Source organism: Oncorhynchus gorbuscha, linkage group LG08 (assembly GCF_021184085.1).
Source record: "Oncorhynchus gorbuscha isolate QuinsamMale2020 ecotype Even-year linkage group LG08, OgorEven_v1.0, whole genome shotgun sequence".
Taxonomy (NCBI): domain Eukaryota; kingdom Metazoa; phylum Chordata; class Actinopteri; order Salmoniformes; family Salmonidae; genus Oncorhynchus; species Oncorhynchus gorbuscha.
Genome location: NC_060180.1, coordinates 33,467,166 through 33,539,254, shown reverse-complemented (window position 1 = coordinate 33,539,254; position 72,089 = coordinate 33,467,166). Strand labels below are relative to the sequence as shown.

The 72,089-nt window shown below is 43.0% G+C and overlaps 1 protein-coding gene, 1 long non-coding RNA gene, 5 other non-coding genes and 3 pseudogenes across 8 annotated transcripts; 4 read left to right on the top strand and 6 right to left on the bottom strand.

The window, feature by feature from the left end:
* LOC124040637 overlaps positions 1–1,890 on the bottom strand; it is a 3,555-nt pseudogene extending 1,665 nt beyond the window's left edge.
* Positions 1,891–10,436: 8,546 nt separating this feature from the next.
* LOC124042305 lies at positions 10,437–10,555 on the top strand. The gene has a single exon (XR_006840095.1). It is a non-coding gene; the product is annotated as a 5S ribosomal RNA (ribosomal RNA).
* A 2,773-nt stretch (positions 10,556–13,328) lies between these two features.
* On the bottom strand, positions 13,329–13,446 carry LOC124042360 (annotated as a pseudogene).
* A 1,356-nt stretch (positions 13,447–14,802) lies between these two features.
* Positions 14,803–14,886, bottom strand: trnac-aca. The gene has a single exon. It is a non-coding gene; the product is annotated as a tRNA-Cys (tRNA).
* A 303-nt stretch (positions 14,887–15,189) lies between these two features.
* trnal-aag lies at positions 15,190–15,272 on the bottom strand. Its single transcript has one exon. It is a non-coding gene; the product is annotated as a tRNA-Leu (tRNA).
* Positions 15,273–26,542: 11,270 nt separating this feature from the next.
* LOC124040833 lies at positions 26,543–29,414 on the bottom strand (annotated as a pseudogene).
* Positions 29,415–37,735: 8,321 nt separating this feature from the next.
* Positions 37,736–37,808, top strand: trnav-cac. Its single transcript has one exon. It is a non-coding gene; the product is annotated as a tRNA-Val (tRNA).
* Positions 37,809–42,434: 4,626 nt separating this feature from the next.
* LOC124041510 (MORN repeat-containing protein 2-like) lies at positions 42,435–43,225 on the top strand. The gene has a single exon (XM_046359186.1). It carries the CDS (start codon positions 42,565–42,567, stop codon positions 43,000–43,002), a length of 438 nt encoding a protein of 145 aa, XP_046215142.1. The 5' UTR covers positions 42,435–42,564; the 3' UTR covers positions 43,003–43,225.
* Positions 43,226–43,905: 680 nt separating this feature from the next.
* LOC124041511 lies at positions 43,906–48,139 on the bottom strand. 2 transcript variants are annotated; one of them, XR_006839957.1, is made up of 5 exons: positions 47,974–48,139; positions 46,719–46,856; positions 45,594–46,424; positions 45,418–45,499; positions 43,906–45,010 (listed from the first exon to the last, which is right to left on the bottom strand). It is a non-coding gene; the product is annotated as an uncharacterized LOC124041511 (long non-coding RNA). The 2 variants fall into 2 exon arrangements; XR_006839956.1 differs by having other exon boundaries at positions 45,425–45,499; positions 46,719–46,853; positions 47,974–48,138.
* A 10,032-nt stretch (positions 48,140–58,171) lies between these two features.
* Positions 58,172–58,253, top strand: trnas-aga. Its single transcript has one exon. It is a non-coding gene; the product is annotated as a tRNA-Ser (tRNA).
* Positions 58,254–72,089: the final 13,836 nt, after the last annotated feature.

The window sequence follows — 72,089 nt, the reverse complement described above, 5'->3', positions numbered from 1 at the left end:
CTGAAGGTCTTCAAGGTGTTGTCCGGGGATCTCTGCTCCTGAACATTGAATCCTCTGGCGTTGCACTCTGCAACAGTTAGCACCATGGTGGGAAAGGTGATGTTCAGCAGCTCCACATCAAGGTTGAAGGTCCCCAACTCAAACACAAACACTGCCTGCTCAGGGACTGTGTCTAAGGGTGTGTCTGTTCATTGGCAAAAAGGAAAACATTTGAAATGCGGTACAATGGAAGTTGAAAATTGACATTTGTTATTGGGTAAGTCCAGGTATTGCCTCCCCGTTTCAGTACATTTTCTTCTGTTTTGTGCCTAATGAAACAACCCAGGCATCCCAAATTACCTTAGGCACTATTTAACTAAACCAGACTCACAGTTGAACTTGTGGAGGCCTGGCCAGCGGAGGTGTTGTGATAGGGAAGAGGACTTTATAGCTGGTGTCCTCGTGTGCGATCTCCTCGATCCACAGCAACTCAAGCATGGGCTCAATAGTGTAAGTGACAAAGTACTGGTCATCCTGAATATGGCTCTGTAAGGGAGACGAGTGATGTAATACACAATTGGAGTGCAAAAACAGATAAATGTTCCTTATAAGCCAGAATGTTAAAATACAATTATTCTACCGCTTGTCTTTTTGCCACTCGTAATTTAAGACAAAATATCCAAAGGAAAGTATTGGTTACCAGACTTTAGAGAGCTGGTAGGTGTATGGTTGTCAACTTGCATTTCCGGCAGTGTGCATTTTCAAAGCAACTGACAAGCAAAGTAAACACTTGCACAATATGTAAACAGCAGCAGAGTGTTGCTTGCATTCAGTTGACAGTGGCAAACTACCGGCTACCTAAAAAGTCAGGTAAACAATCCTTTAGTGTGGATATTTGGTCTCAAATTTCAAGCGGCTAAAGGACAAACTGCAAAGACAAGCGGTAGAGTATGTTTAAATGTAATTTTATGCAAAACACACAATTCTGTATATTAACCTGATTAAGCAGACAATTGCTCAAGAAACATTTCACACGAGACAACATTTCTAGGAGTTCACCCATGAGATAGCAAAGGGTTACTGCAAAGCATTGACAACTGCTGTAGTAAAAAGGGCTCTACAAATTAGATTTAGAAATTAAACAGGAACATTTTACTCATCCAATGCTGACCTTGAAATAGCCGCAAACTGCCCCCACCGGAATTTCAACAATAATATGAGCCTCTGACTAAAACCGAGTAGTTTCTGGCAGCCATTTCCTCAGTGTTCAGCCTCTTAGCGTCAATACCCATGTACACCTCCAACATGGTGAAGGCATCAGAGGAGAAAAGTGGGTCTATGTGCTTGGGCATGTACCAGGTGATCACTTCTGGAGTAAAGGCAACTGCCCCTGCAGTGAAACAAGAAGCCAAGTACACATCAAAACAGAACATTTTGCAACTGAAAACAACAGTGCCATTATTTGGAAAAAGTTCACCCCCAAAACATTTTCCCAACTGAACACAACATGAAAGTCTTGTCTGGAGCGAATTAAGAACTGGGCTTATAGGATCTTAAATTATTTCACACTCAACCTGGTGTTGGACAAACAGCCGTGGCATCTACTCCAGTAACCAGCCACTTCTGCTCAAAGAAGGTTGAGGTTGAGAGCACCCGCATCGGAACACCAGCTACCTGTTCAGGGGGCAACCACACCAGGGCAGTGTTCAGAAAGGCACAACGTATTAACAATATGTTGCAGAGTTCAGGTAGGGCCACCATTTCCAAATGTTTGCTCTACTGAACATGACCCAGTTCATGGAGGTAGCTTACATTCTGGAGGCATGTCTCCTCTGCATTATAAGGGCTTCTTAACACCAGCCGTGTGGGAGTGTTGGCTATTGCATAGCCCTTTCGTTGGACCTCATCCATGACATTCTCGCTAGGACCATTTTGTACCCTGAAGCAACAGCCAGTCTCAGGAAATGGAAACATGAATTAAACAAAATTGTCAACAAACATTGTGTAGCACCATCCTGTCATTTTGTAGTGAAATTACAGAAACATGGCTACCTCAGCTCCTCTCCGGAAGTTGCCACTCCTTGCTTTCGGGCCCCCAGTGGGCTGTTCGGGGATGGTTTGGATGTCTGGAAGAGTCCTGACAGACACCTAGAGAAGAAAGGCCATTATTCCCTATGCATTTTCTCCCTCCCATACAATAGGAAATCAAGGGCCAGTTCTCAATCGGTCCACTCACCTCCTTAAATGCATTGAGAATAGGCCAAAATTCCTCACCTCTAAAGTTCTCCTATGTGCATTTCGTGGTAATAACTAAAATACCTGTGTATATAGGTCTTGCATCCTTGGCACAATGAAAGGTATATTCTACTCTAGGCTTCATTAATGCCATTCAGACTTGAGGTTCATTGATTGGTATGAATATTAGTTCAGAACTTCGTTTTAGGGTCCATACCCAGAGCGGCAACAGTTATTTTTAATCCGACTCAAGCAAGTAAATAGCAAGCCATGTTACTTCAGCTGCATTGCAAGGCAAGCTTACAATTGTGCAGTCAATGCTTGAGCCAGCTCGATTCTTTACATCCACTGTTTCACAAGACAACTGCCTGGTTTGTTGGTTCTCAGGAGTCCCTGAAAGACGATTTACAAATTCATTCCCCTAACACTAGCTTGTCTGGTAACTTGCTAAATAGAGATTTGTAATTTAACTTTGACAACAAAAAAAGAAGCCATTTCTCTACATTATCACATTCCTCTCAAATTGTACATTTGCTTGACTCGTTAAGGCAACTTCCATCTGTTTTGTCAGCAATCTTCGGTGAGCGCCACAAGGCAAGGGTGGCTCGTGTCAAAATTAGTCTTTGGTCATCACAAAGCCTTGGGACCCAAATGCATGATTATTGCGCAAACTCCCCCTTGTGGTGGTCTGGAGCAATGAAGCCGTTCCCCTGTGCAAGCTCGCAACTTTTTAAGGAGTGTGTGTCTTCAGTCCCCGCTGTTCCGTACGGTGTGTGTTGAAATCTTATCCTGATGCGGAATAGATTGCAACGTAATCATGATCATCTGTTTTCAAGGATGAAAAAGGTCACATCTAGGTAACCCTCATGAACTGTAAATCAGTCATTTCTCCCAACAGATGTCAAAGAAAAACCTCTCGCATGCACACACACACACACACACACACACACACACACACACACACACACACACACACACACACACACACACACACACACACACACACACACACACACACACACACACACACACACACACACACACACACACACACACACACACACACACAACATTTACATTTAAGTCATTTAGCAGACGCTCTTATCCAGAGCGACTTACACATCAAGGATGGAGTGACAAAGTGCGGTGCTTAAAGACACACAGAGCCTGCAATGGCATTACCATAATCTCTAGGCTGTGCCGAGTTCAACGAGATGCCCCGCTTGACCATAGCTCGCTCGGTCTTAGCACAGCGACCATGAGAAAAGTAGGCCCAAATGAAGCCTGGCCGTAAATGTAATTTGCTTTTGGGTGACAGTGAGAGAACCGTTAGGGTGAGAAGCACAATCCGACATCAGGTACATTCCTGAGGTCCTCCCAATCTGTGCAAACCTTGACCGTGTAGCATTAACCCTTATTAACAGTTAAAAGAAGGTGCATTCTTCTTTTAACAGTTAAAAGAATGTGTCTACATCCAACAGTTTTCACAGACTTTTCTCCCCATAGGAATGCATTGCCTGCAACCCGAAATTGGGTTAATATTGCAGAACAGATTTGTTCTGATAAAATACACAGCTACAGAACCTGATATTTGACCCAAAGTGTGCAGCCTTCAGCCCAGGGGTATGCAACTTTTACCCTATGACAAAGGCTTCCCACACTCAGTCACCTGAACCCCAAAGGGCTGCACATTTTATTTTTATTCCCCTGCCCTACAAAGCTGTTTCAAATAATCATCCAGCTTTGTTATTCTGAATCAGCTGTGTAGTGTTAGGACAAAAACCTAAATGTAAGGCTACTGTTCAATTTTAGAAGGGTGCTCCCGCCTCACCGCTCGGTTCAGGTTAATAGAACTCCCTCATTAGCAGCACAACAGGCTTTCACAGATGAAAAGCATAATTACCCAACCGTCTACAATTGTAGCCCAGACAGAGAGAAAGATATTGGCCTCTAATGGCCAAAATGCTGCATTTGCATGCACTTTCACAATTTGAATGAAGTCAACTGGGTGGGACTACCAACTTCATTGGCTGAGCCCTACTGTTGAAGTCATGTCCAATCGGGTCATCAGAAGGGCTCAGACAATTGTGAAGAAGAAATGTTACTACTTTAATATGAAGATAGCCTCAGTGGCGCTGCCCATGCTGTCACAGACACTATATTGGCACAGATACATAGATGAGTCTTTTACCTTCTTATGGCTTCTTATGGCTTCTTATTATCTTCTTGTCCAGAGGTGCCCAGATTAAACTGCCTGCTACTCAGTCCCAGAAGCTAAGATTTGCATATCATCAGTATATGTCGATAGAACACACTCTAAAGTTTCTAAAACTGTTTGAATGATGTCTGTGAGTATAACAGAATATGTTAGGCAAAAACCTGAGAAAGAATCCTACCAGGAAGTGGAAAATCTGAGGTTGGTCATTTTTCAACTCATTCCCTATTGAAGACACATTAGGATATTGGTCATGTTGCACTTCCTAGATGTCAACAGGCTTCCACTAGATGCCAACAGTCTTTAGAACCTGTTTGATGCTTCTACTGTGAAGTGAGGGCGAATGAGAGGGGAATGAGTCAGAGGTCTGGCAGAATGCCTTGAGCTCATGACGCTCGTTCACATGAGGGCGAGCTCTGTTCCATCGCAATTCTACAGACAAAGGAATTCTCCAGTTGGAACATTATTGAAGATTTATTTTGACAACATTCTAAAGATTGATTCTATACATCGTTTGACATGTTTATACGGACTGTAACGGAACTTTTTGACCTTTCTGTCATGTTTTGTCTTATATTGTCTTGTCATTATGCTTTCCCTTCTGTTCGTTTCCCCCTGCTGGTCTTATTAGGTTCGTTCCCTTTTTCTATCCCTCTCTCTCCCCCTCCCTCTCTCTCCTCTCTCTATCGTTCCGTTCCTGCTCCCAGCTGTTCCTCATTCTCCTAACTCACTCATTTAGTCTTTTCACACCTGTCCCCTATTTTGTCCTCTGATTAGAGTCCCTATTTCTCCCCTTGTTTGCCGCTTCTGTCCTTGTCGGATCCTTGTATGATGTTCGCTGTGCTGTGTCATTGTCTCGCCCTGTCGTGTCTTGTCTCCTTCAGATGCTGCGTGTAGCAGGTGTCTTAGTCTGCTACGGTCGGTGCCTTCCCGAGGCAACCTGCAGTCAATGGTCGAGTCTCCAGTCTGTCCTCGTCACTACGAGTGGATTTAAGTTTTTTCATGTTTTGTTTTCGTCTTGAGTTTTACTGGAATAAAGACTCTGTTTTCGCTAAGTCGCTTTTGGGTCCTCATTCACCTGCATAACACTTTCGTCTGCTCCTAGTGAACACGCTTCGTGAAATTGGATTTGTTTACAAAACTCGCTGACAAAAGAAGTTATTTGGACATAAATGATGGACATTATCGAACAAAACAAACATTTATTGTGGAACTGGGATTCCTGGGAGTGCATCCTGATGAAGATCATCAAAGGTAAGTGAATATTTATAATGTTTTTTCTGACTTCTGTTGACTGCACAATATGGCTGATATCTTTTTGGCTTGTTTGGGCTCTGAGGGCCGTACTCAGATTATTGCATGGTTTGCTTTTTCCGTAAAGGTTTTTTGAAATCTGACACAGCGGTTGCATTAAGCAGAAATATATCTATAATTCTGTGCATAACAATTTTATTTTCATCAACATTTATTATGAGTATTTCTGTAAATTGATGTGGCTCTCTGCAAAATCACCGGATGTTTTTGGAACTACTGAACATAACGCTCCAAATGACTGTTTTTCTGTGACTTGGCTCTGACCTAACATAATTGTTTGTGTTGCTTTTGCCATAAAGCCTATTTGAAATCGGGCACTGTGGTTTGATTAACAAGAAGTGTATCTTTAAAATGGTGTGAAATACTTGTATGTCTAAGGAATTTTAATTATGAGATTTCTGTTCTTTTGAATTTGGCGCCCTGCACTTTCACTGGCTGTTGTCATATTGATCAGCCCTAAGAAGATGTATCTATCTCTATGAGGCAAGACAATTGTCATTCAGGATTAAAAAGTGACTGCACTTCCTGATTTGGCCTTAGCTGTGTTCGAATACTCACACTAACTGTACTGTTTGTGACATGAATTGAGTATTTAGTATGCTTATTGGTCATAGTATACATGTATAAATATATCACAGTATACCTGTATACCTCTGGCCCTTCTGTGTTAACTAACCTCCAGATGAGCTTCAATGCCATACAATTCTCCTTCTGTGGCCTCCAACTGCTCTTAAATGCAGGTAAAACTAAATGCATGCTCTTCAACCGATCGCTGCCCGCACATGTCCGTCCGTTCAGCATCACTACTCTGGACGTACGATTCTGACTTGAATATGTGGACTACAAATACCTAGGTGTCAGGTTAGACTGTAAACTCTCCTTCCAGACTCACATTAAGCATCTCCAATCCAAAAGCCCCATTTACTACCCACCACTGCAACCTATATGCTCTCGTTGGCTGGCCCTCGCTTCATACTCGTCGCCAAACCCACTGTCTCCAGGTCATCTACAAGTCTCTGCTAGGTAAAGCACCACCTTATCTCAGCTCACTGGTCACCATAGCAGCACCCATTGCATAGCAACAGCATCAACTTCCCGTAGACAGGTGAAAAGCTAGTACGCGCAATTGAAAGCCTACTGTTCGTTTACAGTATACTAAAATGAACTAATAATATATAGTATTCAGTATATACTCATTAAGTATGTAGTATACAGTATGTTAGTATGGGTATTCGAGCACAGCTCTTGTTTTTCATCAATGCTCATTAAGAAATGCTAGCGGCCATGACTGAAGGCAAACAAGAATTGTCTTGGGGGTGTGGTTTGATGTGGGTTTTTCTTGGATGTGTTTTTACCATTCAATTGCAATAAACAAGTGCAGTAGTGAATACGTAAGGTAAGCCAGCTTTGCTGTAGAAAACAACATTTTGAAGTTGAGGACTTCTCCCGATGAGCATTGATACCAGAGCACGCTCATTTGGGCTTACAGTTTGAATCACAATATACCAGATGAGTACGGAATCTGACTTTGGACATTGAATTATTATTATTATTATTGTTTTAAAAATGTTGTGTTCGATCAAAACATTCGGTTTCGGAAGTGAATGTAGTGGTGCGTTTGGTTGGTGGATCTGCACATCTGTAATGAGGTAGGCTGTGCAGGTAGCCCAGATGAGAGTACGTCTGAGATGGATGAAGGTGAAAGGATCAGTGATGAGTCTACCTACAAGACTGTATACATTTTTTGGTGGAAAATGTTCGGAAAAGGAGACGAGGGGGGGATTTGCCACAGATGGGGACATAGATGGAAGGGGAGAATCTAGAAGAACAAACAGGCAGGGAGAAGAGGTACAGGAGAACATAGTAGTGTTTTTTTTATATCTGAGACAACCAGTAAAATGTTACATCTGATAAAGTTGTCAGATGTACAGTGGTTCTTACTTTTGAAAGTTTTGAGCTTATGCAGCCACCGTTTGTGGTAGATGGTGGCAGATTGTGGTAAATTGCGTCTTGGCTGACACTTAAATAACGTGCCATAAAATTATGCGGAACCACGCAAGATGTGCTGCAGGATGCCGCAACATTTAAGCTTATACGGTTCCAAAAAAGGACCGCAAAAAAAAGTACGAAATAGGTTGTTCCAACCTGTAAACAAACAGTATGCTTTCAGTCGCGTGTACTAGCTCTTCACCTGTCACCCGGAAGTTGATGATGTTGCTATACATGTGCGGTCATGTGCGGTCTGTCACCAGATCTCCACCCAATATAACACTTATGGGAGAGTCTGGCGCGTACGATCACATGCTTGTTATCACTGACTGGTCCCTGCAGCTTACCATTGGAAGATGTAAATCTAGTTTAGAAAATATGGCAGCCATGTTTGTCAAGCAAGAACTCCCTAATCCCAGAATGCCGTTCACTGTGCCCATTTCCTGAGGTCTTAACTTAGTTTGGCCACTTCAGCATGTGACAAATCTTTGTACTTGTTACGGCGTACACATGACAAGTAGTTTACAGTTAACTAATCAAAAAGCCAATACAACCTTAGCACGAAAGCTAAACAGAGTTGCAAGATATAGCTCAATCCATTTTGGGAGGTGAAGTCCTTGGGGGAAGGTATTATGGAGAGGATGATGCAGGAAATATTAATAAGATGGGGAATTTATCAACAATAAATGGCGGGGCAGACAGTTTTTCTAAGCTAAATATCCCTGGAAAGGGGGTCTGATCTGGCAACCCTGAGGTACCATAGTTTACACTCTGATGCCGTGTTCAAATCAACTAACGACTTCAGTGCATTCAAGACAATGGGGGTACTCCAGTTGAGATCACCATTAGTCTGACAGACGCGTACGTGATAACCTGACTGCATTGTATGGCGTTAGCATTAGCTCATATTTAGTACCACCTGTAAAAGTGTTTTACACACGTGTCCATTACAATCTAGGCAAGAATCAGAAAGCATGAATAAAACGCTAAGTACATTGTACTTACGATACGCTACAGTAGAAATGACAACACGTTACACAGAAAATAAGGCACTTTGATCGGAATGCACGCATGTCCACAGTTATTTGTAAGGAAGGCAATAAATGTGCAAGGACTGTATACTTGATCTGGGGAAGTGCTTGGGCTTTCTTTTGAAGCAAAGTCTGTCCGGCTCATTAAATTCTCAACTAGAAATGGTCTGCAACAGTGAAATGGGCTACTTTTGTGAATGAATGAGGCAAAATTAGAAGTTGAAACAGCCTATAGAAAATTAGCAGGTAGTGTGCCTTGGTCTGAGGTCAGCGCGGGTTAAATGTCCACATGTTGGAACGTTGAGTGCATTCTGACATCACATGCATAAAATCAACTCCCACTGGGGCGACTGTTGAAGATATTTGGAACTCGCGTGTGAAAAGGTTAATGTTGGCGTTACCTACACCTTTTTACTCAATGTTATCCTTTTGGTTGGCTAGAGTTCAGTGTTGTGCCAAACTGATGGTCAGTCAAATGGAAATCAAGAGTGGCTGGCAAGCTTGGCTTGCCTTTCCGATTGGTTTCAAACAACTTAACACTGACTGAATAGTTGTTGGTTTTGGGTTGAATTCAGGCACAGGTGACCTCTTGTGTTTAAAACAGATATTGCACTAAACATAAAGGATGGTTCACACGCCTGTGCAGCATGGATGTTTGAAACGGAATAGGATCAGTTGACAGGATCCCCAGAAGTTGATGCCACTTTCAATGGAATTTCCTGTCCTAGAGGAATGCGCTAATTGGGAGTTGCTAAACATGAACAAATACCACGATCAAGTATAGCAGCATCTTGCTAACCTTATTTAGCTAGCTAATGTTCATGTAAAATCCATTTTGCCTGATTTCCACCCCCCCCAAAAAAAATCCCCCTATTCTCCGTTAACATTTCCCCGCCGACCATTTGTCTCTGCTTCTGCAGGTTTTCGCTCTCAAAAGTACACCTTTTTAATAGAACATCCAATCGTGTTATATTTCTATGTCCATGACAATGTTTAAAACCCTAGCAGGGAACCACTTTTGAGGTCTGGGAAAAACGGAAGACATATTGATTTTGAGGTGTTGTTACCCTTTATATAGGCAAGTGTGCGCCAGGAAGAGACCTTTGTTTGGTTAAGCGGTGTTGCTGTAGCGTTCATGTGATTACAGAGTTTGCAAAAAAAATGGCCACTGGATTGATGCAAATAATCATGATATAATTCTGCCAGGCTGGCATAGGCTACTTTGCGCTCCGCACGCATGCGCACAGAGACTGGGCAGTCCTGTGCAGTTTCTGAAAGTTGCGTGGAAATACGAATCACTGATGCATTTCGTTCATGTCTTATGATTCACTTGGGCAAATGAATGGATTTTCTAACAAGTTGAAGGGATTGAGTTGATTTCCTCCTTAGTTTAAAGCATTTTTGAATATTGTTGAATTTCGGTTTAATGTCTGTATTTCGTGATTCCGTGTGTGTGCGCTGTATTTTATAGGGCCCTAGTCCATGAAGTTGTCATAAGTATGAACCTAAGATATGCCCCCCCCCCCCCCCCCCCCACAAGAGTGAAATATATGGTCTGGAAATGCAAGCAATGTTTGAGCTTTTCAGTGTGTGTCACAAGGTGGACATTTCTCTGTCCCCCTAAGAGTAAGCGACACGTTGACTTTATATGGTGTACCAAGAGATTGCCTTTTGCTTACGGCCATAACAGCCTGAATATGCCCGATCTCATCCGATCTCGGAAGCTAAGCAGGGTAGGGCCTGCTTAGTACTTGGATGGGAGACCGCCTGGGAATACCAGGTGCTGTAAGCTTTTTGCTCCAGCAGAGGTTTCTCTTGTGTCATGCGTGGAGCAACTGCCTTTTATTTATCACCATAATAATGTGTCTTTTTATTGGACTAAAGGCAGTTTGTTAGTGCTTTCCTGCCATGCCATGATCAAATCCAATAATGGACAGTGCGTTTCCCTCAATATCTAGGCAGTGCATTCAGCATTTGTTTTTAGGCTAGGAGACTGTCAATGTCTGTAGTCAATTAGGGCCCTGTAAAATCCCTTCATTGTTTTGCCTGATCCCCCCCCCCCAAAAAAAAACACAATTCCCCCTATTCTCCATTTACATTTCCCCGTTGACCATTTGTCCCTGCATCTGTAGGTTTTCGCTCTCAAAAGTAAACCTTTTTAATAGAAATATAACATGATTGGATGTTCTATGTCCACGACAACGTTTAAAACCCTAGCAGGAAACCACTTTTGAGGTCTGGGAAACACAGAAGACATATCGATTTTTCAATAAAGCGTTTCACATTCTCCACTGGTTGAAATACTATCCTGTGTCCTCAGATTAATGGAGTTAGATATGCATAGGTTTTTTTCCTGTATATATGAATTACAAATCAATAATGTTTAGTCTATTGTATAGTTACAATGTGTAATCATTGATATCCCAGGAGCAGTAAACACTTTTGAAGTGTACAATTGTAATACATACATGCAGACACCGCATCATTTGATATGACTGAAAGTGTGTCATACCTGAGTATATGGTCGGTGAATATATTCAATGTACAGGCTACAATATGGGAATCTCATACGTGGTAATAACTAAAATACCTGTGTATATAGGTCTTGTATCCTTGGCACAATGAAAGGTATATTCTACTCTAGGCTTCATTAATGCCATTCAGACTTGAGGTTCATTGATTGGTATGAATATTAGTTCAGAACTTCGTTTTAGGGTCCATACCCAGAGCGGCAACAGTTATTTTTAATCCGACTCAAGCAAGTAAATAGCTAGCCATGTTACTTCAGCTGCATTGCAAGGCAAGCTTACAATTGTGCAGTCAATGCTTGAGCCAGCTCGATTCTTTACATCCACTGTTTCACAACACAACTGCCTGGTTTGTTGGTTCTCAGGAGTCCCTGAAAGACGATTTACAAATTCATTCCCCTAACACTAGCTTGTCTGGTAACTTGCTAAATAGAGATTTGTAATTTAACTTTGACAACAAAAAAAGAAGCCATTTCTCTACATTATCACATTCCTCTCAAATTGTACATTTGCTTGACTCGTTAAGGCAACTTCCATCTGTTTTGTCAGCAATCTTCGTTGAGCGCCACAAGGCAAGGGTGGCTCGTGTCAAAATTAGTCTTTGGTCATCACAAAGCCTTGGGACCCAAATGCATGATTATTGCGCAAACTCCCCCTTGTGGTGGTCTGGAGCAATGAAGCCATTCCCCTGTGCAAGCTCGCAACTTTTTAAGGAGTGTGTGTCTTCAGTCCCCGCTGTTCCGTACGGTGTGTGTTGAAATCTTATCCTGATGCAGAATAGATTGCAACGTAATCATGATCATCTGTTTTCAAGGATGAAAAAGGTCACATCTAGGTAACCCTCATGAACTGTAAATCAGTCATTTCTCCCAACAGATGTCAAAGAAAAACCTCTCGCATGCACACACACACACACACACACACACACACACACACACACACACACACACACACACACACACACACACACACACACACACACACACACACACACACACACACACACACACACACACACACACACACACACACACACACACACACACACATTTACATTTAAGTCATTTAGCAGACGCTCTTATCCAGAGCGACTTACACATCAAGGATGGAGTGACAAAGTGCGGTGCTTAAAGACACACAGAGCCTGCAATGGCATTACCATAATCTCTAGGCTGTGCCGAGTTCAACGAGATGCCCCGCTTGACCATAGCTCGCTCGGTCTTAGCACAGCGACCATGAGAAAAGTAGGCCCAAATGAAGCCTGGCCGTAAATGTAATTTGCTTTTGGGTGACAGTGAGAGAACCGTTAGGGTGAGAAGCACAATCCGACATCAGGTACATTCCTGAGGTCCTCCCAATCTGTGCAATCCTTGACCGTGTAGCATTAACCCTTATTAACAGTTAAAAGAAGGTGCATTCTTCTTTTAACAGTTAAAAGAATGTGTCTACATCCAACAGTTTTCACGGACTTTTCTCCCCATAGGAATGCATTGCCTGCAACCCGAAATTGGGTTAATATTGCCCTGTGAACCTGTCTTCGATGACAATACATCAGGCCACTATGTGGTCTACCTGTGTCGATTCTAAGCTTCCTGAAGCAACCGGAAGTGGTTAAAATCACCCTAAAAGTGTTTTTCCATACCCAAACTGATGTTTGATAGAAATGGTGAATTCAACCTTGTGTAAATCAGTCAGTTCTTAAGGAATAGACTTAAAACTCAGGATTCTGTAAAAGCATACCCAAATGAGGATATGTGTTCACGTTCAGCTTCCTGTGCCAAACGGATGTGCCTTAAAATGGTCATAGGGGCTGTTTCAAAGGCTTAACAGATTTAGCATTTTCACCATTTAGATATACATCTTTGTGTCACTCAAAAGGTGGAAGAAATTGCATATACTGTAGCCACAATATGTAGCACAGATTGTTGGATGAAATACAAACTAACCTTGCTTACTTATTTCAAAGCAAGGGCACATATTTCAGTCTTGTGGGAAAAACTGGACAAAGAGTTGAAATTCCACAAGGCAGTGACAAAATGCTTACAGCACCTGGTATTCCCAAGCGGTCTCCCATCCAAGTACTAACCAGGCACGACCCTGCTTAGCTTCCGAGAACAACGAGATCAGGCGTATTCAGGCCGGTATGGTCTTAAGCAAGAAACGTTCTCTTGGTGCACTATATAAAGTCAAAGTGAGTCTGATTAACTTCCTTTTCAGACCCCTCTGAATACTTGCGGACATTTTCATTTTACTCACTTTTTGTCTCTTCCACAATGTTATTCCTCACTCCATCACAATTACATGGACAATTATGCAAATTAGGTGATGACATCATTTAGCAACTTCTAGCGACTTTTAGGACAGCCAATAGCTACTTTCCTTACTGAGGTGTTGGCAACACTGCTAACTTTAAATATATATGCCATTTAGCAGACGCTTTATCCAAAGCGACTTACAGTCATGTGTGCATACATTCTACGTATTTAAACATCGGCTATCTGAGCAGCTAACTGATCGCTGCAGCTGTACAAAGCCCATCTGTAAATAGCCCACCCAATCTACCTACCTCATCCCCATATTGTTTTAATATACTTTCTGCTCTTTGCACACCAGTATTTCTACTTGCACATCGTCATCTGCTCATCTATCACTCCAGTGTTAATTTGCTAAATTGTAATTACTTCGCTACTATGGCCTATTTATTGCCTTACTTCCATTTGCATGCACTTATTCTATTGTGTTATTGACTGTACGCTTGTTTATTCCATCTGTAACTCTGTGTTGTTGTTTGTGTTGCGCTGCTTTGCTTTATCTTGGCCAGGTCGCAGTTGAATATGAAAACTTGTTCTCAACTAGCTTACCTGGTTAATTATAGGTGAAATTTAAAAAAAATATGATTTTCTTTTCTTTTCCAGAAAGGGGATGTAGCTCAGTGGTAGAGTGAATGCTTTGCCTGTATGAGGTCCTGGTTTCAATCCCCAGCTTCTCCATTAACATTTTTGCAATGACCCATCTCCTACTTTCCAGAATGTTGAATTTCTCAGCAGGAAACAGATGTGCTAAATAATTTGCTCTTGTAATCTGAAGAACATGTGTTCAATCCCTGTTCGTACATTTATGGAACAGAAGTGGCATGTTTGCCAACTTCAATTGCACATTTTCAAAAACTGATGTTCATGGGTTAGATGACTGTCCATACTTGCTTGTATTTAGAATTGCTGCTATCATTTCATTGTAGTTTCAATGGAGTGGTGTATATAAAAAGTACATTGTATTAATATTGCATTTTATCTGCAAATAAAATGGGATCGAAGCTCATAGGGGGAGTGCATGCTATTTTTGTATGAGGTCCTTGGTTCAATTCCAAGGATCTCAACTGAGTTTATTTGTGTGCCAAATTCACATTACACAAAATCTACTTTCCTGAATGTTGATAAATATCTTTGCAGAATAGAGTGGCATGGTGGCCAAGCGGTAAGGCGGAGATCTGAGAGATCTCACCTGAAATCTGTGGCTTGACAGCAGGACTCAAACCTGCACAGGAAGATCCTAATGGATTTGTAGTCCATCGCCTTAACCACTCAGCCACGACAACTTTGGCAGAAGAAAACAGGCTTGTTTGGAGTGAATGGGCCACCAGGCATAGCCTACAGAAAGTGATAATTTTACAACTGAAAGATAATGCAGTAACTCATTATAATGCAATAACATGAAATGGTCCCATCATTAATTTGTTATTAAGTACAGCTGTTTTCTTTTTTTCCTTGATCTTTCCTCAGCTCCAGAAGGTTTGCATTTGAGTGTTTATTATAAATTGTAATTTCACTGTGTGAAGTTGTTATTTCATCATCTTATATTTACTGCTAACCAGCATGACTCATGAGACGCACTAAACAACTGTCAGAAGTGGGATTTGAAACCACACCTCCATGGGAGACTGCGACCTTAACACAGCGCCTTAGACCGCTCGGCCATCCTGACTAAAGCACAGTACTTGGGTATCGGGTTAAAGAGTATGGGGTAAAAGTAGAAAGAGGCACAGCCTTCTAAAATCACCACAGACCAGTACATTTATGCACGATACTGACTTGCACTTTCAATAGTCATTTGTTTTTATCAATGAAAAACTCCAGTCATTGATTTAACCTCAATATGGCCTTCAATGGGAAAAGAGTAGTAAATCGTCATTGAATGAACGTTAAACTGGCCTCAGAATATGGCCATTCTGATATAAATGATACAATTCCTCAGATAAGACCGAAAAAGTGTCTGGAAATATCAGCAACCATTTTTTTTAAGAGTGACAACAGGTCCACATGGGGGAAATCTTAATAAATGGCTTAATGGGTATTTTCAACACAATCGTGTTAATATTTATTTTTAGGGTTTAACAAGGCAGCTCACCTGTGATCTGTGGCTTGACATTAGATCCGGCGACTTCGATTACCCTGCAGACAATATTTTTGTTCTTCCCGCCAATACAATCCACTGACAATGACCAATGAGTTGTGTGTTCCGAGATGCTTTTTGTTATTTGCCTGTTTGTGGCCTGTGAAATTGCGCGATTCTTGCAATTCTCTTTCAGCCTCTCATCAACTAGCTGTTTTTGCAGAATATTAAAAATACAAGTTATTCACTACTCATATTAAGTAGGTGTCATTTACATTACCTTAAGTCATTTATTTTTCAAATGGATTTTCCAAAGGTGCATGACATACAGGCGCTAAAAAGTTGTCAGGGGTGGGTTTCAAACCATGCCTATAGGGGAGTCTGCGACCTGAATGACTTAATGGTTATTTTCAATGCAATCGTGTTTTTCTTTTTCTTTTAGGGTTTGACAAGGTTTCTCACCTATGACCTGTGGCTTGACTTAGATGTGGCCAGTTCAATGACCCTGCAGACTTTTAGAGTGTTCTAGTCCATCACCTTAACCACTCGGCCACGACAACATTGGCAGAAGAAAACAGGCTCGTTAGGAGTGAATGGGCCACCAGGCATAGCCTACAGAAAGTGATAATTTTACAACTGAAAGATAATGCAGTAACTCATTATTGTCATGCAGGTGAAAGAGGACCCAAAAGCGACTTGGCGAAAACAGAGTCTTTAATCCAGTAAAGTAAATACAAACAAAAAACACAACTTTCACTCGAAATGACGAGGACAAACTGGAGACTCGATCTTGAACAGCAGGTGAACAGCAGGTTGCCTCGGGAAGGCACTTGAACCAGACAGACTCAGACACCTGCTCACCACGCAGCATCTGAGGAAAACACGACACGACAGGGCGATACACAAACACAGCACGGTGAATTCTAGACAAGGAACCGACAGGACAGGAACGGAACACAAAGGAAGAAATAGGGACTCTAATCAGGGGAAAGGATCGGGAACAGGTGTGGGAAGACTAAATGATTGATTAGGGGAATAGGAACAGCTGGGAGCAGGAACGGAACGATAGAGAGAAGAGAGAGCGAGAGAGTGAGAGAGGGAGGGGGAGAGAGAGGGATAGAAAGAGGGAAAGAACCTAATAAGACCAGCAGAGGGAAACGAATAGAATGGGAAGCACAGGGACAAGACAAGATAATAAATGACAAAACATGACAGTACCCCCCACTCACCGAGCGCCTCCTGGCGCACTCGAGGAGGAATCCTGGCGGCAACGGAGGAAATCATCAATGAGTGAACGGTCCAGCACGTCCCGAGACGGAACCCAACTCCTCTCCTCAGGACCGTAACCCTCCCAATCCACTAAGTATTGGTGACCCCGTCCCCGAGAACGCATGTCCATGATCTTATGTACCTTGTAAATAGGTGCGCTCTCGACAAGGACGGGAGGGGGGAGGGAAGACGAACGGGGTGCGAAGAAAGGGCTTGACACAGGAGACATGGAAGACAGGATGGACGCGACGAAGATGTCGCGGAAGAAGCAGTCGCACAGCGACAGGATTGACGACCTGGGAGACACGGAACGGACCAATGAACCGCGGAGTCAACTTACGAGAAGCTGTCGTAAGAGGAAGGTTGCGAGTGGAAAGCCACACTCTCTGGCCGCAACAATACCTTGGACTCTTAATCCTGCGTTTATTGGCGGCTCTCACAGTCTGTGCCCTGTAACGGCAAAGTGCAGACCTCACCCTCCTCCAGGTGCGCTCACAACGTTGGACAAACGCTTGAGCGGAGGGAACGCTGGACTCGGCAAGCTGGGATGAGAACAGAGGAGGCTGGTAACCCAGACTACTCTGAAACGGAGATAACCCGGTAGCAGACGAAGGAAGCGAATTGTGAGCGTATTCTGCCCAGGGGAGCTGTTCTGCCCAAGACGCAGGGTTTCTGAAAGAAAGGCTGCGTAGTATGCGACCAATCGTCTGATTGGCCCTCTCTGCTTGACCGTTAGACTGGGGATGAAACCCGGAAGAGAGACTGACGGACGCACCAATCAAACGACAGAACTCCCTCCAAAACTGTGACGTGAATTGCGGGCCTCTGTCTGAAACGGCGTCTAACGGGAGGCCATGAATTCTGAATACATTCTCGATAATGATTTGTGCCGTCTCCTTAGCGGAAGGAAGTTTAGCGAGGGAATGAAATGTGCCGCCTTAGAGAACCTATCGACAACCGTAAGAATCACAGTCTTCCCCGCAGACAAAGGCAGACCGGTAATGAAGTCTAGGGCGATGTGAGACCATGGTCGAGAAGGAATGGGGAGCGGTCTGAGACGACCGGCAGGAGGAGAGTTACCCGACTTAGTCTGCGCGCAGTCCGAACAAGCAGCCACGAAACGGCGCGTGTCACGCTCCTGAGTCGGCCACCAAAAGCGCTGGCGAATAGACGCAAGAGTGCCTCGAACCCCGGGATGACCAGCTAACTTGGCAGAGTGAGCCCACTGAAGAACAGCCAGACGAGTGGAAACAGGAACGAAAAGGAGGTTACTAGGACAAGCGCGCGGCGACGCAGTGTGCGTGAGTGCTTGCTTAACCTGTCTTTCAATTCCCCAGACTGTTAACCCGACAACACGCCCATAAGGAAGAATCCCCTCGGGATCAGTAGAAGCCACAGAAGAACTAAACAGACGGGATAAGGCATCAGGCTTGGTGTTCTTGCTACCCGGACGGTAAGAAATCACAAACTCGAAACGAGCGAAAAACAACGCCCAACGAGCTTGACGGGCATTAAGTCGTTTGGCAGAACGGATGTACTCAAGGTTCTTATGGTCTGTCCAAACGACAAAAGGAACGGTCGCCCCCTCCAACCACTGTCGCCATTCGCCTAGGGCTAAGCGGATGGCGAGCAGTTCACGGTTACCCACATCATAGTTGCGCTCAGATGGCGACAGGCGATGAGAAAAATAAGCGCAAGGATGAACCTTATCGTCAGACTGGAAGCGCTGGGATAGAATGGCTCCCACGCCTACCTCTGAAGCGTCAACCTCGACAATGAATTGTCTAGTGACGTCAGGAGTAACGAGGATAGGAGCGGACGTAAAACGTTCTTTTAGAAGATCAAAAGCTCCCTGGGCGGAACCGGACCACTTAAAACACGTCTTGACAGAAGTAAGAGCTGTGAGAGGGGCAGCAACTTGACCGAAATTACGAATGAAACGCCGATAGAAATTAGCGAAACCTAAAAAGCGCTGCAACTCGACACGTGACCTTGGAACGGGCCAATCACTGACAGCTTGGACCTTAGCGGAATCCATCTGAATGCCTTCAGCGGAAATAACGGAACCGAGAAAAGTAACGGAGGAGACATGAAAAGAGCACTTCTCAGACTTTACGTAGAGACAATTCTCTAAAAGGCGCTGTAGAACACGTCGAACGTGCTGAACATGAATCTCGAGTGACGGAGAAAAAATCAGGATATCGTCAAGATAGACAAAAACAAAGATGTTCAGCATGTCTCTCAGAACATCATTAACTAATGCCTGAAAAACAGCTGGCGCATTGGCGAGACCAAACGGCAGAACCCGGTACTCAAAATGCCCTAACGGAGTGTTAAACGCCGTTTTCCACTCGTCCCCCTCTCTGATGCGCACGAGATGGTAAGCGTTACGAAGGTCCAACTTAGTAAAGCACCTGGCTCCCTGCAGAATCTCGAAGGCTGATGACATAAGGGGAAGCGGATAACGATTCTTAACCGTTATGTCATTCAGCCCTCGATAATCCACGCAGGGGCGCAGAGTACCGTCCTTCTTCTTAACAAAAAGAACCCCGCCCCGGCCGGAGAGGAAGAAGGCACTATGGTACCGGCGTCAAGAGACACAGACAAATAATCCTCGAGAGCCTTACGTTCGGGAGCCGACAGAGAGTATAGTCTACCCCGAGGAGGAGTGGTCCCCGGAAGGAGATCAATACTACAATCATACGACCGGTGAGGAGGAAGGGAGTTGGCTCGGGACCGACTGAAGACCGTGCGCAGATCATGATATTCCTCCGGCACTCCTGTCAAATCGCCAGGTTCCTCCTGAGAAGTAGGGACAGAAGAAACGGGAGGGATGGCAGACATTAAACACTTCACATGACAAGAAACGTTCCAGGATAGGATAGAATTACTAGACCAATTAATAGAAGGATTATGACATACTAGCCAGGGATGACCCAAAACAACAGGTGTAAACGGTGAACGAAAAATCAAAAAAGAAATAGTCTCACTGTGGTTACCAGATACTGTGAGGGTTAAAGGTAGTGTCTCAAATCTGATACTGGGAAGATGACTACCATCTAAGGCGAACATGGGCGTAGGCTTCTCTAACTCTCTGAAAGGAATGTCATGTTTCCGAACCCATGCTTCGTCCATGAAACAACCCTCAGCCCCAGAGTCTATCAAGGCACTACATGTAGCACCCGAACCGGTCCAGCGTAGATGGACCGACAAAGTAGTACAGGATCTTGATGGAGAGACTTGAGTAGTTGCGCTCACCTGTAGCCCTCCGCTTACAGATGAGCTCTGGCTTTTACTGGACATGAATTAACAAAATGTCCAGCAACTCCGCAATAGAGGCACAGGCGGTTGGTGATCCTCCGTTCCCTCTGGAGAGAGGGGGAGAAAGGGATCTCCTTAGTCGAGATGCGAATCCCTCCCAGCTGCATGGGCTCAGACTCTGAGCCAGAGGAGGGAGATGGTTGCGATGCGGAGCAGGGAAACACCGTTGATGCGAGCTCTCTTCCACGAGCCCGGTGACGAAGATCTACCCGTCGTTCTATGCGGATGGCGAGAGCAATCAAAGAGTCCACATCTGAAGGAACCTCCCGGGAGAGAATCTCATCCTTAACCACTGCGTGGAGTCCCTCCAGAAAACGAGCGAGCAGCGCCGGCTCGTTCCACTCACTAGAGGCAGCAAGAGTGCGAAACTCAATAGAATAATCCGTTATGGACCGTTCACCTTGGCATAAGGAAGCCAGGGCCCTAGAAGCCTCCCTACCAAAAACTGAACGGTCAAAAACCCGAATCATCTCCTCTTTAAAGTTCTGGACCTTGTTAGAGCAATCAGCCCTTGCCTCCCAGATAGCTGTGCCCCATTCTCGAGCCCGGCCAGTAAGGAGTGAAATGACGTAAGCAACAGAGACGGAGCGGGAGGAGGACCGAGCCGGCCTGGAGGATAGGGACATAGAGAGTCAAGGGATGCAGAGAGGGGAGAGGAGGGTTGAGGAGGCAGAATCCGAGCTCTCTCTCTAGAGTATGTGTTGGGTTGGAGAGAGAACACAATCTCACACTGCGTGAGAAAGGAGCGGCACTCAGTGGGCTGCCCGGAGTAGCAAGGTGGGTTATTAACCCTAGGTTCTGGAGGCTCGGCAGGCCAGGAAGTAACAGGTGGCACGAGACGTAGACTCTGGAACTGTCCAGAGAGGTCGGAAACCTGAGCGGCCAGGTTCTCCACGGCATGGCGAGCAGCAGACAATTCCTGCTCGTGTCTGCCGAGCATGGCTCCTTGGATCTCGACGGCAGTGTAACGAGCGTCTGAAGTCGCTGGGTCCATTCCTTGGTCGGTTCCTTCTGTCATGCAGGTGAAAGAGGACCCAAAAGCGACTTGGCGAAAACAGAGTCTTTAATCCAGTAAAGTAAATACAAACAAAAAACACAACTTTCACTCGAAATGACGAGGACAAACTGGAGACTCGATCTTGAACAGCAGGTGAACAGCAGGTTGCCTCGGGAAGGCACTTGAACCAGACAGACTCAGACACCTGCTCACCACGCAGCATCTGAGGAAAACACGACACGACAGGGCGATACACAAACACAGCACGGTGAATTCTAGACAAGGAACCGACAGGACAGGAACGGAACACAAAGGAAGAAATAGGGACTCTAATCAGGGGAAAGGATCGGGAACAGGTGTGGGAAGACTAAATGATTGATTAGGGGAATAGGAACAGCTGGGAGCAGGAACGGAACGATAGAGAGAAGAGAGAGCGAGAGAGTGAGAGAGGGAGGGGGAGAGAGAGGGATAGAAAGAGGGAAAGAACCTAATAAGACCAGCAGAGGGAAACGAATAGAATGGGAAGCACAGGGACAAGACAAGATAATAAATGACAAAACATGACAATTATAATACAGTAACTCATTATAATGCAATAACATGAAATGGTCCCATCATTCATTTGTTATTAAGTACAGCTGTTTTCTTATTTTGCTTAATCTTTGCTCAGCTCCAGAAGGTTTGCATTTGAGAGTGTTTATTATTACAGGTGGGATAGATGGCCTGCAGTCCTATCCCAAATGGGCAACTAATCCCTATGTACTTGTGGAGATCTGAGAGGATGTGATTAGTATAAGAAACACATAAAGTACACAAAGTTGGCTAATACATACTTGCCTCAGAAGGTTACATGTTTTCTGACTTCTTTACCTTGATGAATGCTGCTTTGGACACAGGTCCCTCTACATCTGTGGAATGCTTCCTGTTTACTTCCATATTCTTAGTGTACTTCCTTTCTACTTCCCTTTTCATGGTTAACCAGGTTTCAATGCCATTAGGGGGAGTATTTTTAATCGTCTCTCTCCTCTTGATAAGTTAGTAACTCAGAGCCATTTTATATGTGTTGTGTGGTGGTTTCTTCAGGGCGGGCTGATGGCTCTGCGAGATGACATGTTTGACCAGCAGCTGGCCTGGTACTTTAACCCAGAGTCTCTGGTCACTGAGCTCTCCAGCCTCCTGGAGTACCACTTGGAGAACCTCATGGCCAGCATGTAGTCCTACTGCAGGGACCATACTCCTTTCTCCTTCTCTCTCTGTTTTGAAGGAATTGAGGACTCGAAGTGCTTTGTTGAACCCTGATTAGTTAACACCCATTCATTTAATGTATTCTCTTGTTTTCTCTCTCCACATTATTCTTTTGTCACTTTGCCACCCAACAGGGATCTAGACACCAATGCACTACAATACTTTGCACTGAATTTGACATTTTTAAATAAAATAAGTTGTAGTTCAGAAACATTTGTTTCCATCTTTTCTTCTATTTGATTTTATGACCATTTCTTCCTAGAGTTATAATGCTAATATTAGAATATTACATGAACAATGATGCTTTATTATCTGCATATGGAAATAAAAAAAATAAAACATTTAGTTGATTTACAGATACTACAGGCCCACACTTTATATGGTTTTGTACTGTGGTTTGTGATAGTGTACTATTTAAAAACATGTAGGACTACATACACTGAGTGCACAATGCACAATCCCCTCAGAACAGCCTCATTTCGTCTGGGCATGGACTCTACAAGCTGCCCTAAGCGTTCCACAAGGATGCCGGCCCGTGTTGTGTCAAGTTGGCTGGACGTCCTTTGGGTGGTGGACCATTGTTGATACACATGGGAAACGGTTGAGCATGACAAAAAACAGCAGTGTTGCAGTTGACACACTTTTCCCGGTGTGCCTGGCGCCTACTATACCCCGTTCAAAGACTGTTAAATCTTCTCTTGCCGAATCACCCTCTGAATGACACACACAATCAATGTCTCAATTCCCTGAAGGTTTTAAAATATTTCTTTACTCCCCTTCATCTACACTGAATGAAGTGGATTCAACAAGTGACATCAATAAGGGGTCAAAGCTTTCACTTGGTCAGTCAGATGGAAAGAGCAGGTGTCCTCAATGTTTTGTATTATCAGTGTGTGAAGTAACCTGGTACAGTATAAAGTATACCACTAGAGGAGATAATTGCTTCATTCTTGAATGTTACTTCTCACTATCCCTACTCTACATTAACAGTCACCCAAGTTACCAGAGTCTACAATGGCGATCATAGTTTTTTTAATGTTTGCCATTAATGTCTGAACCATACCATCTTTCCCACTGAAACCAGTAATGTTAGCGTTCATGTAAGAGGGTGTAGTAGTGCATACTGACCTAGTTGGATCATAGTGTGGGTGGTGGAGTTTATGTTGATTGTCCTAGCAGCAGTTTCTGTAGTGTTGTGGTTATCACATTTGCTTCACACGTGAAAGGTCCCTGGTTTGAAACTGGGCCGAAACAAAGGTAATTGGCGCATGCAAAAGTTATCATATTTGTAATAGAGAAATATTTTTCATGAATGGCATATTTTGGAAATTTGACTTTATGCAATGAATATCTGTAATATTTGGTTTACTCATTGATGACAATTCAAGCAGCAGTGTCTGTAGTGTCTTGGTTTGCACTGTCACTTAAAATGCTAAAGGTCCCTGGTTTGAAACTGGGCAGAAACAACGGTAATTGACACATGCCAAAGTTATCATAAGAGAGTAATAGGATACGGCATGTGTCAAAATGATTGATTGGTGACAGCTGTACTGAATATGTGCCCCCGCCCCGCCCCCCCCCCTGTTCGTGTGGTCATGTGTTAGAGGGTGTGTGTTATTTTGTGGCCCATGCCCCCCTCCACCCCCCCAGTTTTATCTCCCTTATGGTTGTTATCTATGAAGCAGGAATGTCTGGGGCTATAGATAGCGCTGGGGCCTCAGCATTATAAATGTCCAGAACAAGCGATTTTTTAAGACCTGAATATTAAACATCTAAAATATGTCTACAAGGGGAATTCTCGGAGTGCTCTGTAGCTCATGTCACGAACCCAACGCCAAAAGCTTGGAGGATATTTTGGTAGAGGCTCCCGAATGTTTTAACGGATTTCTGTGTTCAAGCGAGGGCCATATTTCGTACATATTCAACCCGGAGGAATCTACGGTTAAGATATTCACAGACAGCGTGTCCCAACCCTTTTATCGTGCAGAACCCGAGCCTTTTTCTCCAGCGCTAAGGATGCGAGAATGGCTTAAAATAAGGCTAGCTTTGTGTCAAATGGAACGTGCCCTGAGTGCTTCAAGGCTGCCAGGATATGCGTTGGAAGAACAAGTCTGTGGACGCCAGGATTTAATGGCCATGGGGTATACCCCGGACTACCCCATATGTCATGATGACGCGTGCATGTTTAAATATGTGCCCCCGCCCCGTTCCCCTGTTCGTGTGGTCATGTGTTAGAGGGTGTTTGAACTTTTGGGGCCCATGCCCCCCCCCAGCCCCCCAGTTTTGTCTTATCTCCCTTATGGTTGTTATCTATGAAGCAGGAATGTCCTGGGTTATGGATCTGGGGCATAGGCATTATAAATGTCCAGAACAAGCCATCTTTAAGACCTGAATATGTGTGTGTGTGTGTGTGTGTGTGTGTGTGTGTGTGTGTGTGTGTGTGTGTGTGTGTGTGTGTGTGTGTGTGTGTGTGTGTGTGTGTGTGTGTGTGTGTGTGTGTGTGTGTGTGTGTGTTTTAGAAACAAGGAATGTGTGTGTGTGTGTGTGTGTGTGTGTGTGTGTGTGTGTGTGTGTGTGTGTGTGTGTGTGTGTGTGTGTGTGTGTGTGTGTGTGTGTGTGTGTGTGTGTGTGTGTGTGTGTGTGTGTGTGTGTGTGTTAGAAACAAGGTCCCTTGGAATTGTGTCCATTTCAGGCTTTAAACAACAATTAAATAGCCATCTAAATAATGTTTCTCAGCCTAGTTTCCTATTTAGTTCTCTTTATATGTACAGGCACAGAGCTTCCAGATGGCTCCAGCCTAAGGATTTTCAGGGCATGTACACACGGGGAGATTAGAACCCCAAAGAAAAGATCCTAAAGGTACTTTCAGATTCAGGTTTATCATGACAGCTGCTTTATGAAAGGCCTTTACTTATGGCTAAACAGCTTCTACACAGTTTATTAATTAATGCTGTGGGATGAAATTAGGTGTTTCTAGGAGGTCTTAAACAGATCTACAGTGAAACAAACATGTACACTTTCCACACATATTTATTGACTTTTAAAAAGACCACAGTAACATGACAGAATTTGTGCAAAGGCAACGAAATCTGCTAGGGGATATTAGATGTACAACAGTAGTATTCTGTAACAAGCAATACGTGTTAAATATGAGGCACATGCAATCATGACAGCCTCTTTATGAAAGCCCTTTAATTAGGTGTTTCTAGGAGGGCTTAAACAAATATACAGTGAAACAAACATGTACACTTTACACACATTTTTATTGACTTTTAAAAAGACCACAGTAACATGACAGAATTTGTGCAAAGGCAACAAAATCTGCTAGGGGGATATTAGATGTACAACAGTAGTATTCTGTAAAAAGCAATACGTGTTAAACATGAGGCACATGCAATCATGACAGCTGCTTTATGAAAGGCCATTAATTATGGCTAAACAGCTTCTACACAGCTTATTAATTAATGCTGTGGGATGAAATTAGGTGTTTCTAGGAGGTCTTAAACAGATCTACAGTGAAACAAACATGTACACGCTACACACATATTTATTGACTTTTAAAAAGACCACAGTAACATGACAGAATTTGTGCAAAGACAACGAAATCTGCTAGGGGATATTAGATGTACAACAGTAGTATTCTGTAACAAGCAATACGTGTTAAACATGAGGCACATGCAATCAGGACAGCCTCTTTATGAAAGGCCTTTAACTATGGATAAACAGTTTTTCTACACATCTTATTCATTAATGATGTGGGTGTAGTGTCTTAACACTTAGTACTTATTTATGTAATAAGAAAGACTCTGAATACAAGCAATTGAACTGGAGCTTCACATTTACTCAAACAGGTTAGTGCCAGAATAACATAGAACAATACTGCGCATGACCAAGGGCGCTTCATCCTTAAAGGGGACATCAGTAATTAACAGAACATAACATTCCTTCTCTTATACAATCAGAGTTACTTTTACCAAACCACAACTGAAACATTTCCCAGAACTTGTTGTAGTTATTTTGCATGTTTTAATTTGAACTTGAACAGTTAGTTTTTGTTTGTTTGTTTATAAGTCTAGTCTGTCTGGTGGACGGTGCCTTCGTTCTGGGTAGCGCCTCAGATTGTCTGGAGGCTCCTGAACATCCTCAGTGTGTGCTTGTTCCATTATAGCGTCTGCTATAGCAGCACCTTCATCAACACGTTCCCTTCTTTCAGCCTGGGGTCTCTCTACTGCCCCACCGTCCTCTACAGTTCCTTGTGTGTCACTCTCGGGAGCTCTCTGTGCCTGTTCTCTCTCGATTGTTGTGCTGTTTTCCGTGGAATGCATTTGGTTAATGTGACGCCGCCACATTATGTCTGGGCTCACTTGAACCTGGTAAGTTCTGGGTCCCGTTTGTGTGTGTACGGTCCCTCTTGTCCATTTCCCTCCTCTTCTGTAGTCTCGCACCATCACTTCCTGTCCTGTTTGGAGATGGCGCTCCCGGCCACCGGAGAGCATCTTGGCTTGTTTGTTCAGCACTTCATTACGCCTGTTTGGCTTCATGATGTCCAGCTGTGTGCGGAGAGGCCTCCCGAACATCAGTGCGGCTGGGCTTTCATTTGTTGTGGCATGTGGGGTGTTTCGGTAGGAGGCCAGGAACTTGGCCAGTTTTGTTTGCAAAGTCCCTTCGTCTCGTTTTGCTGCACGGAATCCTTGCTTTAGAGTTTGCACAAAGCGTTCTGCCAGCCCATTGGTGGCAGGGTGGTACGGAGCTGAAGTTGAGTGTTTGATTCCATTTACTGACATGAATCTTGTAAACTCGTCACTTACAAAAGCTTGCGCGTTGTCACTTACCAGCTGCAGTGGCAAACCGAAGCGTGCAAACGTTGTTCTGAGACACTCTATCGTCTGAGCTGAGGTGGAGGAGTCAGTGCAAAACACCTCTGGCCATTTGGAATGGGCATCCACTATAACCAGAAACATGTGCTTTTCAAAAGGACCAGCGTAGTCCACATGAATTCTCTGCCATGGCTCTGCGGGCCATTCCCATGGGTGGACTGGGACAGGAGCAGGCATGTGAAGGGTTTCCAAACATCCACTACAGTTCTTTGCCATATTTTCTATCTGTTGGTCCAGACCTGGCCACCAGAAGTGGCTCCTTGCGAGCAGCTTCATTTTGACAATTCCAACATGACCTTCATGTAGTTGCTGCAAGACTCGATGTTGGCATTTCTGGGGTATCATGACTCTCATTCCCCACATCAAACATCCCTGGTACGTTGTAATTTCGTTTCTCCGCTGGAAATACGGAGTCAGCTCCTTTCTGCCAGTAGCTGGCCATCCTGACATGGTGTAGGTGTACACTTTTGACAAGGTCACATCTTTCCTTGTCTCATGTTTGATAACTGTGCTTGTGACCGGTAGTGCCTCGAGTTGAGCGGTATGGAACATGTCCACTGCATCCACCCTCCTTGCCTTTCTCTTGTACATGGCAGTCTGGATAATCCATTTGCATTTGTGTGGAGGGATGACGGCTTAAACTCAATGTCATACATATGACTGGCAAGGAACAGGGCATATCGCTGTAACCTGGCTGCTGTCATTGCCGGAATGCCTTTCTTTGGACTGAAAATGGAAAGCAACGGCTGGTGATCTGTAACCAGTGTGAAACGCTTGCCATATAGGTATGCGTGGAATTTCTTGACGCCCCACACTAGTGCCAGTGCTTCTTTGTCGATTTGTGAGTAGTTTTTCTCTGCATCATTCAATGTTCGTGACGCAAATGCAACTGGCCTCTCTGACCCATCTTTCAGTGTGTGTGAAAGGACTGCCCCTAATCCATAAGGGGACGCATCACAAGCCATTTCAGGGTCGTAATGCATCAGGACCTGTTCAGATGTTATGAGCCGTTTTGCCTCCAGAAATGCATTTTCACATTGCTCTGTCCACCTCCATGTCCTATTCTTTTCCAGGAGCTGATTTAGAGGCTGGAGTACTGCTGAAAGGTTTGGGAGGAATCTTCTGTAGTAATTGATCAGTCCCGTGAAAGACCTCACTTCTGTGATATTTTGTGGTCGTGGTGCCTGTACCACTGCCTCGATTTTGTCCTGTGTTTTGTGCAATCCATTACAGTCAATCTCATGTCCACAGAAGACAATCTTGTCTTTGAAGAACTCACACTTCTTTAAGTTTGCCTGTAGACCATACTCTTTCAGTCTTTTCAGGACCTCTTCCAGGTTAGCCAGGAGCTCTTTGTCGGTGCGTCCTGTTATGATCATGTCATCCAGGATACACTGGGTTCCTGGGATTCCTTGCAAAATCTGGTCAATAGTTCGTTGCCAAATGGCTGGGGCTGATGCAATGCCAAACACCAGGCGGTTATACCTGTATAGCCCTTTGTGTGTGTTTATTGTCAGGTACTGTTTGGAACTCTCTTCAACCGGTAGCTGCAGGTAAGCCTGTTTCAGATCGATTTTACTGAAGTGTTTCCCACCAGCTAGTGCAGCAAAGATGTCATCCAGGCGTGGTAGGGGGTATTGGTCTACATGCAACATTGGATTCACAGTTACCTTGAAGTCCCCACACATTCTAACAGACCCGTCTTTCTTCACAATAGGAACTATGGGTGTGGCCCATTCGCTTCTGTCCACTTTCGTCAGGATCCCTGTATCCTGCAAGCGATCGATTTCCGCTTCCACTTTTGGTCTCAGGGAGTATGGAACAGATCTGGCTTTGCAGAATTTTGGGGTTGCATCATCTCTTAGTACAAGTTTTGCTGTGAAGCCTTTTACTGTTCCCATCTGATCACTGAAAACTGTATTGTATTTATTCCGCAAGTGTTCCAGTGTTTGGTCTGTGCCTTTCTCTTTGGACTGGAACGTGTGGAGCATTTTCAAGTCACACCAATTCAGCTTTATTTTTGAAAGCCATTCCCTGCCAAATAATGGGGGGCCAGTTCCAGGCACCACATACAGCTGTAACTGCTGTGTTTGCCCCCCATAATGCACTCTGACCTGCAACGCCCCCATTGGGCTCAATCTCTCTCCTGAGTATGTCTTCAGCAACACATTTGTGTTCTTCAGCTTGATAGCCTTAAAGTGCTCATTGTAGACAGTAGTGGAAATAATAGACACTGCAGATCCTGTGTCCAGCTCCATTTTGAGGGGTTTGCCTTCGATATCTGGTGTCACCCATATTATGCTACTGCTGGGAGAAGTCACTGTGTTTAACTCCATTGTACCAATTAACCGTTCATCTGAATCACTGCCACTGTTCTCTGCTAGTGCATTCACAGACCCTTTCATTTTCTCAGTTTTCCTGTTGTGACTGAATTTGGCTTTGCATGCTCTTTGAATGTGCCCCCTTCTACTGCATTTGTGACAAATTTCGTCTTTGAAACGGCAGTCCTCTGCTCTGTGACCATCTCCGTCACACCTGTTGCATTTTTCGGCCACACGGGGGCGTTGTCGACTGCGTGAAAACTTGTGCAGGGAAATTTGTGACAGGTCGGTACTTCTTTTACCTTGCAACTCAAAAGTATCTTTAGTCGCGATTTCCATAGCCACAGCAATTTCAACAGCCTTTGCAAACGTGAGCTCTGATTCTGTGAGCAAACGTTTTTGAATGTGTTCATGTTTCAGTCCACAAACAAATCTATCCCTTAATGTGTCATTTAGGTTCTCTCCCAACTGGCAATGTTCAGACAGTTTCTTCAACACTGCTACATATGTACTAACACCCTCCCCCTCATTCTGATCTCTCTTGTGGAAACGAAAACGTTCCGCGATGAGGAGTGGTTTAGGTGATAGGTGATTTTGCAATATCTCCACAATCTCTGTGAATGTTTTATTTGAGGGCTTCAGAGGGGCAGTCAGATCTCTTAGCAAACTGTATGTTTTTGGGCCAATTAAACTCAACGCTGGCACTCTCTTGTTATCAGCAATGTCGTTTGCAATGAAGTACTGTTCCAGTCGTTCAATGTAAGTTGCCCAGTTTTCTTGCGTGTCATCAAACACATCTATTTTCCCGATGCTAGCCATTCTCTTTACCTCCGGCTCCACGGGTCTTTGATCTGCCGCCTCGTTCTCGTCAGCTCTCCACTCGTCCTCACTGCTTGCTAGCTGTTGTGCTAAAGAGTCAAAATCTTCCTCTCTTCCTACGAACTCCATCTGTATTCGTGATGCACACTGCAGGTAATCATCCTCGTCGCCATTGTAGTGTCTTAACACTTAGTACTTATTTATGTAATAAGAAAGACTCTGAATACAAGCAATTGAACTGGAGCTTCACATTTACTCAAAGAGGTTAGTGCCAGAATAACATAGAACAATACTGCGCATGACCAAGGGCGCTTCATCCTTAAAGGGGACATCAGTAATTAACAGAACATAACAGTGGGCATACCCAGGATTTACAGGCAGGACGTTTGATCTACACAGGGAGGGAAAACTTACGGAGTTATGATGGAGAGGGCAAGCGTCTTTGAGTTGGTGAATTCGAAACGGATAAGGGTCTTGTAGCTCCCTTCAGTAACCACGAGCACAACCGTTCCTTGATTTTAACTGGGCGGCTTTATTCTGTAGTTTCAGTGAGAATTATCCCCTTCCGTGAGAACTATAAAGTAAATGAAAAATACAGTTAAGCACACTCTTACAACCTTATCTTACGAGTGACTTATTAGCTTGGTATAACTCTGAAGTGCTTACATACATAACAGTTTAACCGGTGTTATAACGGGTTCAGATTAAACACATGAATAAAGGAAAAAATACCTCATTGGCTGCTTATTACAGAAGGGAGGAAATCAAACTTCACACTTATTATTCCTGGCATGAATTCACACTTCATCCTAACATACACTCTTCAACCTTTATGAACTACACCCGATGACATGAAAACTTAGTTAACGCAGCGCAGGATTGCCTTCCCTCCAAAAGTGTGTTGCTACAATAAGGATCCCCGTTACAACAGTATTAGCTACATAGTTCCGCTTGTATTATCATTTCCCCCGCACAGCGGACACATAAACAATTCAAACAAAAGACAACAACATAACCTGTAAGTCTAACTGTCAGTTACAGGTCGGGGCTAACAGGACCCTTTATCTGTAAGAAATAGTAAACATTTTGGAATGTGTTAAAATGTAGGTACTAAATCTTTTGAATTAAATCACTGGTTTTAAAAATGTATCTCACGCTTTATAGATAGGGGCAGAGGTAATTTCATATATCGGGTTAGGGGGTTTATTAACTTTATGTAAAACAATATTCACTCAAACAACACCGCTTAGAGCAGCTTGGAGATTATTAGCCATGTAAGTGGGGAGCAAAAGAGCGGATTTAACCAACTCTGTACAAACCCCGACAAGGGGTATGATAACTCTGACGCGTACGTCTAATGATTATTGTAGATGTTTACAACTGAGGGAGTTGACAGTAGGTCAATGAGATGTATAAAGGCAAATTGACATAACGGACCTCAAAAGACCAACAGCCTACTTAATAATATAGAATGCAGAGGTGTGTAATGAACATGTAACCATTATAAAACCCCCCTAGTTAGGGACAGAACGTGGAGCATATACTTTAATACAGTTACCACAGCTTTAGCGCAAACCCACAGCCCCGAATATTTAGCTGCCAGGACAGATTAAAAAAAGAGATGTGAATAAGTGAATCCCTCCTAATAGATATTTCTGAAGGCTACTGGACATAGGTGTCACGCCTTGGTCATTGTATCTTGTGTTTTGTTAGTTGTTTGGGTAGGCCAGGGTGTGACATGGGTTTATATGTTGTATTTCGTATTGAGGTTTGTATTAATTGGGAGTGTGTATTATTAGGGGTGTGTCTAGTTAGGCTTGGCTGCCTGAGGCGATTCCTAATGGGAGTCAGCTGATTCTAGTTGTCTCGGATTGGGAACCGTATTTAGGTAGCTTGAGTGCGCGTTGTATTTCGTGGGTGATTGTACCTGTCTTTGTGTTAGTCACCAGATAGGCTGTATTAGTTTCACTCGTTTGTTGTTTTGTATTTTCAATTATTTCATGTACTGCTTTATCTTTATTAAAGGTCATGAGTAACCTACACGCTGCATTTCGGTCTGCCTCTCTTCTAACAGCAGACGAAGATCATTACAGAATCACCCACCACGATTCACAGACCGAGCAGCGTGTGAACTGGCAGGATCTGAAGGTGGACGTTATGGACAACAGAAGCAAGGATTATACGACGTGGGAAGAAATCGACAGGTGGGCAGCCGACCCAGGGCGAGTGCAGGAGCCCGCCTGGGATTCCCTGCAGCAATGCGAAGAGGGCTATACACTATGGAATCGAGAAGGAAAGCATTGCTATACAGAGCGAAAACTGAAGGTAACAGGGGAAAGCGCAGAGAGAGAGTGGCTGAGTCAGGAAACAGACCTGAGCCTACTCTCCCTGTTAATCGTGAAGAGCAGTTGCAATGGGAGAGAATGCATCATTTGGAGATTTGGACATGGGAGGAGGAATTAGACGGTCAAGGACCCTGGGAGCAGCCGGGAGAATATCGCCGTCCCAAGGAGGAAATAGAGGCAGCTAAAGCGGAGAGGCGTATGTATGAGGAGGCAGCACGACGACGCGGTTGGAAACCGGAAAAACAGCCCCAAAAAATTATTGGGGGGGAGCTAGAAGGGAGAATAGTTATGCCAGGTAGGAAACCTGCACATACTCCCTGTGCTCACCGTTGGGCTAGAGAGACCGGGCAGGCACCGTGTTATGCTATGAAGCGCACGGTGTTTCCAGTGCAGGTGCAGAGCCAGCTGCGACTCATACCAGCCCTTCCTATTGGCCGGGCTAGAGTGGGCATCGAGCCAGGTAAGCTTGGGCAGGCTCGGTGCTCAAGAGCTCCAGTGCGCCTGCACGGTCTGGTCTATCCAGAGCCACCTCTACACACCAGTCCTCCGGTAGCAGCTCCCCGCACCAGGCTTCCTGTGCGTGTCCTCACGCCAGTACCACCAGTTCCAGCACCACGCACCAGGCCCCCAGTGCGCCTCGCCTGTTCAGCGCAGCCAGTGCTTTTCTCCTCTCCGGCGCTGCCGGAGTCTCCAGCCTGTTTAGCAGAGCCAGAGCCTTTCTCCTCTCCGGCGCTGCCGTAGTCTCCTGTCTGTCCAGCGCCACCAGTGCTACCAGTCGGCCCAGCGCGTCCAGTGCGCATCGCCTGTTCAGCACAGCCAGTGCTTTTCTCCCCTCCTGTGCTATCGGAGTCTCCAGCCTGTTTAGCAGAGCCAGAGCCTTTCTCCTCTCCGGCGCTGCCGGAGTCTCCTGTCTGTCCAGCGCCACCAGTGCTACCAGTCGGCCCAGCGCGTCCAGTGCGCCTCGCCTGTTCAGCGCAGCCAGAGCTTTTCTCCTCTCCTGCACTGTTGGAGTCTCCCGCCTGTTCAGCTCAGCCAGAGCCTTTCTCCTCTCCTCTGCTGCCGGAGTCTCCTGTCGGCCCAGCGTCACCAGTCTGCCAGGATCCACCAGAAGTGCCAGTCTGCCAGGATCCGCCAGAAGTGCCAGTCTGCCAAGATCTTCTAGATCGGCCAGACAACCTTAATCATCCAGGTCCACCAGCCAGCCAGGATTTACCGGAGCCTACTACCTGCCTGAGCTTCCTCTCAGTACTGAGCTTCCTCTCAGTACTAGGCTCCCTCTCTGTACTGGGCTCCCTTTCAGTACCGAGCTTCCCCTTCTGTACCGGGCTTCCCCTCTGTCCCGGGCTGCCCCTCTGACCCGGGCTGCCCCGCTGTCCTGAGTTGCCCCTCTATCCTGAGTTGCCTCTCTATCCTGAGTTGCCCCTCTGTCCTGAGTTGCCCCTCTGTCCTGAGTTGCCCCTCTGTCCTGAGTTGCCCCTCTGTCCCGAGCTGCCCCTCTGTCCTGAGCTGCCCCTCGGTCCCGAGCTGCCCCTCGGTCCCGAGCTGCCCCTCGGTCCCGAGCTGCCCCTCAGTTATGTGGGGATTAGGGTGAGGACTATTAGGCCATGGTCGGCGGAGAAGGTGGATTATCCTAGGACGCGAAGGGGAGGAACTAGGACATTAATGGAGTGGGGTCCACGTCCCGAGCCAGAACCGCCACCATGGACAGACGCCCACCCGGACCCTCCCTATGCTCTTGAGGTGCGTCCCGGAGTCCGCACCTTAGGGGGGGGGTTCTGTTACGCCTTGGTCATTGTATCTTGTGTTTTGTTAGTTGTTTGGGTAAGCCAGGGTGTGACATGGGTTTATATGTTGTATTTCGTATTGGGTTTGTATTAATTGGGAGTGTGTATTATTAGGGGTGTGTCTAGTTAGGCTTGGCTGCCTGAGGCGATTCCTAATGGGAGTCAGCTGATTCTAGTTGTCTCGGATTGGGAACCGTATTTAGGTAGCTTGAGTGCGCGTTGTATTTCGTGGGTGATTGTACCTGTCTTTGTGTTAGTCACCAGATAGGCTGTATTAGTTTCACTCGTTTGTTGTTTTGTATTTTCAATTATTTCATGTACCGCTTTATCTTTATTAAAGGTCATGAGTAACCTACACGCTGCATTTCGGTCTGCCTCTCTTCTAACAGCAGACGAAGATCATTACAATAGGGGGTTGGGAAGCGACTGTTAGACGTAGATTCTCAGAAGCAATTTATAGTCTTTCCTACAATGGTATGTTATAACGTTTTTAATAATGTACAACTGTAGGTCTCCAATGTTTTTACATAAAAACACTAATGATGCATGTTTAAATAGTAGTACAATTTGGTAATTAATTCGAACATGTCTTTAAAAAGTTAGTACTATATATTTTGGTCTTAAATCAATGGTTTTAAAACAATATCTCACCCTTTAACGAAGGGAAAATGTCCTTTCCAGCCATCAACCCGGTCTGTCACGAAGAAAAAAAGGCAGAAAATCCGGGTGCGTGCGTGAGTGTGCGTGTGACGGTGCAGCAGGAGTGTGTGTGTGTGTTTGTTTCAAAAACAAAGGGTGTGGGTGTGTGTTCAACCAGGGGGTCCCAGAACTCTTATCTGTAGAGAATCGTTTGAAACCAAGGTGTGCACTATTATGCATAAGGCATGTCGAGATATCAGCCGAACAGCGGGGGTTAAACATAGATATCTCTAATCTGCGGCCCCCACACACCCCGTTTGCAGACAGAATGTAACGACATCCCCTCCTGTTGTTTGAATTCACAGCCTGTGTTCTCTAAACCAAATATCCTGTATGCAACACCTTGTATATCTCCCGAAACTCATTCCGGACTTTCGATAGTTAGGAACAGAAAGTGGAGCATATACTTTAACACTATGTTACCACAGCTTTAGCGCAAACCCACAGCCCCGAATATTTAGCTGCCAGGACAGATTAAAAAAGAGATGTGAATAAGTGAATCCCGCCTAATAGATATTTCTGAAGGCTACTGGACATAGGTGATTGGGAAGCGACTGTTAGACGTAGATTCTCAGAAGCAATTTATAGTCTTTCCTACAATGGTACATATAAACATATTTAACACGTATTGCAGGTTACCGAAGCATCCTGTTGTACTATGAATCCCCACTCATCCCTGTTATATATTGATGTGTTGGCTCTCTATGTATGTTCATGTTTATAATCCACATAGTGGGAATATTGTTTTCCATAAACGGAACGATAGAGAGAGAGAGGGATAAAGAGCGAGAAAGAAACCTAATACGACCAGCAGGGGGAAACGAAGAGAAGAGAAAGCACAGGGACAAGACATGACAATACAATACATGACAGTTTCACTGTAGATCTGTTTAAGACCTCCTAGAAACACCTAATTTCACCCCACAGCATTAATTAATAAACTGTGTAGAAGCTGTTTAGCCATAAGTAAAGGCCTTTCATAAAGCAGCTGTCATGATAAACCTGAATCTGAAAGTACCTTTAGGATCTTTTCTTTGGGGTTCTAATCTCCCCGTGTGTACATGCCCTGAAAATCCTTAGGCTGGAGCCATCTGGAAGCTCTGTGCCTGTACATATAAAGAGAACTAAATAGGAAACTAGGCTGAGAAACATTATTTAGATGGCTATTTAATTGTTGTTTAAAGCCTGAAATGGACACAATTCCAAGGGACCTTGTTTCTAACACACACACACACACACACACACACACACACACACACACACACACACACACACACACACACACACACACACACACACACACACACACACACACACACACACACACACACACACACACACACACACACACACACATTTTCAGGTCTTAAAGATGGCTTGTTCTGGACATTTATAATGCCTATGCCCCAGATCCATAACCCAGGACATTCCTGCTTCATAGATAACAACCATAAGGGAGATAAAACTGGGGGGGTGGGGGGGGCATGGGCCCCAAAAGTTCAAACACCCTCTAACACATGACCACATGAACAGGGGGGACGGGGCGGGGGCACATAATTTAAACATGCACGCGTCATCATGACGTAGGGGGTAGTCCGGGGTATACCCCATGGCCATTAGATCCTGGCGTCCACAGACTTGTTCTTCCAACGCATATCCTGGCAGCCTTGAAGCACTCAGGGCACGTTCCATTTGACACAAAGCTAGCCTTATTTTAAGCCATTCTCGCATCCTTAGCGCTGGAGAAAAAGGCTCGGGTTCTGCACGATAAAAGGGTTGGGACACGCTGTCTGTGAATATCTTAACCGTAGATTCCTCCGGGTTGAATATGTACGAAATATGGCCCTCGCTTGTACACAGACATCCGTTAAAACATTCGGGAGCCTCTACCAAAATATCCTCCAAGCTTTTGGCGTTGGGTTCGTGACATGAGCTACAGAGCACTCCGGGAATTCCCCTTGTAGACATATTTTAGATGTTTAATATTCAGGTCTTAAAAAATGGCTTGTTCTGGACATTTATAATGCTGAGGCCCCAGCGTTATCTATAGCCCCAGACATTCCTGCTTCATAGATAACAACCATAAGGGAGATAAAACTGGGGGGTGGAGGGGGGGCATGGGCCACAAAATAACACACACCCTCTTAACACATGACCACACGAACAGGGGGGGGCGGGGCGGGGGCACATATTCAGTACACGTCAGCAGGTCATAAGGTCAGCAATCAATCATTTTTGACACATGCCGTATCCTATTACTCTCTATCATATTTGTAATAGAGAAATATTTTTCATAAATGCCTTATTTTGGAAATTTGACTTTATGCAATGAATATCTGTAAAATTTGGTTTAGTCCTCGCTGATTTTTCAAGAAGCAGTTTCTGTAGTATAGTGTTTATCACATTCGCTTCACACGTGAAAGGTCCCCGGTTCGAAACCGGGCGGAAACAGTGATCCTTTATTCATGGAATAATTAATGTATTTGTAAAAGAGAATTATTTTTCATAAATGCCTTACTTTGGAAATTTGACTTTATGCAATGAATATCTGTCAAATTTGTTTTACTAATTGATGACAATTCAAGCAGCAGTTTCTGTAGTGTTGTGGTTTGCACGTTCAGTTAAAATGCTGAAGGTCCCTGGTTCGAAACTGGGCATAAACAACGGTAATTGACACATGCAAAAGTTATCATATTTGTAATAGAGAAATATCTTTCATAAATGACATATTTGACTACATGCAATGAATATCTGTCAAATTTGTTTGACTAATTGATGACAATTCAAGCACCAGTTTCTGTAGTGTCGTGGTTTGCACTGTAACTTAAAATGCTAAAGCTCCCTGGTTTAAAACTGCGCAGAAACAGAGGAAATTGACACATGCCAAAGTTATCGTATTTGTAATAGAGAAATATTTTTCATAAATGACATAAAAATGACCAATTGTGATGTTTATGGGACATATTGGAGTGCCAACAAAGAAGCTCGTCAAAGGTAATGCATGTTTTATATTTTATTTCAGCGTTTTGTGTAGCGCCGGCTACGCTAATTCTTTTGTTTACATCTCGTTCAGGTGGTTCGGGGGGGGTGCATGCTATCAGATAATAGCTTCTCATGCTTTCGCCAAAAAGCATTTTTAAAATCTGACATGTTGACTGGATTCACATCGAGTGTAGCTTTAATTGAGTACCCTACATGTGTGATTTAATGAAAGTTTGAGTTTTATCGAGTACTATTTGAATTTGGCGCTATGCATTTCCCCAGGCTATTGGCCACAAGAGACGCTAGCGTCTCCATATCCCTAAGAGGTTTTCACTTCTTGGATATAGGGGGTGATTGAATAGTATCTGCTGTTGGCTTGTGTGAATGTATGTAGGTGTTATGCAACATAGCTGACTTGAAACATTGTTAACAGTTTTAGGGCCATGGGCCTTTCTCATGATGGAAAAATACAGAATAACATAAAAACGGACACATACAGAACGTAGTGTAGCAAACCACAGACTGTTTTTGTTAGAACTCAAACTTAACAATAACAGAAACCAGATATATGATAACGGTATCTAGGGAATGAGCACATAGATACTCCACACAGCAACATTTACATCTATCAACTGGAGCGCCCGGGGGCTGGTACCAGCTCGTACGACAACAATCAACGATAGGCTGGGTGAGTCTAAACCACGCCCAGTCTCTACTCTAACAGGCCAGCTCGGAAGCAGGAACTTTTTCTGTCAGAGTATATTTATAAAGCTTTGTCAAGAACAAGTCAGTTCTCTGTTTGCACTGCGAGGTGGGACAGAGAGCCCATATAAGAAAATTGCATTTACCACTTATTGAATAGCTAATAAAAAATACATAGTATACAATCGGTGACTCATTGTCATATTTATCCTGATACCAGATTCGAATTGACGTGACTCTAACACAACGCAAGAATTATGGGTTCGATTCCAGGAAGCACCCATACGTAAAATGTATACGTGCCTGGCCATTGCTTTGTCCCACAACGAGCTGTTGTTTATACAGACGACTCGTTGCAGAAGCTTCCGTACGTCGTCTTGCGTCCTTGATCAACCAACACAAACGAAAATAACGTTTCCACTTAACAGCGGCATATTCAGGTTCTCTAGGAACAATACTTTGCGGGACGAAGCAAGCATGATCGTATCTAAGTCGCTTTGGGTAAAAGTTATTGCGAAATGGCTTATATACAGAACCAGTGCAGTATTAAGGTATCTTTACTTTTACTCAAGTTAAAGTCACCCAGTAAAATACTAGAGTAATAGTCTAAAAGTATTTGGTTTTAAATATACTTAAGTATCAAAAATGTAATTGGATAAAATATACTTATAAACCTATAAATCATTTCCAATTTCTTATATTAATGAGCAAACCAGAAGGCACCATATTCTTGTTTTTTTCCTTTTATGGATAGCCAGGGGATCCAACACTGACGTAATTTACAAATTAAGCAGATATAGATTAGAATGTTAGATTAGAACATTGTGCAAGGTTATTGTCCATTGTGCCAATGAAGCTGTTCTTATGCTACACCCTCGGGAGTGTGGTGTCAGGAAAAATAACCTCACGCTCAACAAAACAAAGGAGATGATGGTGGACTTCAGGAAACAGCAGGGAGGGAGCATCCCCCCTATCCACATCAACAGGACAGTAGTGGAGAAGTGGAAAGTTTTAAGTTCCTCGGCATACACATCACTGACAAATTGAAATCAAATCAAATGTATTTATATAGTCCTTTGTACATCAGCTGATATCTCAAAGTGCTGTACAGAAACCCAGCCTAAAACCCCTGCATTGCAGGTGTTGAAGCACGTTGGCTAGGAAAAACTCTATAGAAAGGCCAAAAGCTAGGAAGAAACAGAGAGGAACCAGGCTATGAAGGGTGGCCAGTCATCTTCTGGCTGTGCCAGGTGGAGATTATAATAGAACATGGCCAAGATGTTCAAATGTTCATAAATGACCAGCATGGTCAAATAATCGCTCTGGGACAGGTAGCACGTCTGGTGAACAGGTCGGGATTCCATAGCCGCAGGCAGAACAGTTGAAACTGGAGCAGCAGCACAGCCAGGTGGACTGGGGACAGCAAGGAGTCATCATGCCAGGTAGTCCTGAGGCATGGTCCTAGGGCTCAGGTCCTCTGAGAGAGAGAAAGAAAGAGAGAATTAGAGAGAGCATACTTACATTCACACAGGACACTGGATAAGACAGGAGAAGTACTCGAGATATAACAAACTGACCCTAGTCCCCTGACACAAACTACTGCAGCATAAATACTGGAGGCTGAGACAGGAGGGGTCAGGAGACACTGTGGCCCCATCCGATGATACCCCCGGACAGGGCCAAACAGGAAGGAAATGGTCCACCCACACAGACCGCATGGTGAAGGAGGAACAACAGCGCCTCTTCAACCTCAGGAGGCTGAAGAAATTTGGCTTGTCACCAAAAAAGGTCACAAGATTTTACAGATGCACAATCAAGAGCATCCTGTCAGGCTGTATCACCGCCTGGTACAGCAACTGCACAACACATCACCGGGGGAAAACTACCTGCCCTCCAGGACATTTACACCACCTGATGTCACAGGCAAAAAATACCATCAAGGACAACAACCACCCGAGCCACTGCCTGTTCACCCTGCTATCATCCAGAAGGCGAGGTTAGTATAGGTGCATCAAAGCTGGGACCAAGAGACTGAAAAACAGCTTCTGTCTCAAGGCCATCAGACTGTTAACCAGCCATAACTAACATTGAGTGGCTGCTGCCAACATACTTACTCAATCTCTTAGCCACTTTAATAATTAAAAATGGGATGTGATAAATGCACCACTAGTCACTTTAAACAATGCCACTTTATATAATGTTTACATACCCTACATTACTCATCTCATATGTATATTGTCACGGTCGTCGTCCTCTTCATCTGAAGAGAGGCGAGAAGGATCGGAGGACCAAAATGCGGCGTGGTATGTGTTCATGATGAATATTTAATTAAAGAAAGTACTGAACACTGAACACAAAGAACAATAAAGACCGTGAAGCTATAAATGAGAACTGTGCTGACATAAGCAACTAACATAGACAATCACCCACCAACAAACAGTGCAACCCAGGCTACCTAAGTATGATTCTCAATCAGAGACAACTAATGACACCTGCCTCTGATTGAGAACCATACTAGGCCGAAACATACAAATCCCCAAATCATAGAAAAACAAACAGACTGCCCACCCCAACTCATGCCCTGACCATACTAAATAAATACAAAACAAAGGAAATAAAGGTCAGAAAGTGACATATTTTTTATTTATTTTACTAGGCAAGTCAGTTAAGAACAAATTCTTATTTACAATGACAGCCTAGGAACAGTGTACCTTGTCAGGTCGGGGATTTGAACTTGCAACCTTTCAGTTACTAGTCCAATGCTATAACCACTAGGCTACCCTGCCACCCCTATACTGTACTCTATACCATCTACTGCATCTTGCCTATGCCGTTTGGCCATCGCTCATCCATATATTTATATGTACATATTCTTATTAATTCCTTTACACTTGTGTGTGTATAAGGTAGTTGTTGTGAAATTGCATTTCGCTACACTCGCATTCACATCTGCTAACCATGTGTATGTGATTTGATTGAATGTTTTCCCCATAAAACCTACCACTGCTTTGAGTTCTAATTTGATTAGTATTGGTTTATGCTGTGTTAAAATTTGTGTTTAAGCAAAACTCTGGTTGTAAACGGACTGCAGTAGCTATGTTTTTGGTATCGCTCTTGTCATACTGCGTGTCATTCCTCAAATGTCTGGATTTGGCATACATTTTGGACCTCCACAAAACTGACACACTAAATCAACAAACTGTTTTTGTACATATTCAAGTAGCGATTCATAACATACAAATACAATCAGTACATGGCTTTCCATTAATTTCTTAAAATCATTGGAAATGAAATGAAATTCAACTATGGTATAATCCCACTGAATCATGAATAAGCCTCATTCAGATGATGGAAATGCATCGCGACAACATCAGCTAGACCAGCACAACAAAATTGAATAAGATATAGCCATGTTTGAACTAGCAACAAATCCGAAATGTATTGACTAGCTTGACAGCCAGCTAAAGTTAGCTAAAAGCTCTAACTATATTGAGTAAATTCAATTTGACGAAGCATTACTAAAATGTCAGAGAAGAAAAAAGGAAAGGTCACAGAAAGCGAAGAGGAAGGGAATTTGCAAGTATCCTACATTTTCCCAAATGGTGACAGATATGAAGGAGAGTGCTGCGGGTCCACAGAGGGAGTCGTGGTGAGGCGTGGTATGGGCAAACACACCTCAGCCAGTGGTGTCACCTACACTGGAGAGTGGCATGATGACAAGGTGAATGGCAGAGGGACTCTGGAGCATCCCTCTGGGGCCCTGTATGAAGGGGACTTCAAAGACAACATTTATCATGGCACAGGGACATACAGCTTCTCTGACGGGACCAAATACTGCGGCAGCTTCAGCAAGAACAGGTTGGAGGGTGACGGGGAGTTCATCGACTCTCAGGGACTTGTTTGGATTGGAGGCTTCCACAACAAGGCAGCTCCTGGATTAAAACTTAAACTCAGCATGTAACCCATGACATAATGTGAGATAACATAACTTTAATTCCTCTTACATTTATGAACATTTATTGAATATAGATTTAAAAAGGAAAAAAAATATATATATATATTCAAAAGAACAAAATTAGACTCCAGTAAGAAATTTTAAAGGCACCAAATGAAATGAAACACACAATGTCCATGTTCTTCCCATAACACTCCTGCAGTGACACCTGGTCTCTTTTACTTGTAGGAAAGACAGCGTATGACAGTGTGGTGCACACACCTCATGGCACCGTGCAATGAATGAGTCATTGCTTTGAGTCACACAGCCAAGAGTCCTCTTTGGAGGTGCTGAAACACAGTCTGTCTGTGTGTGTGTGGCTGTGTAAGCCTCAGTTAACCAACAGTGTTAAGCTAAAACTGTTTCTACTACAGTTTATTTGGAATCTTTTAACTCTTCATAAACAGCGTACAAATCTAGATCGGTGGAGGAATCCATCAATGTTCTGTTTCTTGAACGCCAACAAGAATGTACGTAGAATGTATGCACACATGACTGTAAGTCGCTTTGGATAAAAGCGTCTGCTAAATGGCATATATTATTATTATATATTTAGATGATTCTATATGGTCCTTTACACACCAACTCCATGGGAAAATTGGATCCTGGCCAAAGGCACAAGTTCATTCAAAAAGTGTGAGACATCTAAGGATGAGTTTTTGACAATATTAATGTCAACTGCCATATGTTGATGTACATGTCCAACTGGTTTCCTCCTATTTTCAGACTACTGATGCCAGACTAGTGTTTTATCATGTGGCCACAGATACTCCCCTACTCTGTCAGTGGTTCCAGATCGACAACAGACAACTGTGTGCGCATAGCATAAAGTATTGATCAATAGAGAAGAAAATTTAACATTAGACCAAAAATATACACCATTTTATTTTTAAAGTGTCTTGTGCCGTCCCAAACAATGTACAATAAAATGAAATTGAAATGAAAGCTAAAGGGCATATGCAGTAGGGTTGATAAAGGTCAAGATAAGTTTGACTGGGACTAGTGGAAGCATAGGATTTTTGTTAACATTTGGCAACCTAAACTTGTTTACATGTGACAAAGTAGGCTACAGGACCATATAGTGCTTCTACCCAAGTGGTGGCCCATCATGTCTTTAGGAGCTACAGTCTTTTTCATTTTTTTCAAACCAGGCATTAACCAAGACATATAGCTAGAATGTTATGGAGTGATATTAGTGCCAACAGAAACTGAATTTCAGATTCAACATCATATCGCTCCATAGACTCTAGTGTGCCTGGTTTGGCCAAAGATTACTACACGTTGTGGCCCTCCAGGAAAAATACCAAACTCTCTGAATGTATATGCAGTGGTACATGTCAGTGCCATGAGTTACACTGAGTGTATAAAACATTAAGAACACCGGCTCTTTCCATAACATATGCTGACCAGGTGAATCCATGGTTAAAGCTATAATCCCTTATGGATGTCACTAGTTAAATCCACTTAAATCAGTGTAGATAAAGAGTAGGAGAAAGGTAAAAAAATATATTGTAAAGCTTGAGACAATTGAGACATGGATTGTGTGTGTGTGCCATTCAGAGGGTTAATAGGCATACAAAATATTTACGTGCCTTTCAACGGGGCATGGTAGTAGGTGCCAGGGGTACCAGTTTGTGTCAAGAACTGCAACGCTGCTGGGTTGTTTACGCTCAACAGTTTCCCGTGTGTATCAAGAATGGTCCACCACTCAAAAGACATACAGCCAACTTGACACAACTGTGGGAGCCATTGGAGTCAACATGGGCCATCATCACTGTGAATGTGTTGTACACTCAGTCCATTAATAGTATTGGTACTGTATTCTTGCCATAACCTGTAATGCTGGAGCAGCCTGCGAGGCAGGGAGATGTGTAGGTGATGCCGTTGTCTGAACACACAGGGTCCCACTCCCCAGCCAAGCAGGAGCAGTCTCTGTTACACTCTGCCAACAGGCTGCCATCGTACACCAGGGGACCTGGGGAAAAGAGAAAATGGCTGGTAATAATGATGTTTAAATAACTGTTGCTGAACTATCATTGACACACGCACAGTGCCAAAACAGCCAGGAATCCTGGCTCGGTAACAACCATACTGAATATTCCCACAAGAGGGAGGCCCAGGTTTCTATGGATTCGTTGAGACAGGCAGCCCAATTCAGTAATTTTTTTTGAGTAATTGGTATTTTGACCAATCAGATATGCTCTGAAAAAGAGCTGATATGAAAATATCTAATGTGATTGGTCAAAAGACCAATTAGTGGAAAAAATATCATAATTGGGCTGCATGTCTAATCACATCCCTTGTCTCTCTGTCTCTGACCCAAACTTCAGTCCTTGCATCGATTACAGAGGGCTGAAAAGGATTAGGATCAAGAATCGTTACCCCCTACCCGATGTCCGCCGCCTTTGAGTTGGCCCTAGGAGTCCAATTCTTCACCAAACTGGACCTCCTCAACGCTTAAAATCTGGAGAGAATCAGGGGGATGAGAGGAAAATGTCATTTAACACCCCTAGTGGTCACTGAGTATTTAGTCATGACCTTTGGAATATCGAACTCACCGGCAGTCTTTCAGGCATTGATCAATGACTCTCTTAGGGATATGTTGAACCGGTTCGTCTTTGTTCACCTCGACGACATCCTGATCTTCTCCAAAAACCCCTCCGGAACACTTACGGGCCTGTCCCACCACACTCAAGCAGGTTTTTGCAGGAATCCCGAGGCTGACAGGGCATTCATAGAGATCAAGGGACGCTTAACCTCCAAACCCATCCTTGTTTATCCTGATCCTACTCGCCCCTTTGTGGTAGAGGTGGACGCCTTGGACACCGGAGCTGGTGCGGTACTTTCACAGCGGAACGAGGAGGACAAGAAACTGCACCCATGCACCTTTCTCTCCAAGCGGGTCTCACCAGCGGAAGGCAACTACGATGTAGGCAACTGGGAGCTTTTGGCAGTTAAGTGGGCCCTTGAGGGGTGGCGATACTGGTTGGAACCACTGCTTCATCTTCTGGTCTTGTCTCTGCACCTGGGTCCAACCTTACCACGTCACAGTTATAGCATCTCTTAATCCCTTCTCTTAACATGTATGGCCCCAAAACATAACCAAGCAGCTGACCAATTACGCAAGACTTTAGTTATAAGCTAACTGAGATTAATCGAAAACTGGATACATTTCTTTATTTCTAAAGTGAAACTATCCTCCGCATTGGAGTATCTCTACAAGTGCAAGTTTAACCAGTATTTCAGTTGTTTTATATCGTCCCATGAAGAAGTGTGGCAGGCATGTGAGGAAGGATCCTACAGCCATGAGGAAACAGCCCATAGCAATGAACCTGGGCCGGTGCAGCTTCCCCCCAAAATGGTGACCACAGCCAGGAACAGCAGGTTACCTGCAAGAAACCACAACACTGCAGTAGTCAGGAAGAGCAAATTATAAACACTGTTATTTTTTTACACTAAAAATGGCATATCAGTTTGGATACTAGGCTGCAACAACATAGCATCAAATAAAACAATGTTAGGGGTTGGACAAATGCCAGTCAATCAATTAATAGGAACAACAATAACACTGGACAGTATTGAGAGCAGACTCTGATTGATCCACAAAAAAATGGATCATACTGCAGTCTGTATCTGGTTTTTAGTACATGAATTCTCAAGCAACTCAATGTTATTGTTGATACCCATCTCAAAGCTGCCGTCTATGAGTCCGATGAGAGAGCTGGACAGGTCAAAGTGTCTCTGTGAGTGATGGCACTCTTCATGTAGGTCCCTGACAGAGCTTTGGTGAAGGAGGCGAACAACAGGGCCACAATGAACTGCTGACAATCACAAGAGAGAGAACATTAGTGTGTGTTTGTCCGTGTGTATGTGCATGCGTGGATGCGTGTGCAGACAGAGTACATGTGTAGCTGAGGTGGCCTGCAATCATAAAAAGAACGGACACAAGTTTAAGTCTGCAAAGTTCTACCGCTTTCTTTATTCTGAAGAATGTTTTTTTTTCTCTTGTTCAATTGTCTATTTTCTTGTTAGTACTTTGAAAATATTCACATCAAACAAGTGCACACTTTAAATTACACAACATAAATGCACTTTACCTACAGCAGAATTCAAAAATGTTCCACAAATAACCCTGTCTTAGTGTATGGTTTCACATGAAAACCGCAATGTATTTCACATTCATACAATAGAAACACCTATATATGAAACCATAAATAACTGAATGTTTTTCGATATACCGCTACCTCTATAGAAAAGTGACAACAATTACATCCAGCTTTTTAAGACAGTGGCACCTCCAGAAAATCGTCTCTCTCACTGTATGCACTAAAAGTCCACCAGACTGAGCGTGCTTGGACAGTCTTTTTTATTTATTTTACCTTTATTTAACTAGGCAAGTCAGTTAAGAACAAATTCTTATTTTCAATGAAGGCTTCGGAACAGTGGGTTAACTGCCTGTTCCGGGGCAGAACGACAGATTTGTACCTTGTCGACTCGGGGATTTGAACTTGCAACCTTCCAGTTACTAGTGCAATGCTCTAAACACCCTACCCTGCCGCCCCAGTTTACCAGCTTGTGAGCACAATTTCACACAAAACAACCAATAACATGTAAAACCAACTCAGAAATCCATAACAAATGGATTCTTGATAAAAAAATATCCTAGACAAAATCCAGTTCAAGTAAGCAACTCAGTAAACATAGTCTCTGTGACTCGTAAATCGTTTTTTTGTACCTCAGCTAGCATCAAGCTAACATATATTCTCACTCAATGTAAATCACCTTCTTCTCTCACTCAGTTCGACACAAAGCCAAAACAAAACCTTTCCTAACGTGATATCTGGACAAAGTTGTTAAATAGCATGTTATTATATATTTGAACGTTTGAAGTTCTGTTACATACCTGTAATAGTAAAAGAACAGACACAGTTTACTTACCTCTGTAAAGTTCTGATCCTTATTCTGCAGAATGGTGAGCGCTTGGTCAGAACATGCTGTTTCTCCTGCTACAACAGTGCAACACCGCCATCTACATGTTTTCACATGGTTTCGCATAAAATGTAAGTTGATATCATGTGGTTTTCTGTATGGTCAGGAACATAAGATATATTTTGATGTTATGTTTGATGTTACATGATCTTGAAAATGCAATGTTCTTTGAGGTTCTTCCATGTTCCTTTCCATGTATTTTCCATTTTACTTTCCCTCAGTCCTGTTCACTTTCCTTGGCAAAACAAGCTCTGTCTCTGTCAAGACTTATTCAGAGCCACCATGAATTGATAGCAGCTTCTGACGGATTTTAAACCAATCAACAAATAATTTTATAATGATGAGTAGACCCAAATTGTCAAGTGTCAGTGTGCAGAGGTGAGGACGGAGTCAGGAGCAGGACACAGAACTGAGTAAAATAATGTACTTTACTCGAAAAATAAACAATCATAAATTCCACGCAGGGAAAAACACACAATGACACAGAACTAACACTCAACACTCAACACTCAACAAGGAACAATCATGCACAAAATATCATGGGAACCAGGTGTGTACAATCAAGACAAAACTAAATGGAAAAAGAAACGTAGATCGGTGGCGGCTAGAAAGCCGGTGACAACGACCTCCGAACGCCGCCCGAACAAGGAGAGGCACCAACTTCGGCGGAAGTCGTGACACAACTTAACACCCTGGATTCTTTACACACACATTGAAAGGCAACAATCTCAAATTTGGACTCATCAGACCAAATGACAGATTTCCACCAGTCTAAGGTCCATTGCTCGTGTTTCTTGGCCCAAACAAGTCTCTTCTGATTATTGGTGTCCGTCCTTTAGTAGTGGTTTCAATGGAGCAATTCGACCATGAAGGCCTGATTCACGCAGTCTCCTCTGAACAGTGTATATTGAGATGTGTGTTTCTTGAACTCTGTGAAGCATTTATTTGGGCTCCAATCTGAGGTGCAGTTAACTCTACTGAACTTATCCTCTGCAGCAGAGGTTACTCTGGGTTTTCCTCATGAGAGCCAGTTTCATCATAGCGCTTCAAGGTTTTTGCGACTGTACTAGAAGAAACTTTCAAAGTTCTTGAAATTTTCTGTATTGACTGACCTTCATGTCTTAAGTAACGTTGGACTGTTGTTTCTCTTTGCTTATTTGATCTATTCTTGGCATAATATGGACTTGGTCTTTTACCAAATAGGGATATCTTCTGTAAACCATCCTTACCTCGTCTCAACACAACCTATTGGCTCAAACGCTTTAATAAGGAATGAAATTCCACAAATTAACTTTTAAGAAGGTATACCTGTTAATTGAAAAACATTCCAGGTGACTACCTCATGAAAAGGTTTGAGAGAATACCAAGCGTGTGCAAAGTGGTCAAGGAAAAGGGTGGCTACTTCAAAGAATCTCAAATATAAAATATATTTTGATTTGTTTTAACACTTTGTTCTTACTACATGATTCCAATTGTGCTATTTCATAGTTTTGATGTCTTCACTATTATTCTAAAATGTAAAACATTGGAAAAAGAAAGAAAAACCTTAAATGTGTAGGTGTGTCCAGACTTTTGACTGGTACTGTATATATTGTGATATTGCAAATATGGTACAATCCAAGGGTGCAAAGCTTTTGGAGACTTACCCAGAAAGACTCAGAGCTCTAATCGCTGCCAACATGTATTGTGAATACTTAAATGTGAATACTGTGTGAATATTGTAAATGAGATATTTCTGTATTTAATTTAATACATTTGAGAAAAAAATAAAAAACATATTTTCACTTTGTCATTATGGGGTATTGTCTGCAGCTTGGTGAGATGATAAAACAACTATAATTTAATCCATTTGGAATTCAGGCTGTAAGAAAACAAAATGAGGAATAAGTTAAGGGGTATACTTTCTGAAGGCACTGTATATCCGCAAGAAAGTGATTAATGAGCGACTCTTTGAAAGGGGGTCATATAAACATTGCCTTATTTAAAAAGTATAAAAAATAGCAATTATGCTATAATCGGCATAGTTTCTCAGACCAAATCTTCATTCTGGTTTAAACAAAGCAATCTGATCATACTGCAGTAAAATACACGCTACATATACACATATACATTGTCCAATCAACATCCACACATTGATTTCCTGATTTCCTTCTTCGGGTCTTTATTCAAACACAAACACACTTATAAAATAAATAAAATGCTCTTTCAGTGTCTTGTTGCAGGTTGTGCAATGTTCAAAAGTGTGTGAGAGATTAGCATTAATGTGTGTGTTTGTGTGTGGGGTCAAGTTTGGAAGGTGGTACATATGCAAATAGCCGAGATTGTGTATTTTAGGACTATGGACAGCAGCGATATTGGCAAAGCGATATCTGTCATCCAGCACCACATGACAGTAGACAGCGGCTATCTCATGTGAAGTTGGCACTGGGGAAATCCCATGTAATGAGAAACGAGGCCAAGGAGGAAAAAAGACTGAAGGAGGAGAATTTGTAAATAATAGAGAATACATCTGCAAATAATTGAAACTGACTACTCAAACTACACTGTACAGCTTTAGTGTGTCTGTGCATTATTTATTTTATTTAACCAGGAAGGGCTCATTGAGATTTAAAATGTTTTTTTCAAGAGCGTCTTGGCCAAGATAGGCAGCAACCAAGTCATTACAAAAATTACAGACAAATAACATGAAAACTACAAGTAATCTAGTAAAAACCATGGAATTCACAAGAGTATAACAAAATCAAAAACAGAAAATTAAAAACAAGGACAGATCGGGGAATCAGTCTCAAGATCATTCATCAGTGATTTAAAAATACCAATCGGGACAAGTTCTTCCAGTTTAAAAGTATTTTTGTAAGGCGTTCCAAGACGATGGCGCAGAGTTTATAAAAGCCCTTTTCCCAAATGGAACAATTAGCAGGATAAAGTCCAACGAACGAAGAGAGTACCCACCACATTTCTGAACAATAAAAATGCCCAAATAAAAAGGTAGTAAATCCAAAATGGCTTTGTAAATAAAAGTATACCAGTGACTGAGCCTGTGAGTTACTAGAGAAGGCCAGCCAACCCTGTTATACAAAGTGCAGTGGTGCGTAAGGGTTTTGCAGTTTAAAATAAATCTCACAGTGCCATGGTAAAGGCTGTCAATTGATCTCAAACACTGAGCGGAAGCATTCATATATAAAATATCCCCATAGTCTAGTAAAGGCATAAATGTAGCTGATACTAGCCTCCTTGTGGCTTCAACAGAAAAACAGGCCTTATTCCTAAAATAAATTCCCAATTTCAGCTTCAATTTATTTGCTATTTATTCGCAATTTAAAAGAGAGGCCATCATCCATTAAAATTCCAAGATATTTGAATGAGGTTACAAATTCAATATCCTTGCCCTGACAGGTAGTAATAGGTGAAAGGTTCAGAGGTCTATTTCTTGCTTTAGAAAACACCATTTGCATTTACATACATTACATTTAAGTCATTTAGCAGACGCTCTTATCCAGAGCGACTTACAAATTGGTGCATTCACCTTATGACATCCAGTAGAACAGTCACTTTACAATAGTGCATCTAAATCTTAAAGGGGGGGGTGAGAAGGATTACTTATCCTATCCTAGGTATTCCTTAAAGAGGTGGGGTTTCAGGTGTTTAGTTTTGTCAGTATTGAGGATAAGCTTCAATTGACACAAGGTATGTTGAAATGTATAAAAAGCAGTTTGCAAGTTTTGGGAAGCTTTTGTTAGAAACGAGGCACAACAGTAAATAACAGTATCATCAGCATAAAAAATGAAGTTGCATTTTGGATATTTTTGTCTAAATCATTTATATAAATAGTGAATAAGAGAGGACCTTGTTAAAATCTTCCTAAACCCTGGATCGAATCAGGGACGTTTAAGATCTTCTCTCTCGTAGATATTTAATCATGATTAAAAAAGTTAATAGTAGAATTATGGGATAATTATACTGAATGTAAATCTGCTAATATTGTGTTAAATTGAGGTTTTTACTTTGAGTGATAAGACAAAACTTTACGATAGCATCTCCTGCTACCCTGCCTACCCTGGGGCGGCAGGGTAGCCTAGTGGTTAGAGCGCTAGACTAGTAGCTGGAAGGTTGCAAGTTCAAACCCCTGAGCTGACAAGGTCGTTCTGCCCCTGAACAGGCAGTTAACCCACTGTTCCTAGGCCGTCATTGAAAATAAGAATTTGTTCTTAATTCTTAGAACTCCCCATCCCGGATCCGGGATCGTGACTACGGCTCAAGCTCATTACCATAACACAAAAAAATATTCTTAGAAATATTTAACCTCCACTTAATGCAACCGCAAGTCCAATAGCTCAAATGAAAGGTATTTTTTTTCAATAATATGCCATTTATATCCATAAATCTCTGTTTACAATGACGACATTTCAAAAAATGCTACTCAAATGTCCGGAGAAATTATGATAGCTCCGACAGATAACGTCAGATAACAAGCAATAAACATGACTAAATATACATGTTCTACATATATTTACAAAGATACACTTCTTCTTAATGCAACCGCTGTATTACATTTATTTTTAACGTTACAGACATCGTTCACTGGGCTATACTATGAGTCGGCGCTCAGATATTAGCAGTATGTCTCTACGTTTGGAGTCCACAGAAACCCAAAATAACCACATAAATATTCCCTTACCTTTGATGTTCTTCCATCAGAAGACGTAGAAGGAGTCATACTTACGCAATACATCGTTTGGTTTCACGTTGTGTGTCTCTGTATTAGCATATGTTAACAGCTTCGGCTGAAATGCATCCAAAATGACTTCTGGTCCAGCACTCTTGCGCATCAAAACCTCCAATTTACATATTATATGTCGACTAAACTGGTCAAACTATGTGAAAAATCGAGTTTTATGATGTTTTTAGCATGTAGAACAAAGATCAGCGCGAACAGACAAACCGGCTTCAAATGCTGGATCATGGAAAAGAACGTACTCCAAATCGGCCGCGCGCAATAGAGTGCCTGTTTTTCAGAGGGACACGAGCAATTTCGCCCGCCAAACGTCGAGGGCTCGTGGGATTCTCACAATGAATGTGCCATTTGAAAGCAGGCATCGCGCTGAAGAGATAGAGACTGTTCCTGGATCGGTAGCTGCCTGGGAAGGGTGGGGGCGATGATGTCAAAGTTGACCCAACTTTTCTCTTCACAAGAGAGAGTTTGGGGAAAGGCTTCCCTGAGAGTTCTGCTTTACATACAGACATAATTTAAACGTTTTTAGAAACTTTAGAGTGTTTTCTATTCAATAATAATTTTTATATGCATATATTAGCAATTTTGGGAGAAAAAAAAATCAGTTTACTATGGGCACGCACTTTCTCCAACGGGGGCAGTATAGAGCCCTAGGCTTAACTGACTTGCCTGGTTAAATAAAGGTAAAATAAAATAAAATAAAAACAGTGCCATTCCAAACACAATAAATGTGAAAATGAACAAAGCTACAAAATATTGCTGAAGTGAAGAAAATCAGCTCAGAATTATAGGAGGAAATGCCCCTGCAGCAGGGAGGCTTACAGTATTATAATATATTGTAGATAACATTAATATAATTTGTGTATTTACAGTATCAGTACACAACAAATGAAAGTATATTCTAGGGATCTACACTAAGTGAACAAAACAATAAGAACACCTTCTTATTGAGTATCCCCCCCTTGGTGGTGGACCATTGTTGATACTTAGGGAAAACTGTTGAGCGTAAAAAACACAACAGCATGGCAGTTCTTGACACAAACTTCTACCATACTCTGTTCAAAGGGACTTAAATATTTTGTCTTGCCCATTCACCATCTGAATGACACATACACAATCCATGTCTCAATTGTCTCAAGCCTTACAATATATATTTTTTTACCTGTCTCCTCCTCTTTATCTATACTGATTTAAGTGGAATTAACTAGTGACATCCACAAAGGATTATAGCGTTAACCTGCTCAGCATATGTCATGGAAAGAGCAGGTTTTCTTAATGTTTTATACACTCAGTGTAACTCATTGGCACTGAAATAAGTTATTTTCAACCATTAACTGGGGCCGTGTTGAGGCCTTATCTAGGTAAGTAACTGCTGATTGACAATAAAGTATTATTTTGATGTATGGAAAAAATATGGTATGTAATTCCTATGTAGAGAATGTTCTCTCTGGTAGTTGTTCAATATGACTTCAACTTATACAAAGCACTCTTGTAAAATAGATGTTTAATCTCAGTGTGACTTCCTTTTTTAAATAAAAGTTAAATAATACAAAAAAAACATCAACACAAACACAGGATATGGGGTACACATGCTATCACATCATTACACATTAGGCCCGACTGCACCTGCATTCCAGCACCATTCCAGCATCTGGAATTGACTCAACATGTTTGAGGTGGGGGATCAATACATGTGGGGGAAGAGGTGGCTGTCGAATGTATGATTCTGATATGTACAGGTACGTTTATTGTGTGCGTGTGTGTGTGGGGGGGGGGGGGGGTGTCCATGTTTGCGTCCGTACTCTGAGGTGTGATTGAATATGAATGAGCAGCAGTGTTGTGATGTGTCCTATCCCGTCCTTGCAGAGTAATTTTCCTTGGCCTCATCACATGTCTCAGTGGCTCCTCCTTAGGAGGGAGGGGGACACCACCACAGGACAGACCCCAAACTCATTGCTAGAGATCGAACTTCAGACTCCCTCCAAAACCACTGAACCCCTCAACACACCGAAAGAGATTACGGTGCACACCCTTAGAGGGAGCAGGAACAGGATAAATCCCTCTAAACTCACAAAGACACAGAGGAGGAGGAACTATCCAACACCCAGGGAGAGAGAAGGAGTGACCTCAGTCGAACATAGCCAGAAAGAGGAGGTGGAAGAGGCGCTAGATAGAGGAGGAGGTAACCCCAGAGGCCATTCCTCCTGTTCATGTGAGCAAGAAAAAGCAGAATGCTTCTGATCAGCAAAATGGCAGGCAGAGGGAGAGGTCATAGTGATTCACACCCACAGAGAGAAAGACAACGCACACAACCTCCTGGTTGAGATGAACCACACAGAGGTAGAGGCAGAGGGCCTTCAGGGCTAGAGCGTCAGCCTGCCTGCTATGATCCTCAAGTCAATTGTATTTAAATTCATGTTCATTAAAGATTTTTATTCAAGAATTGAAAAGTCCCATTTACTTAATGATCATTTTTCACTGTCTTCAACCCTCAAGAACCAGGGTGAGTCTGGGTCACCCTTTTACTGGGCAAACACAACTTGCATATCACCATAGACTAGGCCGAAACATTAACCTTTTAACCTTGCCTGAATAAAACAATGCATTTTTTATAGTGAGCAAGAGTTGCACTTTTTCCTTTTCTATGATGATTCAAATTGTTGGTTGCACCTCAACTCAACGTTGGTTGAGCGCCCTCCGTTATTTTGCCTCCGTTTTTTTGTTGTGAAATAATACAGATTTTTTTATGTATTATTCAAAGCATTAAAATTGGGATCTTTTCCACGTATTTACACAACCTACTCTACACTTGCAAAGTGAAAGTTTATAGAAAAGTTCTGAACTTAAGTAGTAAACAGAAGAAAAGCAGAATTGAGTCCAATTATAATGCAAATAATTTAATGGTCTATAGTTCAATCCCATTTCTGAAGGTCTGATAAATAATTAATATTGTTCCTCCTCTTCCTTGTGGCAGGCGCAGCAGCACACTGTCCTCCAAAGCCTGCAAAATAATTGCCGGACTGCCCCTTTCCTAGCTCTGCGTGGAACATCCAGTGTCAAGTCCTTGGTGTGTGTTGGGGGGTGACATCCGGGATGAACACAGCAACATCCTCTGGAAAGTGAAAAAATAGGAACAGAATGTAAGCAAATGCAAACCGTAGCTTCAAAACATTGGCCAGTTGAAAGGTTCTACTAAGATGTCATGACAAACGGCACCTGTCAGAGTGCTCTCTAAGTGTTACTCACCTGCTTGGATGTCAGCTGGCAGAATGGCGAAGACAGCCATCGTGAGAGTCCTTTCTTCAGGTGTGACGTCCACAACCTCCAAGAGGGAAGAGATGGGCTCTGCCTCTGTGTTAGGGGTGATGTCCACCACATTCAGGTGGGAAGAAGCCGGATCTGCCTCTGTATTAGGGGTGATGTCCACCACATTCAGGAGAGAAGAAGCCGGATCTGCCTCTGTGTTAGGGGTGATGTCTTCAACCTCCAGGTGGGAAGCAGCCGGGTCTGTGTTATGGGTGACAACAACAATCCTGATGAGCTCTACTACTACAAGGCACCTAGATGTCATCGGAACAGGCATCTGTCAGAGTGATCTCTATCATTGCTATTCACCTGCTTGGATGCCAGCTGGTAGTGTGGTGGAAACAGCCACCGCGAGGACAGGGGGGACTGATAGGGTGGCTGCAGGGGGCTGGAAGCAGCTCTGCACCTCGTCCGCCACAAAGGCACAGACAGAGCTCATATAAAAAGGGGTCTGGAGGTCATCCGTGGAGAAGGACTGACTGATTCTCCCGAGGATTGACCACACAGAGTCAAAAGCAGCAGCCCGGGAGAAAGGGATGTGAGGGGAAGGGTCCTTTAACATGCAGGAGAGCTTCTCCACTACGGCCGCCACCATGCCCACGGCCATCCCGCTTATAAGGATTGCGTGCTCTGAATGTCCTTCCTCTGGCTGCAGCCACAGGGCCAGGAGGAGCCTGGGCACCACCTCCACCACCACCTGAGATGGGCTGAGCAGGTTGCTACGGAGCTCATTGGACTGCTCGCCCAGAATGCTTCTCACAGCTCTTTCCACGATGCTGTGGACCTTAGGATCGCTGAAATCAACAAAAAGGAGAAGACAAAGCTAAACGATGTGCAATGTGCTCACATAGAACACGGTCTTTGTCTGTTTTTGCGTAGTTCCAGATGTGTAGATAAATGGATCAAGTGATATGCAGGGCAGTACATGGAACTGACATGTCAGCTGACGAGGTGGGGTGCATGGAGCGGCGGAGCTTGCAGAAAGCCTCGTGCTCTATGTCCATCTATTTTAGGAAAGTGTTTACTTCCCAGGCCTGCAGTATGAAACAGTAAGTCCCATTAGTGTAATTTCACAACAGATCTATTCTGCTGTGCTATGTTGTTGTTGAAAGGCTGGTAAAGAGCTGACTAACTTGTAGTATGTCTCTAACTCTCATTCTCTTACCAGCCGAATGAGGTCGTTTCGCTCCTCCAGGGTTTCCTTCCACACCCTTCAAATAAAACACAGAGCAATTCAACTTTCCTGGCTTCTGATTTTTCTGTTGTTTAATTTTACCCACACACCCTGCTGCTGGTGGCAGGGAATGGCAGTGAAGGTGAGTGCTGATGTGGTACTCACCTCTCCCTAAGGGATTTTTTGCCCTGAGACACCAGCCAGTTGCTCATGTGCTCCGTGGTGACATGGTGCAGGACCTGGCCATGACTCTGGAGCAGCAGATAGTGGACCATGAGCTTCTTCTGCAAGATGAGGTAAGGTGTGAGACCGTGCCACGAAATACCATATCATATGCTTTCAGAAGGGACTCTCTCAACATTTCACAACTGCTCATGCCTCACAATTTGCAAGTGATATCAAAAACTCTTATGACCACCTTCTCGAAACTGTCTTGAAATAAAACTCTTTCTGTTGTTTATGTTTTTGTGGGATGCATCTTACCTGTTTATTGTAATATTTTTCCTCCCAGCAGGCATGCAGATTCTGAAAATAAAGGCTGCTTCTACAGAATTCCTTTGAAGATAATGAAAATAATGATGTTTTGTTATGCACATTATGCACAGGCATGTACAGTATGCTAAAATTAATTTCTCCTAAGTTTACCTTTGTGGCACCATAAGTGAACTCCGGAATGCACCAAATCCTATCCATGGTAAGATGAGGAAGAAATGCAGCGCTATAAACACTCTCAAATGCAGACCTTCTGGAGCTGAGCAAAGATCAAGGAAAATAAGAAAACAGCTGTACTTAATAACAAATGAATGAGGGGAACATATCATGTTATTGCATTATAATGAGTTACTGCATTATCTTTCAGTTGTTAAATTATCACTTTCTGTAGGCAATGCCTGGTGGCCCATTCACTTCTAAAAAGCCTGTTTTCCTCTGTCAATGTTGTCGTGGCCGAGTGGTTAAGGCGATGGACTAGAAATCCATTAGGATCTTCCTGAGCAGGTTCGAATCCTGCCCACAATTAAGAAAAATATTTTTTGACCCCTCCGGAGGTGGAAGTTTAGTCATGTTTCTTATACCAATCACATTCTCTCAGATCTCCACAAGTACATAACGAATAGTTGTCCATTTGGTATAGGACTGCAGGCCATCTATCCCACCTCACACCTTTACACACCTGGTTATCCATCCTTCTAGCTCTATAGGCCACAGTAGCATAGGTTACAGGTTTGTAGTCAAGCCACAGATTTCAGGTGAGATCCCATCATACACTCAACAATACAACAACACGATTCTCATGAATAACCATGAAGCCATTTGCTAAGGTTTCCCCCATTTTGACATGTGGACCTGTTGTCACTCTTACCCCGACGGCTAGCTCCAGACACTTTTTTGGTCCTATCTGAGGCATTTTTAAATTCATGTCAAAATGGCCATATTCTGAAGACACTCTTAAAGACTGCAGGGTAATCGAACTGGCCACATCTAAGTCAAGCCACAGGTCATAGGTGATAAACCTTGTTAAACCCTAAAAGAAAAAAACATGATTGCGTTGAAAATAACCATTAAGTCATTCAGGTCGCAGACATGGCATGGTTTGAAACCCACTCCTGACAACTTTTTAGCCCCTGCATGTCATGCACCTTTGTAAAATCCAGTTGAAAAATAAATGACTTAACCTGTTAACTCTACCCCCTACTTTTTCGAACATTCTGTTAAAAATCGCGCAACATTTCAGCGCCCTGCTACTCAGGCCAGGAATATAGTATATGCATATGATTAGTATGTGTGGATAGAAAACACTCAGACGTTTATAAAACTGGTTAAATCAAGGCTGTGACTATAACAGAACGTGCGTTTCATCAAAAAGTGCAGGAATATCTGATCACTGAAAATGGAAAAAAATATCCATCCGCGACTTCAAGAGATTGTTCAAAGTGAATCGAATTAAATGAGGCCGAGGTTGCAGTGCCTACAGCTTCCACACGTTGTCTAGAGTCTTGTCATTTGATTCGCAATTGATTCTTGGTCTAACTGAATCAAGGGAATCGATTCCCTCCGGTCTCCGACTGGATATTTTGGTCGAGCTCTCTCCAAGACATTTTTTCGAAACAGACACCTATAGAATTGACATCGCCTCCTGATGAATTTTATCGCTTATTAACGTGTACTAATACCTAAAGTTACATTACAAAGTATTTCGAAGTGTTTTGTGAAAGTTTATCGTCGACTTTTTGAATAAAAACAAATGACGTTACGTTATGAAACGCTATTTTATTCCGTTTATCACAGTCTTCACAGATCGATATCTAGGCTATATATGGACCGATTTAATTGAAAAAAAAGACCCAATAGTGATTATGGGACATCTAGGAGTGCCAACAAAGAAGATGGTCAAAGGTAATGAATGTTTTATATTTTATTTGTGCGGTTTGTGTAGCGACGACTATGCTAATTATTTTGTTTACGTCCCCTGCGGGTCTTTTGGGGTGTTACATGCTATCAGATAATAGCTTCTCATGCTTTCGCCGAAAGGCATTTTAAAAATCTGACTTGTTGCCTGGATTCACAACGAGTGTAGCTTTAATTCAATACCCTGCATGTGTATTTTAATGAACTTTTGAGTTTTAACTAATACTATTAGCATTTAGCGTAGCGCATTTGCATTTCCAGAGCTCTAGATGGGACGCCTGCGTGCCGGGTAGGACCAAGAGGGTAATTAAGGTAATGTAAATGACAACTAATTAATATGAGTAGGGAATAACTCTCGTATTTTTTATATTCTGGAAAAACAGCTAGTTGATGAGAGGCTGAAAGAGAATTGCAAAAAGCATCTCGGAACGCACAACTCGTCGTTCATTGTCAGTGGATTGTATTGACGGGAAGAACAAAAATATCTTCTGCAGGCTATGCCTGATGGCCCATTCACTCCTAACAAGCCTGTTTTTTTCTGTCAACGTTGTCGTTGTCGATCCTAGGTTTCGGCATTAGTTGTTGTTCTTTTGAACGTGCCGTCCTTGGCCAGCTCTCCCGCTATCTCTCTCTGAATGACCTTCTTGATCCAAATCAGTCAGGTTCAAGACTAGTCATTCAACTGAGACTGCTCTCCTCTGTATCACGGAGGCGCTCCGCACTGCTAAAGCTAACTCTCTCTCCTCTGCTCTCATCCTTCTAGATCTATCGGCTGCCTTCGATACTGTGAACCATCAGATCCTCCTCTCCACCCTCTCCGAGTTGGGCATCTCCGGCGCGGCCCACGCTTGGATTGCGTCCTACCTGACAGGTCGCTCCTACCAGGTGGCGTGGCGAGAATCTGTCTCCTCACCACGCGCTCTCACCACTGGTGTCCCCCAGGGCTCTGTTCTTGGCCCTCTCCTATTCTCGCTATACACCAAGTCACTTGGCTCTGTCATAACCTCACATGGTCTCTCTTATCATTGCTATGCAGACGACACACAATTAATCTTCTCCTTTCCCCCTTCTGATGACCAGGTGGCGAATCGCATCTCTGCATGTCTGGCAGACATATCAGTGTGGATGACGGATCACCACCTCAAGCTGAACCTCGGCAAGACGGAGCTGCTCTTCCTCCCGGGGAAGGACTGCCCGTTCCATGATCTCGCCATCACGGTTGACAACTCCATTGTGTCCTCCTCCCAGAGCGCCAAGAACCTTGGCGTGATCCTGGACAACACCCTGTCGTTCTCAACCAACATCAAGGCGGTGGCCCGTTCCTGTAGGTTCATGCTCTACAACATCCGCAGAGTACGACCCTGCCTCACACAGGAAGCGGCGCAGGTCCTAATCCAGGCACTTGTCATCTCCCGTCTGGATTACTGCAACTCGCTGTTGGCTGGGCTCCCTGCCTGTGCCATTAAACCCCTTCAACTCATCCAGAACGCCGCAGCCCGTCTGGTGTTCAACCTTCCCAAGTTCTCTCACGTCACCCCGCTCCTCCGTTCTCTCCACTGGCTTCCAGTTGAAGCTCGCATCCGCTACAAGACCATGGTGCTTGCCTACGGAGCTGTGAGGGGAACGGCACCTCAGTACCTCCAGGCTCTGATCAGGCCCTACACCCAAACAAGGGCACTGCGTTCATCCACCTCTGGCCTGCTCGCCTCCCTACCACTGAGGAAGTACAGCTCCCGCTCAGCCCAGTCAAAACTGTTCGCTGCCCTGGCCCCCAATGGTGGAACAAACTCCCTCACGACGCCAGGACAGCGGAGTCAATCACCACCTTCCGGAGACACCTGAAACCCCACCTCTTTAAGGAATACCCCACTGCAGCTGGAGGATAGGATAAGTAATCCCTCTCACCCCCCCCCTTGAGGTACCTAAGTTTGCTAAGAAGCCCCACCAGCCACATTTTTAGCTCGAAGACAATTAAGTTTTAGATGCACTATTGTAAAGTGACTGTTCCACTGGATGTCATAAGGTGAATGCACCAATTTGTAAGTCGCTCTGGATAAGAGCGTCTGCTAAATGACTTAAATGTAATGTAAATGTAAAAATGTCTTTCTTTATGCCCGGCTTTGGCTTCAAGGAAACCGCCCACAGCTTTGTTTATGGGCCTCAATGGTGTGTGCTACGCTGCTCCTCTGAAAGTAAGGTGTGTCTTTTTTTCATCTGACATTGTGTCATCAGTGTTACATCAAAGTTGCTTGTCGTAAGACAAGGCTACATTAACTCTGAACTGGAGCTTTCTTGGATCCACACAAACAAAATGTTTTTGGAGAATGCGGACATCAATCGCACTACCTCTCGCATGCTAAGCAAGCACCCTACCATTTGATCAAATTCCCCCTGCAAGGATGGTAATTGCCACAAGGAGCAACCAATAGGGTCCAGTCTTGTCAGGCTAATCTGTTGGTGGACTTGTTAGTTTACGCACCAGCACTTGTAGTAAGACAAGTCTGCATGAAGTGTTTACTGGGGCTTTCATGGATCCACAACGAATTGTGTTATTTGAGAACGCAGTGTTTCTCTTTCTTAATGATCATGATCTACTGAACCACATACAAATACATTAGGGGATTTTTGCACTGAGTGGGAGAGATCAAAGCCCTCTAACAGAGACTAGTCAGTCTCACCACTGCCCCATCCACAATTCCCCAGCAGGTATGAATTGTCCCGGGGAGCAACCAAGAGGGTCCAGACTTGTCAGGCAATGCTGTTGGTGGACTTGTTAGTTTGCGTGCCAGCACTTGCAGAGGCTCGGTGCATCTCGGAGGCTCGGTGCATCTCCACAATTGTGCTCTGTAGCCAGCAGCCAGTTAGCTCCGATGGTTAGAGCGTGGTCCTAATAACACCAAGTTTTTTTTTCATATTGCAAATGTTACACAAGTCAAGACCCAAGAGTAACATTTAGAAAAAATTTACATTTTGTCTTATCACCCCCATCAAAAGTGCTTTCTGGACCGTTTTTTGAAATTATTTCACATTTTTTGTTGTCAATTAAACATGTATAAGAACTGTATCAACATACTTCAGTCATATTTTATTATCATCATTTTTTTACTTGTCCATAAGGCATATGTTTTGTCCATTTGCAATATGATTTCATCGGAAGTCAAAAGTCGAAGTCAAAAGTCACTTCTTTTTTTTGCCAAATGCCATAAGAAATGTCCAAATGCAATATGAAAGATTTGAAAGTGCCAAATCAGGATGTTATGTCAATTTTCCATATGCGATCAATGGAAGCCGGTTTACAAACCCAAAGGTCAGTGAACCATGTACAAAAGGCATTTGTACTGCCAAAATGATATATAGCCATGCATCAACCTAGATGGTCTATTTGTCATGTATGATGAGGGAGAAGTGTTTTTTAATGTTAATGTCCAAAATGACATTGATGGGCATGAGTGGGGGGTGCTCCCTTCCCAAACGTGAACCCCTTGCTACCCCGTAATGGCATGTAAAACCATTTGAAAAATGTGCTCCTGGTAACCCGTTCCAATCACCAGGTGCACGGCTGTGCATTTGCAATATGTTTCAATGGGCATTTACCATCACGAATTTGACATGCTCAAAAATACTGCAGGAATGCCAAATTGACAGGCCCACTGACCTCGGGATGGCAGGGCAGTGATTCTTGTTTCTCTCCATTGGGGTTAATTTCAGAATGTCACTTTGGTGATGGTACCTCACTGTTTAAACATATTACAAATGGACAAAAGACAGCCAGCAAGTCAATTAGATATCATTCTGACACCAAACTGATACATACTTACACCACATCCACTTTTTCCAACTCGTACAGAAGCCAACTATCACATATTTCAGAGCTGGCCCAAAATCCTCACCATAATAAAAACATAAAACACGTAGTTAAGTTCTAGCTGCGGATCCAGTTCTGACATTATGTATAGGCCTAGCTGAGTATACCCTGAATACCAAGTTTCGGCTCGATAGGTCATTTGGAGCCCGAGTAGCGACCTTAATTGGTGTTGAAAATCCACATTTTCCAGGCATTGCTACGGGGTCCTTGAATGAGTTATATCGGACAGAAACATTGGGGTCCGTCTCTATGGGCTGAGGCGGTTGCAATGTACCTAGTCTTGCGACTCTGGGACATTTCTAAATGTTGTAATTTTCGTGATGTCAAAATGAATGAAATGAAGTGATTGCAAATGTACGAGGCTGTTTCTCGGTCCGAGAACCTTCTAGAGCCACATAACTCCCCACGAACTATCGACCTTAGCTCTAGAACAGGTTTCCAAAGTTTCAGAACTCTAGGTCTGATGGTTCTTTAATAGTTTGAACAAAGGTAACTATTGCAGGCTCTGTCTGTCCCTACGCACCACACTGTGTCCCTCCTTCCAAGCTGTGTGTGTGTGTGAGTTTTTCTTGGAAATTTTATGGAAGACATGACTGATTTACAGTTCATGAGGGTTGCCTAATCGCACATATGAAGTTTTGGAAAGATCTGACATTTTTAACCTTTCGAAACAGCCCCTATGACACCAATTATGGCACTTCCGGTTGGCACAGGAAGCTGTAAGTAAACATATATCCTAATTAGGGTATGCTTTTACAGAATCCTTTTAAGTGTTTACGTTAAGAACTGACCGATTTACACAGGGTTGAATGCACAATTTATCACAAACTGACTGTTGTGTAGACCAGGTAGACCTCATAGTGGCCTGATGGATTGTCATCGAAGACAGGTTCATAAGACATTCATAACCCACATCAGCTTCAGGTTGAATTTAGGGGAGCAGGCAATGTATTCCTATGGTGAGAGAAGTCATTGAAAACTGTTTGATGTAAACACCGTATTTGAACTGTTAAGGGTTAATGCGACACGAACACAGTTAGGCTTGCACAGATCGGGAGGACCTCAGGAATGTTCCAGAGGTCGAATTGTGCTTCTAACCCTAACTGTTCTCCCATTATCACCCAAAGGCACCTGCAATTTAGGGCCAGGCTTCATTATGGGCCTACTTTTTTTCATAGTCGCTGAGCTCAGACCGAGCGAGCTACGGTCTCGCGGGGCATTCAAGGAAACTGCCAACAGCTTTGTTTGTGGGCCTCAATGTTGTGTGCTACGCTGCTCCTCTGAAAGTAAGTAATGTCTTTCTTTTTCATCTGACAATGTGACATCAGTGTTACATGAAAGTTGTTTGTCACTGATACATGACAGTAGGTTGTCGTAAGACAAGGCTGCATGAAGTATGAACTGGAGCTGTCTTGGATCCACAAAAACAAAGTGTTTTTTCGAGAATGCAGGCATCGATCCCACTACCTCTCGCATGCTAAGCAAGCACTCCACCATTTGATTAAATTCCCCAGCCAATTGGAATTTCCACAAGGAGCAACCAAGAGGGCCCAGTCTTGTCAGGCTATGCTGTTGGTGGACTTGTTAGTTTTCACGGCAGCACTTTCAGAGGCTCGGTGCATCTCATTAATTGTGCTATTTAGCCAGTGTCTGGTTAACTAATGTGGTAAGAGCGTGGTGCTAATATCGCCAAGGCCGTGGGTTCGATCCGGTGCTGGCCATGTTAAAAGGAACCACCAGCTTTTATATGTTCTCATGTTCTGAGCAAGGAACTCAAACGTTAGCTTTTTTACATGGCACATATTGCACTTTTTCTTCTCCAACACTTTGTTTTTGTATTATTTAAACAAAATTGAACATGTTTCATTATTTATTGGAGACTAAATTGATTTATATTGAGGTATTATATAAGTTTAAATAAGTGTTCATTCAGTATTGTTGTAATTGTCATTATTACAAATAATTTTTTTTTAATCGTCCGATTAATCGGTATCGGTTTTTTGGGTCTTCAATCATCAGTATCGGCGTTGAAAAATCATAATCAGTCGACCTCTAGTATAAATATATATATATATCATTTAGGTGAACCACTTGCGTGGTTTAAAAGACAACTTTGAGGGTCATATATTGAGTCAAGAAGCAGATAATACAGGGAGATGGATTATACTTTTGGTAGATGTCAACCACGTTCAATTCATTGTAAATACTTATGCTTCCAATAACAAGTCAAGTAACTGTATTTTATTTAGAGACATTGAGAGGAAAATAAATAAAATGTCAAAATTTCCATTGGCCAAAGTCATATGGGGTGGAGATTTTAATGCAGTATTACATGATAATCTAGAAAGATGGCCTCCTAAGGATAGCAATACTGTTTGTGTGATTAGGAATATATGTCTAAGGTTAGGTGTTCTAGATATTTGTAGACATAAGACCCCAGATACGTTTATGTTAACATGGAGTACCAAAGATTTATCTATACAATCCCGTATTGATTTCTTGCTGATACCTGAAGATATGGCTGACAAGATTGATACAGTCTCGATTGAACCATCGATTTTAACAGACCACAAAGGGATCTCAATAAAGTATAAATATGCATGGGATGTCAATCAAAACAAGTTAGCAAAGGTTACTGGAAAATGAACAAGACTTTACTAGAGAATGAAGTATTTAAGAAGGAAGTAGCATGAATTAATGATAAATACTGGAATTGTGCCTGTGTTATGGATACGTTTGGATGTTACTGGGAGCTAATGAAATTTGATTAAGGCTTTTGGCTATTTCAATGGGAAAAGAAATTGAGCCCCGAGGGCTCTCTATGGTCAGGGCGTGACACAAGCAGAATATTGAATATAACTGTGATTTCTGTGGAATGGAGAAGGAGACCATTTTGCATTAGTTTTTTACCTGTATTTATAGCAGGATATTTTAGATTGACATACAGAATTTTGTGACAAATTCTGTGACAATTTTGTGACAAACCGGTTGTACTATTTAATGGTTTTGATGTAATGATTTATTTCAGACATTCTGACATAAATAAAGATGTAGTATATTTAATTCACCTGCTAATAATACTAGGTAAATTTCATATTCACAAATGCAAATGGTCTAATTCAAAACCTAACTTTTTTCACTTTTATAAATGAGTTCAAACAATATGGCATCACTTTAAATAAAATGAAAAACAAAAAGGCAATTCAAAATGGTTGTATTATTTGTCACGGCCGTTGTTCAAGGAAGACCAAGTTGCAGCGTCGTGAGTGAACATTTTATTTTATTTAATTAAATGTCGCCAACAAAACAAGAAATTACAAAAACGACCGTGAAGCTTACAAGGGCTATAGTGCCCCTAACAAAGACAACTTCCCACAATCACAACAAGGAAAAAGGCTGCCTAAATATGATTCCCAATCAGAGACAACGATAGACAGCTGTCCCTGATTGAGAACCATACCCGGACAAAACATAGAAATACAAAAACATAGAAAACAGAACAGAATGCCCACCCAAATCACACATTGACCAAACCAAATAGAGACATAAATAGGCTATCTAAGGTCAGGGCGTGACATTATTAAGGAATATGATTTGTTTGTTTAGGATTCCTGGCAAAGTAAATAGTTTGTTTGTATGCTTGTTTGCATGTGACTATTCCACTTTTGTTTGATGATATCTGTTAATAATAAAAATGTAAAAATCATTAAAGAGAGTGCCCTGTAAAAGTTGAAGTCATGTTGAACAACTACCAGAGAACCTTCTTTACATAGGAATTGCATACCATATTTGTTTCCATACATCAAAATAATATTTTATTGTAAATCAGCAAATACTTGCTTAGATAAGGCTTCAACAAGGCCCCAGTTAATGGTTGAAAATAACTTATTTCAGTGCCAATGAGTTACACTCAGTGTATAAAACATTAAAGGATCCGCAAAAGGGCTCATCCGGGATTTGAACCCTAAGCAAGAATTATACCCCTAGACCAACGAGCCTTATACCCCCCAAAAATAGTTGTTGCTTTCTGCAGCAATGACAGTGAAGATATCAGACGATTGAACATCATGTGAGTGTTTTGTGCTATACTTGTGAGCATAACAATCTTCCAAACTGTTGACCAGGCTTCAGTTCAAATCTTCTGTACTTCATCTGCTGTGTCATTCACATTCTGTCTTCTTCAGTCGCAACATCAAACTGGTGACGAGTGTTGACAAATGAATAAAGAGCTAAATGAGAGATCAATTCAGTTTTTAAAAGAGAAAATGAAAAACTTAGACTTCAAAAAGAATGGAACTCATTTATTTTGAGTCAAATGACGCAAAGGTACATGAATCAAAGTAAATGAATGTAAAAAATACCCATTTAAAATAGATCCGTTTTCAACTAGAGAGATTGAGACGCATCGTATCCGTCTCAATCTCCATAACTGCTTATGTTACACCTCCATATCTGCAGTGGAAGATGGTGGACCTAGAGCAGTGTTTGTCAAACCATGAGACATACCTATGATCTGTCTTCTCACAAAAACGTCTCTAGCTTCAGTACAGTTTGACCTACAAATTCATATGACCACTCTCTGGAAAGGGGAGACCCTCACGAACACGGTGGTATTCTCTACATCCTCCACAAGTGTCAGGGGACTCGTCTGAAGTCAGAACCGTCTATGTGCCAACTTCTGTTTCTAAAAACCATGACACTACAGAAACTGCTGCTTGAATTGTCATCAAGGAGTAAACCAAATTTTACAGATATTCATTGCATAAAGTCAAATTTCCAAAATAAGGCATTTATGAAAAATATTTATCTTCTGCAAATATAATAATTATTGCTTGTGTCAATGAGCGCTGTTTCCACCCAGCTTGAAACCGGGGACCTTTCGCCTGTTAAGCGAACGTGATAACCACTACCCTACCAAAACTGCTGCTTGAATTCTCATCAAGGAGGAAACCAAATTTTACAGGTATTCATTGCAAAAAAGTCAAATGACCAAAATAAGGCATTTATGACAAAGATATTTCTCTATTACAAATACGCTAATTTTGCATGTGTCAATTAAATCTCTGTTTCTGCCCAGTTTGAAACCAGGGAAATGTAGTATTTTAAGTGACAGTGCAAACCACGACACTACAGAAACTGCTTCTTGAATTCTCATCAAGGAGCAAACCAAATTTTACAGATATTCATTGCATAAAGTCAAATTTCCAAAATAAGGCATTTGTGAAAAATAATTATCTTTTACACATATATTAATTATTCCATAAATAAATTATCCCGTTTTACGCCCGGTTTCAAACCAAGGACCTTACACGTGTGAAGCGAATATGATTACCACTACACAACAGACACTGCTGCTAGAACTTTCAGCAAGGAGTTAACCAAATTTTACAGATATTCATTGCATAAAGTCCAATTTCCAAAATAAGGCATTTATGAAAAATATTTCTCTATTAAAAATACAATACCTTTTGCATTTGTCAATTACCTCTGTTTCCTCCCAGTTTCAAACCAGGGACCTTTAGCATGTTTAGTGAATGTGCAAACCACTCACACTACAGACACTGCTGCTTGAGTTGTCATCAAGGAGTAAACCAAATTTTACAGAATAAGGCATTTATGAAAAATATTTCTCTGTTGCAAATATAATAATTATTGCTTGTGTCAATGAGCGCTGTTTCCACCCAGCTTGAAACCAGAGACCTTTAGCATTTTAAGTGAACTTGCAAACCACTACCCTACCAAAACTGCTGCTTGAATTGTCATCAAGGAGTAAACCAAATTTTACAGATATTCATTGCATAAATTTAAATTTCCAAAATAAGGCATTTATGAAAAACATTTCTCTATTACAAATACAATAACTTTTGCACGTGTCAATTACCTTTGTTTCTGCCCAGTTTCAGGCCCGACCCTGCTTTGCTTCCGAGATCAGGCGTACTCAGGCCGGTATGGTCGTAAGCAAGAAACTGGACAAAGAGTTGAAATTTCACAAGGCAGTGACAAAAAGCTTACAGCACCTGGTATTCCCATGCAGTCTCGCATCCAAGTACTAACAAGGCGCGACCCTGCTTAGCTTCCGAGATCAGACGAGATCAGGGGTACTCAGGCCAGCATGGTCAGAAGCAAGAAACTATCTCTTGGTGCACTATATAAAGTCAAAGTGAGTCTGATTAACAGCTGTTGCATTTTCACCATTTAGATAAGCATCTTTGTGTCACTCAAAAAGTGGAAGAAATTGCATATACTGTAGCCATAATTTGTAGCACAGATCGTTGGAAGAAATACAAACTAACCTTGCTTATTTATTTCAAAGCGAGGGCACATATTTCAGCCTTGTGGGAGAAAAAGGACAAAGTTGAAATTCCATAAGGCGGTGACAAAATTTTTAGAGCACCTGGTATTCCCAGGAGGTCTCCCATCCAAGTACTAACCAGGCCCGGCCCTGCTTAGCTTCCAAGATGAGATGAGATCAGGCGTACTCAGGCCTGTATGGTTAAAAGTGAGAAATTGGACAAAGAGTTGAAATTCCACAAGGCAGTGACAAAAAGCTTACAGAACCTGGTATTCCCAGGCGGTCTCCCATCCAAGTACTAACCAGGCGAGGTGGGGTGCATGGAGCGGCGGCACTTGCAGAAAGCCTCGTGCTCTATGTCCATAATTTTTAGGCAAGTGTTTACTTCCCAGGCCTGCAGTATGAAACAGGAAGTCCCATTAGTGTAATTTCACAACAGATCTATTCTGCTTTGCTAACTCGTTGTTGAAAGGCTAGTAAAGAGCTCACTAACTTGTAGTATGTCTCTAACTCTCATTCTCTTACCAGCTGAGCGAGGTCGTTTCCCTCCTCCAGGGTTTCCTTCCACACCCTTCAAATAAAACACAGAGCAATTCACCTTTCCTGGCTTCTGATTCTTCTGTTGTTTATTTTACCCACACCTCCTGGAGTGATACTGGCAGGGAATGGCAGTGAAGGTGAGTGCTGATGTGGTACTCACCTCTCCCTAAGGGATGTTTTGACCTGAGACACCAGCCAGTTGCTCATGTGCTCCGTGGTGACATGGGGCGGGACCTGGCCTTGACTCTGGAGCAGCAGATAGTGGACCATGCAGATAGTGGGTAGTGGACCTGCAAGATGAGGTAAGGTATGAGACCGTGCCACAAAATACCGTATTTTGGGGACCACTATGAAAATGTATGGAGCGGTCGCATCCACACTTCGGTCCGCAGGTAGTATAACTTTTTCATTACATTTCATTATAGTACAACGGTTTGATTTGTCTAATCTTAGCAATTTCTTCTTAGCTAGCTACATAGCCGTCTCTGTATCACAGATAATTGCGTAATTATCGTATTTTGTCGTCCTAACGTAGGCTACACTGCTATCTGCCCAAGCAGCTAGCCAGCTAGCAAACGTCCACCGTCTACCGTATAGCAGCACTGTAGAAACTATTACACTCAACTGAACGACTTGATTAGTGTAGTGTTAGCTAGCTACATAGTTGTCTTTGCTGTCTTCGTATTCAAGATAATTGTGTAGTTTAGAGTGTGTAGTCTTAGAGTGATTATCTTAATTTACCGAGGTTAGCTAGCCAGCTATTTGTCATCCTTAACGTAGGAGACACTGCTAGCTAGCCAACAGCTAGCCATCGTCTTCCGAATAGAACTCAACAACCCGGTCGCATTCACAGGTAGTATCACATTTTCATTTCATTTCATTACAGTACAACGGTTTGATTTGTTTGATCGTAGCTAGCTACATAGCTAGCTACATAGCCGTCTTTGTATCAAAGATAATTGTGTAGTCTAGAGCGATTTTCTAGGTTAGCTAGCCAGCTATTGTCGTTCTTTTAACGCAACGTAACGTAATCAACACTGCTAGCTAGCCAGCTAGCCCCCGAATAGCAGCACTGTAGAAACTATTACACTCAACGGAACGACTTGATTAGTGTAGTGTCAACAACGCAGCCACTGCCAGCTAGCCTACAAAGTCAACAACGCAGCCACTGCCAGCTAGCCTACTTCAGCAGTACTGTATCATTTTAATCATTTTAGTCAATAAGATTCTTGCTACGTAAGCTTAACTTTCTGAACATTCGAGACGTGTAGTCCACTTGTCATTCCAATCTCCTTTGCATTAGCGTAGCCTCTTCTGTAGCCTGTCAACTATGTGTCTGTCTATCCCTGTTCTCTCTGCACAGACCATACAAACGTTCCACACCGCCACCCTAATCTGGTGGTCCCAGCGCGCATGACCCACGTGGAGTTCCAGGTCTCCGGTAGCCTCTGGAACTGCCAATCTGCGGCCAACAAGGCAGAGTTCATCTCAGCCTATGCCTCCCTCCAGTCCCTCGACTTCTTGGCACTGACGGAAACATGGATCACCACAGATAACACTGCCACTCTTACTGCTCTCTCTTCGTCCGCCCACGTGTTCTCGCACACCCCGAGAGCTTCTGGTCAGCGGGGTGGTGGCACCGGGATCCTCATCTCTCCCAAGTGGTCATTCTCTCTTTCTCCCCTTACCCATCTGTCTATCGCCTCCTTTGAATTCCATGCTGTCACAGTTACCAGCCCTTTCAAGCTTA

Excerpts from the sequence above, each read along its gene's own strand:
- LOC124041510 (XM_046359186.1), top strand. The coding sequence starts at position 42,565 with ATGTCAGAGAAGAAAAAAGGAAAGGTCACAGAAAGCGAAGAGGAAGGG.